The sequence below is a fragment of the Nansenia antarctica genome (genome assembly GCF_963989245.1).
Source record: "Nansenia antarctica genome assembly, chromosome: 12".
In the NCBI taxonomy this organism is placed as follows: Eukaryota; Metazoa; Chordata; class Actinopteri; order Argentiniformes; family Microstomatidae; genus Nansenia; species Nansenia antarctica.
This window is the reverse complement of record NC_137682.1, coordinates 5,628,440-5,700,528: the sequence shown is the minus strand read 5'-3', so window position 1 is coordinate 5,700,528 and position 72,089 is coordinate 5,628,440. Positions and strand designations below refer to the sequence as shown.

General features: G+C 40.8%; 6 protein-coding genes across 7 annotated transcripts in view; 4 read left to right on the top strand and 2 right to left on the bottom strand.

The window, feature by feature from the left end:
* Positions 1–666, top strand: part of LOC308168446 (volume-regulated anion channel subunit LRRC8D-like) — a 5,120-nt gene extending 4,454 nt beyond the window's left edge. For both annotated transcript variants that reach the window (XM_080543039.1, XM_080543038.1), the window contains exon 2: positions 1–666. This exon is cut by the window's left edge and continues 2,534 nt beyond it. In XM_080543039.1, the coding sequence (XP_080399165.1) occupies positions 1–18 (18 nt within the window). In that variant the 3' untranslated portion in view covers positions 19–666.
* Positions 667–5,010: 4,344 nt separating this feature from the next.
* On the top strand, positions 5,011–11,403 carry znf326 (zinc finger protein 326; the record flags this gene model as incomplete). The annotated part of the gene is made up of 11 exons (XM_080543198.1): positions 5,011–5,017; positions 5,200–5,281; positions 5,483–5,635; positions 5,780–5,993; positions 6,313–6,391; positions 6,494–6,566; positions 7,002–7,149; positions 7,949–8,009; positions 8,655–8,785; positions 10,151–10,240; positions 10,557–11,403. 11 exons carry the CDS (start codon positions 5,011–5,013, stop codon positions 10,575–10,577), a joined length of 1,059 nt encoding a protein of 352 aa, XP_080399324.1. The 3' UTR covers positions 10,578–11,403.
* Positions 11,404–14,424: 3,021 nt separating this feature from the next.
* Positions 14,425–22,664, bottom strand: znf644a (zinc finger protein 644a; the record flags this gene model as incomplete). Its single annotated transcript, XM_080543195.1, has 5 exons — positions 14,425–14,620; positions 15,074–15,179; positions 16,616–16,741; positions 18,387–18,965; positions 19,904–22,664. 5 exons carry the CDS (start codon positions 22,662–22,664, stop codon positions 14,425–14,427), a joined length of 3,768 nt encoding a protein of 1,255 aa, XP_080399321.1.
* Positions 22,665–32,685: 10,021 nt separating this feature from the next.
* hfm1 (helicase for meiosis 1) lies at positions 32,686–60,368 on the top strand (the record flags this gene model as incomplete). The annotated part of the gene is made up of 41 exons (XM_080543194.1): positions 32,686–32,759; positions 32,876–32,988; positions 33,508–33,577; positions 34,909–35,177; positions 35,613–35,657; positions 35,785–35,855; positions 36,222–36,354; positions 36,675–36,826; positions 38,950–39,027; positions 39,276–39,434; positions 39,834–40,034; positions 40,323–40,411; positions 40,583–40,626; positions 41,346–41,447; positions 41,804–41,949; positions 42,064–42,158; positions 42,783–42,916; positions 43,295–43,342; positions 43,675–43,755; positions 44,231–44,322; positions 44,468–44,574; positions 44,858–44,905; positions 45,039–45,136; positions 45,939–46,073; positions 46,464–46,549; positions 46,790–46,873; positions 47,508–47,665; positions 47,767–47,870; positions 48,922–49,140; positions 49,320–49,397; positions 49,720–49,844; positions 56,328–56,410; positions 56,724–56,824; positions 56,918–57,007; positions 58,090–58,362; positions 58,661–58,758; positions 58,898–59,028; positions 59,127–59,194; positions 59,548–59,645; positions 59,785–59,915; positions 60,299–60,368. The coding sequence occupies 41 exons, from the start codon at positions 32,686–32,688 to the stop codon at positions 60,366–60,368; spliced, it is 4,581 nt and encodes a 1,526-aa protein (XP_080399320.1).
* Positions 53,547–54,989, bottom strand: LOC308168486 (E3 ubiquitin-protein ligase TRIM35-like; the record flags this gene model as incomplete). The annotated part of the gene is made up of 1 exon (XM_080543086.1): positions 53,547–54,989. The coding sequence occupies one exon, from the start codon at positions 54,987–54,989 to the stop codon at positions 53,547–53,549; it is 1,443 nt and encodes a 480-aa protein (XP_080399212.1).
* Positions 60,369–61,088: 720 nt separating the features above from the next.
* cdc7 (cell division cycle 7 homolog) lies at positions 61,089–67,516 on the top strand (the record flags this gene model as incomplete). Its single annotated transcript, XM_080543193.1, has 11 exons — positions 61,089–61,169; positions 61,820–61,906; positions 62,894–63,029; positions 63,574–63,667; positions 63,778–63,920; positions 64,389–64,698; positions 64,908–65,012; positions 65,571–65,749; positions 66,309–66,391; positions 66,707–66,856; positions 67,131–67,516. Exons 1-11 carry the CDS (start codon positions 61,094–61,096, stop codon positions 67,514–67,516), a joined length of 1,749 nt encoding a protein of 582 aa, XP_080399319.1. The 5' UTR covers positions 61,089–61,093.
* Positions 67,517–72,089: the final 4,573 nt, after the last annotated feature.

The following is a 72,089-nucleotide window of genomic DNA, read 5'->3' as shown; positions in this document are numbered from 1 at the left end:
TTTGCGAGTGGCTTATAGCATAGAAACGCACACAGCACAGTTCAGATTAACTGACATTTCTACTATTATTCACTCAAGCAAATGAAACACCTTTTTATTGATTATTTTAATGCATTATCTCAATTGCACTATATGGTAGTTATGTGTACTTGATAAAGTGCGGGAGAAGGCATTTCCTCAGTGCAGGCTGGCAACTGTATGCCATGATAATTCAGAGATTTGCATTAAGGCCTATCTTTTCATCTACCAAATTTTGACATTTTCAAGAGAGAAAAAGCTTTTAGTTTGCTTCATAGTTTATTCAGTGCATAATATTGTTTGCTGGTAATTATTAATGACATAATATGTATTAGCTACTCAGGTATAATGTTAACCATGGGGGCTCTTTCTCAGTGAGAGCTTTCATAAAAATGTAATGTTTGTCGACACACTCGAGGTCCATTATCACATTACTATTCAAAGGGGGGGGGAACAACATGCTCTTTCTCTCTACAATAGTTAATTCACTTCAGTTCAAATCACATTTCATATTTTTTTCTAAACGATGTCCTATCGCAAAGACGCCCTTAAAGGAGTGATAGTAGTGTGTATCGATAAGAGGGTATTTTTACAGTGGGAACTGTCTTGAACTGCTTCTCCACAGTCTGGGCTACTCATATTTCTGTAGGGGTGGGCATCGACGATCGATAATTGATCGATAATTGATCGATAAGGATCTTGGTCGATCACAAAATAAAACATTTGGTCGATCACATTTTTTTGTGATCGACCAAATGTTTTATTTTGTGATCGACCAAGATCCTTATCGATCAATTATCGATCGTCGATGCCCACCCCTATTTCTTAGTTCACAAGTGGAGGAGGAGACAGGCCGAACCTTTGCCCCCATGTGGGAGTTGTACGCTGTCAGTTGGAATGTTTTTACAAAATGACAACCAAGTTTGTTTAAAGATAGTTGAATGTTTTCTATGGATAGCACCTCCATCACTGAACAAAGCCTAATGTATTTGGTAAATAATAATAATAATAATAATTGATAAGAGGGTTAAAATAGGGAGACAGCTGACTTTATTATCATGTTTTACAAAGTAAATAATATTTCATGAGGTGACAACAGCATCAATTAAGTGTACATTTCAGAATCATGTTATTAATGTTATTTAAGTGTACTGTAGATTAACTGTTCACAGTTACAGCAACAACCATTACTGACACACTCAAAGTCTGTGAATTTATGGCACAATAAATGTTGATTTTAGAGAAACTTTTCCCATTGTTGTTATTCCTCTGAGGTCCTGATTGGTCCTTATTTATGAACAAAGAATTGTAACCCACTTTAAAGTGAGGAAATTCCAGGTAGATAGAGCAGTAAGGCCTACATTTTTAGGGAGGATATCATGCATTAAAAATAAAGGGCAGTTGAAGAGCTTTCTAAATACAATCTGGAAGTCGACATCTGTACTCATATTATGATTATGATCAAACTTTTGTTTTATTGCTTTTTCAGTATTCAAAAATACTTCACAGATTTATCAATAATAAGTACAATTTTACAGATTGAAAAGGAAAAAGAGAAAGAAAAAACAACAACATACAAGTAAATAAATAAAGAGCACGCACATTCCTCTTGTCAGTGTGTAATATAAATTATCATCTAACAACATTATTCCTCATGCATATCCACTGGGTAAAGGCTATCATTATATGCTGTACAGAAAACGGATGGTTCCCGGGCCACACAAACATCAATTAGGCTAACATCATTTCCACCGATCATTTTCAGATCATTTTTAGATCTATGAATCTATGGACTATTGTTAACTCTGTGAATAAGCTGGTCAAAAGAGGCTATTTTAGCCATCTCATCCCTCCACTCCTTGAAGCCAACCTTCTCTTTCGACTTCCAGTGTCTCAATACTATCCTGCTGCGCGTTATGAGGGCTAGTTTCACCCAAGAACACCCTTGTGAGGATAGTTTAGATTCAATTGGTAAGATACCTAATATGCATAATGCTGGATTCCCAATAAACTCAGTTTTCAATATGTCATTAATACACTTGACAATAGTTGACCAGAAGTCATATACCATTTCACATTCATATAACACATGGATCAACGTGCCCCTCTCTTTGTTGCATCTCCAACAGCTATCATTCATCATAATCATATAAGCCCCACCCTTGCCTTTTTTATGGGGTCCAGTAACTCCTATTTATTATCTTCAATGAAATTAGACGTGTCTGCATGTCTCGGGCTATGGAGTACCATGATTGCACTGCTTTCCTCCATGTTTCCTTGTGAATAGATGTTCCCAGATATTTTTCCCATGCGAGCTTGACACCCTCATAGTTTGGGGATTGATGTTTCCTAAGCTCCCCCCTGTAAAACCTGGATGTCCCCCCTTTAAGCTCCCAATTTGATCGCCATAATTCCTGTAAGCAAGTACTGCCGCAACATATGGCCTCCTAATTAGTTATGGTTTTCAGCCGGTTCCTTGCCTTTCCTTGCTGTGGTGTACTGCTTTTTCTTAGTGTGTTCAATACTTTTTTCCTGTTTCATTCAACTTTTTTACACATAACTTTATTTACATATGGACTTTAATATTTTGATGTTTTTGTCTGGATTGTTTGAGTTAATACCAAAGTCTGGTGCAAATTTCACTTGAAGAGGCTGATTGGAAATACATTTACTGGACAAAATGTTGATGTGTTCAATACTTATTTCCCCCACTGTATACCATATATATCTGCCATATATGATACCTTCGTTTTATATGTATTTATCATCATATTTTTCAGTATAAAACAGAGGTATTTAAGGTCAAACGGAACGCCTGTCTCGTCCCAGTGCTGCATCCAGTTGAATGCATGATTGAAGTAGATCGCACAACCAGGCAATGCCGATGTGTGAAAGGGGTAATAAAAGGGTAATAAACACTGTAATTATCGGGCATTTTGTTCAAGTGTGAACAGGGAACTATGTGTGAAAGGGGCTTTTGACTCTACCCACCCCCCCACCACCACCACCTTGGGATACTATGGCTATGACAATGAAAAATGATGCCAATACTGATGACAATGACAATACTTTGATGGCTGCTCATACCTGGTTAATGTGATCACTCTATAAACTTTGCACTACTGATATTTACATTACTACCTTTGAACTTACTGTATATTGCACATGTCTCCTGATATAGGCTAGCTTCTTTTATACTTCTGCACCATTCTTGTCCCATTTATATCGTGCCCTTATATCACTATTTGTGCACTTTTGGTTGGATGCTATACTTTGGACTGCATTTCGTTGTATGGTACTTGTACTCTGTGATGACAATGAACTAATCTAATCTAATGTGTGACTTTCATTTTTTCTTGATGATGCTGCAAATTCAGCACAACCAACCATGACCTTGTTTGGCTGCTTCTTTGGTGAGACTTATATTGCATGAGACAACTTTTAGTCCTGAGAGGTCTTGCCCAATATTGCTAGAGAGTACTACTATCAATCATTGGGTCACTTTAACAATGCCATAGGTGTTGAGTTGAGTTGAGAATGTTTATTTTGGTCCCCTATACAATTCACAATACAGATATAAAACATTTACACAGTCACAATGCATAACACCAGGACCAAAAAGGTGTAGGCTGAAGCCATGTCTGATTGCGCCTACCCTTGTTACATGCATGTTGTTGTTGTTGTTTTTTTCCCCCATGCATGCATAATCAAAACATTGAAACTTTTACAAACAAAAAGTTACAAAATACCAAACAAAAACTATATTTAAACCTCTGTTTTATACTTGTTAATCATCTTATTTTTCTTCACTGTAGCAATGACAAATAAAGTCTATCTATTTTTCTTATCTTAGGTGTCAGACTGTATATGAAGGTTCATTGTGTTATTAGGAAATGCTGCCATCTGCTGGTCGGTATGTGTGTGTTGGTCTTCTCCAGTCCTTCATGAAAGAGCTAGCTAGTAGCTTGTAAGCTACATAGGAAGCTAGTTAGAAACGTAGTTAGCCACCGTGCAAAATAATAGACATTTTAATTCAGAATTCAGAATTCTAACGCAGACAGTATTGATCTTAACTTAACTATAGAATCCACTAGCTAGCGTTTATGCTAACAAAAAGAGAGTTATAGTCAGTGTAGTTAGCTAGCTGGCGTTTTGGGTTTTGTTAGCTGTTTAGCTGTTAGCTGTTAGCTTTTCGCACATTTTGAACAAAAAATACTTACTCAGAATAATTACCAGAATTCGAGAATGATTCGCCCTAATAATGACTCGTTTTTTGATCACAGACCATCGAAAGGGGTCAACTCCTCGTATGAAAACGTGCCTGAAAGGTAAGCTAAGCTAGCTAGCTAAGGTTAGCTCCATCATAACATGAGTGAATGTTGTTCTTTGTTGTTGTTAATATAACTTGGACATTAACACGCACAGCCTCAAGTCATGATCAATATAATGAAAGTTAATGCTATTGATCTCATGGCGTGTCATTGCTTGCTTGCTACAGATATGTAATACAAATGAAGAGTTATATTGCATGTGAACATTCATTTAGGATAGATAGTGTTTGAATGAATGAATGAATGAATGGTCTTTATTGTCATTAATATAGTACAGGTACCAAACAACGAAATTTGGGAGGGGGGGCTCCCCTGGTGCTAGGAAAAAAATACTAAAAACAAGAAGGGAAAAGAGTTGGTTTACATAAATAAAGGCTATGTACACTATCCACTATACTACTATACTATACAAATAAAACACTGTGCTGTACTCTATGCTATGCTATACCTATTCTAACATTTCCTATCTCTGAACCTTATGTACCCGAGGGTTGTCATATTGCACATCCATCCATGCATGCTTTGATAACGCCCTGATCATTCATGCTACAGTGATTTTTCTTTTTGAATGTCTTTCATAATGAGGTCAGGTGCACATCTGCATAATATTCTAATGGCTTTGCATATGTCTCCCCCCCCCCTTCTCGAGGACAGTCAACACATGTCAGGTAGGCTACCTAAGCCCAAAGTTGTATTTTCTCAGTGTAGTGATTTTGCAAGTGTAGCAAACAATTCAATGCAGTCAACTTTATTCATTAGACATTATATCTGGAAACCCGATGGTTACATTTGTAGTGTTTTTTTTTGTAGTGTTTTCATCCCAATGACTTAAGGTTTATTTAATCTGCAGAAACGTACAACGTCCTCAATACAAGACATCAAACCGTTAGTGCTGCGTCCTCCATCTCTCAGGAAAAGAGCAACTCTGAAAAGTAAGACTCAAGTTTTTACATTCATTGCATCCATACAAAACACTCAGTAAGTTGTAACTTAGGGTTTGTTTGAAACATTACGTGGCAATGTGCTCCCTTCCTTGACATGCTGGATATCTAAGGCCTTCATAAGATTAAAAAGTAGTACCGTATTGTTATTGTCGAGAAATGTCTATTGCATTCTCTTACCCTTTTCCTCAGGGCTGAGCTGTATGACCCGTATGATCCCGGTTCTTCAGAGTCAGAGTCAGAGTCTCCGAATGGCAGCAAGGATCCTCACGGACTCAGTCAGGGGAGCATCCGAGGAAATCGATTCGATATCCCTCCTTTACAAATGGATCCTCGCAGACTCAGGTAACACAGACACGGCTGTTCTAGTGTCAACTGTCACTTAGATCCAACTGTCACTTAGATCCAACTGTCACTTAGATCCAACTGTCACTTAGATCCAACTGTCACTTTCAAATTAACCTCAAGATTCCTGTATGTACCCTGCAGTCAGGAGAGCAGCCGAAGAGGTCGATACGATATCCCTCCTTTGCCAGCAGGACTGCGTGATGATTCCACCTATTCTCAGCCTCAGGATAGATCTCACCAGCCAGCCCTCGGACCCTCTGCCCGGTCAATGCCCACACCGGGACTCCCACTTTCCCCACTTAACGCATATGGAGGACGGGGGGCAAATGAGGGAGAAACTTCCACTCACAAAAAGGTTCCTGTTTTTACTCATATCAGCTTTTATTTAGGGGGCAATATTTGTGCATTCTTGGGCCCTGTCCAGAAACAACAACCCCTAGTTCTTATGTCAGAGAAACAAAGATCTGCAAGTGTTGGACAGATATGAGCAATACAACTAAGATTCCACCTTGCCTAACAGGAAGGACATGTTAAAATACAACGTCTTGATTATAAATCCAATCCTTTAACATCTACATAGGTGTCTCGGGCACTAGGGCTGCTATTCAGTTGTTTTTGAACAGAGCCTTGCTCCCTTCTGTACAGTGTTATAATAGTGGTGCTCCTGTCCACAGCAGGCGATCGGTTTATTAAGGATGACTCCGCCCAGGTTAAAGGTGGACTACCAGCACAAATCTGCTTTCGGTGAATCAGGTAAATGATAGCCATGCAATGGCATGGAATAATGGTTTGAGAGGATGTCACTTTTATGAATGGACCAAAATATGTGTGAGATTGTTTAATTTCCCTCTTCAGGAGTAGACCAGATCAAAGCTCCCCCAGAGATCACAAGGAAGAGGAGCAGAAGCCCATCTAAGGAAATAGACAGGTAGGAACATTTTGTTTTTAGCTACACCTTATACATATCATAACTGCTCATTTCCCTAGTATTAGATTAGAGTTTCCTAATCTCTCATGTTGACCATAATGCGTTGACTTTTACGGATACATTACTGCTGAGTTTTGCCAAGTAAGATTTGGCATGATATTGTTAAGTGATTTTTAGGTGATTTTTCCTATTGACTTTCCACAGACATCTTTCTTTCCCTGAAATGTGCAATAGATCTAACAAAGGCCACTCGTGACGTTAGAATTATAAGGTTCTATCTCCATTTTTGTCAAAATTGAGTTTTTTACATAATCTGATCCATTAGGTGTTTATTAATGCCTGTGTGGTGTTATTTTTAATCAATATCTCTGAACTACCCTAAACGGCGATAGAACCTTATAATTCGAAGCTCACACACTTCTGTTGTCTTTTCAGAGGGCCCTTTACCTGTGACCTGTGTGCAGTGCGGTTCTCTAACGCCAAGGCCCTTGAGGAGCATCTAGAGAGCACGGGTCACTGGGAGACCCTGGAGCACATCCAGCAACAGAACAAATACGACGACAATGCAATAGCCTTTCTACAAGTACGCCAAGAAAGTTGGTTATCTCATACGGAATGGGATTATTTGAACAGGGTTCCCACGGGTCCTTGAAATCCTTGATCAAGGCCTTGAAAGTTTTTGAAAATAGACATGGGTCATTGAAAGTGCTTGAATTCCCCTATCTATCTCTCGCTCTAAAAAAAAAAATATATATATATATATATACAAAATGTTATGTAATTATCCGCTTGTTAAGTCGTGACGTGTTTCCGGGTCCAACGTTGGCTGAGGCGCTGTCTTCGAAATGCCGAAATAATAATAATAATTAATTATATTTACATGTATATAGCGCTTTTCCGAGGCTCAAATACCCTGACAATATGGAGAAAACGGGAAAGTGCTGTGTCCCTTGTTGTATGAATAGATCCGAGTCTAAAAAACGATTAAACTGTCATTCTACCGCTGTAGTTCACAGGTACTCTGGTGGGGGGAATTTCTAGTTTGGACTCGGAAATGGCTAAACGTCACTTTTGACGTCAGACTTAACAAGTGGATAGAGACCATCTAGTCATGTTCAAGCCGCTACATTCAAAAGCCTCTCTTTTTAATTGTTGCCTGTGAGCGGATAGTTCCAATTATATAAATTCTCATCTAGATCTGTCTCCAACTATGCCGTGTTGGGTCCTTGAATTTGAGGGAATTGAGTCTTGAAAGTCCTTGAAAAGTGCTTGAATGTGATGTTTTAGAAGGTGTGGGAACCCTGTTTGAAACTGTGTGGTGATCAATCTTATTAAAGACTTTGTTATTCATTAGGTGATTTTTAATTATGTTCATGTTTCAGGAAGCAATGTTGCACAAAGTCCGACAAGATAATTGGGTGATGGATGATAAAGCTTTGGAAGGTAGGTAAACTCTCATTCAGAGTTAACATCGTTTTTTTAATAATGTCCTATAGCACTTAAACCGTACCCAGTTTTCCTTGAAATGAATGAAATTAAGTAGTGATTATAACTGCACAAGGAGACCCCAAATAACACATTTCTGGATACTCAGAATAGTTATACAACGTTGCCTATATGCATGTCTATGGCTTTTCTAATGTATATTTAAAGAAATAATAAAGAAGGAAATGTTTTTAATTATATATAAATGTTTTTCCTTCTTTATTATTTCTTTAAATATAAATATAAATTACAGGCAGTTAACACTCATATACTGTCATGTCCTTCCTCTTTCCAATACTTTACATTTTTAGCATTTAGCAGAAACTTTTATTCCAGGCGACTTATTTGTCTAAAGTACCGTACATGAATCATCTATCCATCAGTCATCATAAGAAGGAAAATAAAACGTATAGAGGGCACTGTATTTCCTGGCTATTTAGAAAACAAAGACACAATGTTGTGCAATGTTCCTTTACACTTCCTATCCTGAAATCTGAATATACTCATCTTGACATTGTCCTGTTTTCTTGTCTCATTAAGAAAGTTTATTTCAAAAGTTATACTTGCTAATTTGATATCTGTATCTCACACGTGTCTTCTCAGCACTGCAGGAGAAGGATTACATGACCAAGCAAGAGATGCTCCACTGTGCTGCGTGCAAAGTCTATGTCTCCATGTCCGGGTCCTCAGTGCAACATCACCTCCTCTCTAAGGACCACCTCAGGAACAAAGAGGTTGGACAGACATCTTGGCTATTCACACCTCGGCATATCGTGACGTTAGAATTATAAGGTTCTATCTCCATTTTCGGTCAAAATTGAGTTTTTTTACATAAGCTGATCCATTAGGTGTTTATTAATGCCTGTGTGGTGTTATTTTTTTAAATGTTGACATTTTTGAGTTAGTAATTAATAAAATACAAAGGTTCCATCTCACAAAACATAATGGAATGTAAAAACGTTGACGCTCAATATCTCTGAACTGCCCTAAACGGAGATAGAACCTTATCATTCTAAGCTCACGATATATCAGTGAACAATGAATGGGACACATCATTATGGAATCTGTTTTCAGTCAAAATTAAACTAATTATCAAATATACAAATCAAACATTTAAAACATTATGCATGTATAATTGTGCCATATTAGAAATATTGAATGATGAAAGCTCAGTGCGTAATTGATTCTTGCCAGGGTAGGGCTGGCAAGGTAATCATATAACCATTACATAGTTGTGGATAACAGAGTCTGATGTGAGACAATGGCTTGCACCCCAGCTAAAAATATTTATATTTGATACTTAAGAAATATTATTGATAAGAAACTATACCATACATACAATTCCATACTATACATAACTTAAAGAGAAGCTACGGGATCTTCACGACATGATGGTCGGTCAATGTATAGGTCGTACAAATATAATCTATGAACTGAATTACAGTCTTACCTCATTCAGGCAGTCCCTAGTTTATAAGTGCCAATATATTTAACCGGCAGTACTTACATGTTTTGCTTTCACGTTCACTTTCTAAAGCTCAGTAGAATTTCACACGCATGTGTCGGAACGTCTTTTCTCTTATAAGCGCTACTTTCAGAACTGTCGGGTGAAATGATACTTTTACTATTATAATTATACCATAGCATCTCTTTAAAGCATTGCAGTTCACATTCAGAAATTGTTATAATAATAATAGTTTTATTGCCATGCAATCAACTGGTCAGTCAATTGTTGGAATTTGGTATTTTATGTTCTAGGCAAGGGGTCGGCCATAGACGGCGACCCTGGAACAATTAGGGGTTCAGTACCTTGCTCAAGGACACCTCGACACGTGGCCAGCCGACGTTCGAACCACCGAACTGCTGACCTTGCGATCATTAGACGCCAGCTCTACCTACCTCCTGAGCCACTGCCGCCGCCTAAATTGTTCACGATGTTATTTTAGCTGAGATTTATTCTGATTTATCCCATTTACCCATATTGCCCACTGAGTTATAAAGAAAACAAGCTTGAAATGTTCTAATCTTCTTCTAAACCGTTCTTCCAAATGGTTGTATTCCATTTCATCCTCATGTGTTTGTGTTTTTTTCCACTGTAGGACTTTAGAAGGAGACAGAGACGCGAGTGTGTCACTACGGCAGGAAACATGATGGAACAACTGATACCTCAGTATGCACATTTCCTTGAGGTATAGTCTCTGAACAGGCACATCATATATAATACTGTGGGGAGCATGGCGCGTTCTGGCCTGCAGAGGGAGCCAGACTGCCGTTGGGGGGGAATAATGGGCTGATTACGGACAGGTGTCAGTGATCAGACTCGTTATTCCCCCCCCAACGGCAGTCTGGCTCCCTCTGCAGGCCAGAACACGCCATGCTCCCCACAAATACAATACACATAATATCAATGATTAGATGTGAGTCATTTCACCCAAATCTTCAGATTCCAATTCAAGTTGTCTATAGGCAAAACTAATTTATTGCATGGAAATAATTGTCTTACAGGGTAAGGATCCTTTTCAATAGCTGCCATCATCATCATCATGCAGGCCAAGAGGAAGAAACACATTCCCAACAAAGGTGAAAACTGCTAGCAACCAGCCTATGGATAACTATGAAACCCTGTACTAAAAAAAGACAATGGACCAACTCTATATGAAAGTTGATATGTAGCATCTGTCTGTGGAGTGAAGACTGGTGAAAGTTGTTGCTACAGACTGACTAATACTGTATTATGAATTGAAATAGTGTGACGTATTCAGCTACAATAAAGTTGTCTATGGCCCAATCCCATTTCACCCCTACAGCTCTGTTTTGAATGAATGAATGAATGAATGAATGAATGGTCTTTATTGTCATTGCTATAGTACAGGTACCAAACAACGAAATTTAGGAGGGGTGGCTCCCCTGGTGCTAGGAAAGAAAACGTTCAGCCCTACCGCTCCGTTTTCTGCGTTCACGTGTAGAGTAGGGGTACCCCAATTCTTGTTTTCATGTAGGGGTGGAATCCATTCTTCCTTCCACCCGCACAATATTGCCTGTGCCCCCAGCTGCTACACAACCCCAAAGCATAATGGATCCACCTCCATGCTTAACAATTGTTTGGTTTCCTTTATGAGAAATTCCTTTTTGTCATGCATATTTGGGGAAAAAGCCAAGCTCCCCTCCACATTGGACTGCACTGGACTGAGACAGCTGAGGTTTTGACTAGGAACTAAGGCCGGTAAGCTGGGTAGCAGCCCGGTTGTAATAGTTTGAGGAACTGTTTTCAGTTATAACTCGTATAATATGAATTAAAGTTAGCCCAAATTGTGTTCTGTGTGAGCTAGGCTTTTCATTTGCAGTTCAGCTGTGTGGGTTAACCCTTTGTTTCTAATAAATACACAAACAAGCCTGGTTTTACCCTGTGTCTGAGTGTTGAGCCTCCTAATTACCTCATCACTACCCTACTTAATTTTACTTTCTCTAGGGAACATAGGCCATCGATGAAACCCCTCCATCCTCTCCTGTCTTGTGTTCTCCGATCCAGTTGTTGCCATGACAGCCCTTCCGCCTTCATCTCCTGTTCTGTGGTTTTTCTCCAGGTGGTTCTAGATCTTCCTTTCTTCCTCCTGCCTTGGGGGTTCCACGTTAGAGCCTGCTTTGCAATTGATTGAATTTGTTTTGTCTTATGAGTGTGTGGCCTATCCAGTTCCATTTTCTCCTAATTAATTAATTAATTTTGCCATTTAGCAGACGCTTTTAATCCAAAGCGATTTACAATTACGAATTACAGGGACATTCCCCCTGGAATAACTGAGGGCTAAGTGCCTTACTCAAGGGCACACTAGTAGTGGTGTGGTTTCAGGCGGGATTTGAACTCACAACCTTCCGATCACAAGTCCAACTCACTATCCACTAGAATTAGTTATTCTCCTGATTTGGATTTCTATTGTTTCTTGTTTGGTGAGTTCCCACAGGTTGCTGTTTGAGATGGTGTCGGGCCAGTAGATTCCCAGGAGGCGTCGGAGGCAGCAGTTAATTAATGTCTGTAGTTTGTTGAGTATGTTGGTGGTTGTCGTCTTTTAGGTTTCAGGATTTGACATTTGAGTTGAAGATTTTTTGTTTGGTCTTGAGTGATAGGTTTTTTTGTTTTCCAGATTTTGTTTAAAATGTTAAATGTTGTCCTTGCTTTTCCAATTCTGGTTTTGACATCCTCTTCCGATCCTCCGTCCACAGTAATTATACTCCTGAGGTATGTGAAACTAACTACATCCTCTGGCTGGTTTTGGTCCATGATTATTGGTGTGTTGTTCTTGTTGATTCGCATTACTTTGGTTTTTGATGAGTTGAAGCTGCTGTTATCTCTAGTTTGAGTGCTTTTTCCTGCATCTGTTGGTGGGTGTGTGCTAGTAGTGCCAAATCATCATAATTTTGTCCCCACTCAAGAATCGGTAAACAAATATACTTTTAATTGGCAATCACCATTATATCCAGTACCTTGGGGGTTTACTTACAGAGAGATATGTCTTCCCTGTATGCCATAAACTATAACAAGATTAACAAAAACATATACAAAGATATGGACAGGTGGGCCTTGATATAGGCAGCAGAGTAAGATCAATCAAGATGAATATTCTCCCAAAAGTATTATCTATTCACTGCCCTGCCAGTAGAGGTCCCCCCTAAACAGTTTAGAGAATGGGACGAACACATTTCCAGGTTCATTTGGAACAAAAAGAGACCTTGAGTAAAATACTCAACCCTGCCGCTGCTGAGGGAGAGGGGAGGTTTGGCGTTACCTTGCCTGAAGGACTATTATTTATCTGCCCAGTTAAGACCACTAGTACTTTGGTGTAACCCAACATATGAAGGTACCAAATGGAAAGGGGATTGTTATTTTAAGAAAACTGACACTGATTAGGGTTTATATATATGTTAGTTATTCATTTTATTTTTGTTTAAATACATTTTATTTCTCTCTCACATCTCATGTAACAAACTGTACCTGTCTAATCGTCATCAATGATCATGGTTCCTGAACATCATGACATGTTCAGGAAGTGGTAGTGGTGGTCTAGTGGATAGTGAGTTGGACTTGGGATCGGAAGGTTGTGAGTTCAAATCCCGCCTGAAGCCACACCACTACTAGTGTGCCCTTGGGTAAGGCACTTAGCCCTCAGTTACTCCAGGGGGAATGTCCCTGTAATTCGTAATTGTATGTCGCTTTGGATAAAAGCGTCTGCTAAATGGCAAAATTATTAAATTAAAAATTATGACCTCATGATATCTGCCCCACAAGTTTGTGTTTTTTGTTTGTGCGTGGTGTTTTTCTGTTTGTGTGGTGTGTTCTGCCTGAAATGTTGCAGGAAAAAGAAAAGTATATATAAAATGGATATCCAGGTTTCTGGTCCATAGATATATTAATGTTAATAGAAGACCACCACTAAAGAAAAACACAAACAGGTTAATCCAGATGATTTGACCTTAAGCCTTTTTTTTTTAATTATTAGAACATCACAAAAATGGTTTCAACATCATTTCGGTATGATATACATTTAAACATAAATTATTTAAAAACACATACAGCATACTTTTTTGAAACAGTTAAAAACCATTAAATATAGGTGACAGTTATTCCTGATTGGCAGCAACAATCAGCGCTATGACTGCATAATTATTCAAGGATGAGAAAAAACACATTGTGGCTGACAAACCGTATAGATTCAAGCATTTGTGTTCATATGCAGATTTGAAACCCTTTTTTCACTGTGAGTTGGCATACATATTTTGATCCTTTCATCCATGTCATCCTGCTCACACTGGCCAATATTGTAGTTAACGTTCAGGTAGATTTGCTGTCAATTCGTTTAATAACAGAAACCCTACCCTACCAATAAAACAGCAAAATGGTGGCTATATGGTAATGATTTGAATACATTTCAAAGTACAGAAGAAGATCGTATCCGTTCCATTTTTAAGTTTTGTTTAGTATAAATGTGAATACGATATAGAGAGAGAAAAAAAAAGTGCTCCCAAACTGGGCCAAATGGACAAAGAGTTTGAAGAATCTGAGGTAAAAGTTGTTGTCTTTTGAAAATGGGTTCCATTACTGCATAAACAAGAAAAACATTCAGCCCACTTGGAATCATATTCCTATTGGGCCAAAATGTTGATTAAATGTAACAATATCTCAAAAATGAAAATGTGTTTTTTAAAAGAACTTGATGAATGTCAGAAAAGTCAAACTTCTCTGATGATGTTGTTGTGTTGAAACTGGCACACATTTAATTGCCAGTTATGACTATAAAAAGGTGAAGGAACATCAAATGTACATACACATACATACACACGATTGAACCAAAATAGTGATCTCTAAAAAGGTCCCCTTGGCTTAGGAGGCCGTTTTGGTTGCCAGTTGAGGATTCTGTTGGTCAGTGGTGGTGTGGGGGAGATCCTTGGGAAATGAGGTGACCTCCACCATGCCTGCTCCGGTGTGTGGAACACTGGCGTTCATAATGTGCCTCTGTAGATGCTTTATCCAGTCCTCCTGAACTGACAAGGGACCCTGGAAGACTAGGTCACAGAATCTGAAAAGAAGATCCATACACAGTAAGGTCATGTTCTCACATGAAAGTCCGAATCGAGACCCGGAGCAAGTGGATGAGTTTGCAACATTGTTGCATAAATTATTTCTCTGATTTGCGTTCTCACAGCCCTTCATGTAAACGAAGTAACATACGCAATCAAAGCGAACACCCCCTAAGACATTCTTCAGACATGGTCCTCAAAGACAGCAAATGCTACAACCTATTATTCCAGTAAGTCCACCATGTATGCTGATTTGTCAAGATCATAAGTAACATTATTAACTGAAATACATCCTGTGAAAATAGCATTAGAAATCATGCATTACAGCTTCCAACAAGTCCCCAACATAGAACCTAGGTAGTGTCTTCACCTGCAATTAAAATGAGGGTATGATTTAACAATGACTGCCACAGTTGCTTTTTGGCATGAAGCAAAGATCTGTTTTGCAGTACCTGCAAGTGAGTCTGTACATCTCTTCTGGTGTGTGTGGTAATGTAGGGGACATCTTCTTCTTAGATCCTGGCCTTGACCTCTGCCTCCTCTGTTTACAGTCATATGCTAAAACACATAATCCACAACAAGAGCAATAGGCTTAGGTTTTGTCTGTCATATAGGTGAGAGTGGGTTTGCATTCAGGCCCTGAACACAGCAAAGACCTAGGTTCTAGGCCCTGGACAATCTAGACAAATTGATGGCAGCTACTAGATTGAAATCAAGTGTAATACTGAAACACAACTGTGTACATTTCAAACCTGCAAACTGCGACACTTTAAATGAATGTGCAATAACACTATGTGCAATATGACAACCCTAGGGTACATAAGGTTCAGAGAATAGGAAATGTTAGAATAGGTATAGCATAGCATAGAGTACAGCACAGTGTTTTATTTGTATAGTATAGTATAGTGGATAGTGTACATAGCCTTTATTTTATGTAAACCAGCTCTTTTCCCTTCTTGTTTTTAGTTTTTTTTTCCTAGCACCAGGGGAGCCCCCCCTCCCAAATTTCGTTGTTTGGTACCTGTACTATATCAATGACAAAATAAAGACCAACCATCCATTCAAACTAATGGCTCACCCCTAAGAAAGAGAGGGTGTTTCCGTTTTGTTTTGTTTCACTTTTATGTTTCCATGTTGTGTGTTTTAATGTGTGTTTTTCATGCTGTGTTCTTATACTGTTTTATGATGTGATGTTTTGTTTTTATTCATTTTATGTTTTATACTGTGTGATGTTTTGTTTTATTCATTTTATGTTTCCATCGAGGACCACTTTGGAAATACGTGTTTTAAATAATGCTTTCAAGTGCCATCCTCTGGACATTACTTAGTGTCATAATGTGTAAATGATGCTATTTGTAAATTCAATCAAAATCAAATCAAAATCAAATTCATGCAGAGTGGAATCCTAACTCGAGGACCTTGCATACTGAAGTCGAATCATCATGCAAATTTCCTCTTGACATCAATGCAAGATTTACAAACGAACAGATCTCTAGTTAGGATTCCACCACCGCACTGCACATCTGTGGTCAAGTATGTGCTCATTGTACATGGAGCTAAAGAAAGGACAATTCAAACATGGACCTCTGCAATACAAAAGATAAAAAGAGTTGATGGAGTGACTGTGTTTGTAGGCTGTGTTGTATGTGAATGTAACCTGTAATTGTTGTACTATTATGACATCATGATTTTATGATATACCAAATATAGTGTAATGAAGAACTATGGGGGTGGGTGGAAGGGATGTTATCACCATGGGGGGGGGGGGGGGGGGTTACTTGTGTGTTTACAGTGGGGGGGGTAAGATAAGGGGAAAAAAATCAGGACAGACACTTATTTTTGTTTGGTGTTTGTTTGAGTTTTTCATGTGTACTGTTTTGAAATAAATAATTGATTACAAAAAAAAAAAAGTATGTGCTCATTGTGCACGAAACTCATGTGTGGACCATGAAGTGATGAGCATGTGCTACTGCTGCTGCTGCTGATGCACTTACTTGTTCCTTCCAGCAGGGCGACCCTCTTTCGTTTCGTATACGCCCGCAAGTGATTGGACAAGCTGACGCCGCTGTGGAAGGATGCGTTGCAATGGACACACACCTTTCGGTTGAATTCACCTTTTTCTGTGAGACACAAATATAACAAAGACCAACAAATCAGATTTTTTTTTAACAAATATATTCATCATGTTTTTACTTTTTGTGGAATTAACAGAATGTAAAAAATTATTTGTTTTTGATAACTGTATAATTCAGTAAAAGACAGATTTGCTATGGTATCCATCCGGCTTTCTAATAAATAATTGTATCGGATGTTGGCAGTGCACTATTGGCTTAATGGTTAAAGGGATAGTTTAGCCAAAGTACAAGTTACTCAGAGATGACTTTGGCAAAACATTTGGCATGAGATAAAATAATTCTATTGGTTTGTGGTAAGGAAATGCTCAAGTTCGCAGTTGATGGTAGTAGGCAGGCAGGCTGAAGGCTGATCACTACACTTTTCCTGACATGGTAAACCAACTCTAGGCAGCAAAGCAAGAACCTGGTCACCTGTACTGAAACAACGTGTCTCAACCCTACGGTAAAAAACCCGCTTCATCTCGCTTTGCAAGGACACCAGATGCTTCTTTTCAGCATATCATTGATGTCAGAAATCACTAACATAATCTAGCACATTGTTTAGGGGGTTGCGATGCCTTCCAGTCATCTTGAAGCACAGCTAATGGACCCAAACTAATGATGCCCAAACACTGTTTGTTTTAGTATAGTTTTTGATGTTTCAAGGTCAGTTTTGTTCTTCCAGATGCCGCTGTCTAATAAAGAGAGGTAGGGACTGTTCAGGACCAGGAAGAACAAAGATCCACAAGCCTGGGCTGAGTTTCTTGAGCAAAAGAGAGCAAGGTATTGTGATTTAGTAGTGAAGTGATGAGGCAGATCAGTAAAAAGGAACAATTAAAAGATTAATCAAAATAGGTTTACACTCATTTGCAAAAGGCCTAGAGGTTTTAGTTGAGCAATGTGTCAGATTATGCTGGGGGCCATTTCTTATGGAGTAATTTGGATCAAGGTGCTTATAAAATATTACAGCCTGTATCTAACTCATTATTTCAGTGTCTAGCTACTACAAAGATATGTCCAAATCAAAGCCCAAAACCCCTGTACAGCTGGTGACTTCTTCAGTTTAAATTACTTTATTTGATTTGTTTAAAGTAAAACATCTAAGAAGAATGTTTAAATTAATCTTGATTAGTCTTAAACTAGGTTTAAAGTTTGATGCAACAGGATTCATGGATGAACCTTGATTTAATCCGGTTTAAAAATGTATCCTTGTTGGTGCAACCCAGCCTTTACTAGGGCTGGGTTAAAAAAAAAAAAATCCCGATTCAAAATCGATCTTAATTTGAATGAGCGATTATCGATTCATAAATCCAGAAATTGATCTTTTATGCTTTTTCCTGCTTGCAGCTTCAACCCGCAACGAGATCTCGTGGCGGTAAATTTAAAAAACATGATGACAGAAGAGCAGAAATATAGCCCGGGTGAGCCCCTCAACCAGGTCTCGGGGTGGTAAAAGGGTAGCCCCTCGGCCCCGAGCCTGGTGGAGTGGAGAGGAAACAACAACCCATACGCCGAAGAAGAAGCAACAATGAGGTGCCTTATGAATATAGTAGGAGCAGATACAGCATGTTTTTGGCTTAATTTACCAACAAAACTACTGGGACTATCATCCCACTGATTTGCCAACAAAAAAATATATCCTCAGTCTTACCTGATGTAGTGTGGGTTGAGTTTGGCAGTGTTGTGGTGACTTGTGATCCTGTACTGTGCTCGTTAGCAGGATGAATTGCCATGGTGTTTCTTGTTGTTTGAGAGGAAGTCTTAAACTTTGAATCCTCTTGACACTTCCTCTTCTTCAGAATTCCTATCAAGGCACTCGAGAGTGAACCTTTAACCTCCAACTTAGTCTCTGCCTGTTGTTTCTTATCCGAAGCCTCTCCTGATAGGGAAAACCTGGGCACCAGCGGTTTGGCATCATTGTTGAGGTTCTGAATGGGATTTCGTTTCGGAATGGAATCAGGAATCAGACAATCAGCGCCGGTCTGTTTTGAAGAGATCCTGGGTTGAGAGGGGAACCGCTTCCTGCCCAGAATCTGCAGAGCCCTCTGGAACTCTTTCTTGTCTCGCATCAGTTCGCGGAGCAGGCATAAGGGGGACTTGTTCTTAGTGGAGATGGTTTTGCCAAGCCGTTTCAGGTGGCCCCGTACATGGTTGGAGAGCCCAGTCTTATTATCGAAACAGTCCCCACATAACGGACAGGAGTGGGTGCTTTGGGACTCAAACCTTTGAGCTGCAAACAGAGTGGAGGGTTTTATCAGTACAGTACAATAAATCACACCAAAATCTTGAACTTACAAAGTCTTGAAATCTTTAACTGATAAAGCTTAATTTTGTTTAATTCAAGGGCATTCATTTTCAAATCCAGTGGGAACCCGGCCGGCAATACAAGTTTAAGCAAGAATTTACAAGGATTTAATGACGGACCACATTTTGGTTGATTTTCTATGTAAAACCTTTGGGTAAAATTTGGTCAAACACAGTTGGACTTGATCTGGGTCTCAAGAGGTCTAGTCTTGGGCCGTGTCCGAATGCTCATACAGTGACCTATTTAGTAGTCGTTTTCAGTATACAACATTAGAACATTTTGCAGTATGCAAAATATATGCCATAATGTCATAATAGATTTGCCTTTCCATGTTAGTATGAATTCACTGAACATTAACTAAATAATAATGTGCCATCTCTTCAGATTTACAGAGAATGCTTTAAATGTTGAGTCAAAACATTTGGCCAATATGTTATATTGAAGATGAATGTCAGCAAATGTTTGACCTCCATGGCTCAACTGGTTCATCGTAACGGTGATCAGCACAATGTGTTGGTTGAACATCAATCGCTGTTTAGGAGGCACACAAACAAGTGTGCAGCACTATAACACTAACATGATCATGCTGATATTTGACTGCCAAACTAAATCAGTTCCCCCCCCCCAAAAAAACGTGTTTGTCATGCTTAACAATCTCCTACAGTATGGAGCTTCCAATACAAGTATGCTATGTTTGTCTACAGACAGCTTTTTGATATCTGCATCATGATATTTTTTGTGGTGCAACAACTTTACCAGCATATAACAAAAGGATCGTAACATACATCTTTAATAGCCGGTTCAGATCAAACAGTTGACTAGATGAGATTAGAACGAAAATTCATGCTAAAGAGAGTCAGTACCTTTTTTCAATCGCCTTATTGCTGCCATCTTCCGACGTATTCTAGGCCTCCTGTCTTGAGAAGCCACCTGCTCTGGTGATACGACATGGCGTGCATTGTAACTTAGTCCAACCCTGTGCAGATGTCCTCTCACATGATTGGATAATCCTACACCTGACTCAAACAGTGCAGGACAGTAAGGACAGGTCTTCCGCTCCATGTCTAAGGCTGCCGAATCAGCATTGGTAAAGGATTCACTTAACGGCACCGAGTTGGACTCATCGGTCACCCCAAAAACCTCTGTCTCTATGCACTCTTCCTTCACGCCAGGTGTCTGCTGAGCATGCCGACCAGTATCCAAGTCTTCACCTTTCTTAAGCAGGATTTCATATGTTCTAAGGGTTCCCCTCGTAGACAGTCTTCTGCTAAAGGCATCACCGATGGATGGGTCCTCTTGCTTGATTTCACTCTTGTCAAGAAGTTTACTGTAATCACTATACTGGAAGGTATCATTATCATCACTGTCATCGGTCTCCTCCACTATATTTTGCCTAATTGGACTTTGCAAATGTTTTGGTAAAATGAAGCAAGAATCTTGGTCAACAGTGTTGCGATATGGGGTGGACATTTTTCTTTTGGAAGGTGACTTTTTCACAACTGGCTGCTCTAAGCGATGCCTAGAGACAGCCTTACTGTTGAGGTCTGCACTAATATCTTCACTTAAACTGGCATCACAGCCAGTATTGAAGATGATCTTCTTCAACTTGGGTGCCACTAATTGTTTGTGGCCGTTTGAGAAAGAATTGGGATTTCCACCAAAACCATTATTTGTGTCGACATTTGCATTCTCAACAAAAGAAAAACCTGTGGTGACATCAATTTTTTCATTCTTCTGAGGAGACTCATCAATGTTCTTGTCCCGTCTTTGTCGAGACAAGAGATTATTTATTGACTTGTCAAGTTTTGACTCTGTTGATTGAGACTTGAAGCCCCTTCGTGCTCTGTTGACAATTTTATCCTTTTTGAAGAGATCAGATATATCATTCGAATCACAGGGCAAATCTATTCGTTCTCTAATCAGAGCCTGTTTTTCTATGGAGAATTTTGATGTCAACTCTGAGGAAAAGGAATCGACTGTGGGAGCTTTGCTAATGGGTAGGTGCTGCTCAGAAGATGGTTGTGCATTCTCATTTCTTTCTCTATCCTGTAAAGCTTCATATTCCTCATACGTCAGATGATGACGAAGCTCAACATGATTTTTAAACACGTTTTTGCTTGAGGTGCTATAAGAACAAATGTTACAGGAGAAAAAGGTAGGCGTGTCATCGTGTTCATCTGGCGTACTAAGTTTATCTGGCTCTCCCTGGTCTTCGCAGACACTGTGCTCTGTGTTCATGTGTCTCTCAAGCTCAAAAACTGATACAGCCCTGAAGTTACATTTCTCACAGTCATAGTACCGCTTGTCCTTCTCATGAGTCTTGGCATGTTTAACAAAAGTATTTGCACAATTTGTTGCAAAGTCGCACTGGGGGCACTGTAGACTACTCAATTCATTTGTGCCCTGGTAGTACCGCTTGTCCTTCTCATGGGTCTTGGCATGTTTAACAAAAGTATTTGCACAATTTGTTGCAAAGTCGCACTGGGGGCACTGTAGACCACTCAATTCATTTGTGCCCTGGATCTCTTCCATGAGTTTTTCTCTTCTCTCCTGGTGAATGGTCATATGTCGAAGGAGGGAGTTGCTATGGCGGAATGACTGTCCACACTCCCTGCATATAAAAGGCTTTGGCATGTTCATCTGACTGGGCGGATCTGTGTGAGACCTCATGTGCTGGTGCAAATGATTTTTCTTCTTGAAAGTAATGCTGCATTTTGTGCAAGTGAAAAACATCGGCTCCTCCTCCTCTGAACAACAGTCTGTCGAAGGACTTCCCTTCAGCGCTGTAAGCATGCGACCCATGCTTTTCTCACGTGAATTTCTAGCTGGCCCGTTGAATTTTATAAGTTGCTTGATAGCCTGAACAGTTCCATTGGGATGCTGTGTTGTTTTCTTTTCTGTTGTAGATTGAGGTTTGGAACGTTTTCTTAACGATCGAACCTTGTTGATAGGAACAGGGTCTGTTTGTTCATCTTCATCGAACACATCCTTTGTTGACTTAAGGCTCAAATCAGAGAAGAGTTCCTCTGAGGGATCTACCATAACCACCATGTCCATTTTGCGTTTCCTTCGTCTTTGGCTGATGGGGGGAGGGACTGCCTTTGGCTGGTCCTCCACAGGGGAATCGTCATGGCTTTCCCACAGGAACTGCATGAATTCTCTCTGGGGGTCCCAGTTGAGGTCATTGGCGCTGTCGAAATTATCCAATGAGCCCTCTGAAGATTCCACATCGAAACCCCATATACCTGTAGTGTCAATGTCCTGCACAGTCTTCAATTGAGTGATACTCTTTTCCTCATCCTTTTCCGTTGCCAAGCTGTGGAATTCATCAGACTCAAAGGCTTGGTGTGAGGAAGGTCCATTCACCACCAATGGACCGGCGGATAACAAAGCTGTGTTTGAGAGAACCTCAAGGACACTACTATTTTGTTTCAGTGGAAAAGCCTGAGGTCTGTCAAAAGAGTTCATGTAATGTATTGGACCGTGCTCCATTGACAATCCACCACAGGCATTGCTTTTAAATAACGATGTCTGACTTCTCATTGGCTCTTGAAGGAGATTGAAGGTGTCTATAACAGGATCTGCATCTTTCTCCTCTTCATCAATACCCGTCTGATCAGACATCTTTGAAGCTGAACTCTAGAACAGAAAAAAAAATCAGATCAGAAAGATGTAAGAGAATCCAAGGAGAATGTTGGACCAAGGGACAACATTGAAGAAAACACTGTCCTGTTTTCATTAGTCAGCCATTACTTCAAATCATTATTTTGTCAAAATGAGTGCTTCCTGGTATTTTACTTAGCCTACTTAAAATAATTCATCACAATGGTGAACGACGGTATGATGTCATTCATCACTTATCAACGCTGCTAGTATTCCTCCACACGTGCTAAATAAATGTTTTATCAGCGCATCATTTTCTTTTAATATAGGAAAAATTCCAATGTGCAGAAGCAATAAATGGTAACACATTTGCTGTAGCCTATTTACACTTAACTGAGAGCAACCTATGCTGTACAAACGCTACTGCCATCAGCCAATGGATTAAAAAAAATCAAATTGAGTGTGGTTATGTTAAACGGAGCTGGTGTTGATGTAATGACGTCAAGCGTCAAACCGTTCACACATGCGCATTGAAGCAAAACGGTTGTCAACAGCAACTTAACATTGTTGCATCCACTGCACTTCACCGGCACGCAAAGGCGTCTGCTGCGCCCAATATTACTAATGTTAGATCCTGATGGGTCAGTGACTCACTCGTCCATCCAGAAACGTATATTTTATTCTAAACTGTATTTGTATTGTAACGTGACATTAAGCACCAACTCAACTTCATCGTCGGTCCACACAAAATAATCAGTTTTTGCTCTCTTCTTGGTCGCCATAACTTGCTTTTCTGTCTGTTTTGGACTTCTCTTTTCTGTCTGTTTCAAAGAGTTTGGTCTGTTTAAGTTTTGATTAAAACTTAACCGTCTGATTAAAACTGACTGCGCATGCCCACAACGTTCTTTATGGTAACGGTATTTGACATTTTGCTTATCGCCACCTACTGGCTGACATGGGATTGCAGGCTTTAGGGGCGATCGTGTTCAGTTTTGGCTTTTCGTATGGACAGATTTTTTATTTATTTTTTTAAACGAGGACGAAAATATCAGCTTAAAAAAATATCCATATACGTGCAGTCCAGGGCCCCGTTCCACTAAGCGAGATTATCTTCTAAGCCTCGATAAAGTTCTAAGCCTCGATAATGTTAGCTTGCGTTCGGTTCCATCAATGTGGCTCAAATAATTCGCTGCTCGGTTGAGCTCCTTCTGAGTCGGATATAATTAGCCTGGTCGCGAGCAGGCTAAAACACTGGCTAAAGTAATAAGTGCGTCAAAATTGTCTCACAGTGCCCCGCGGTGGTGTAGCGGTCTAAGCACTGGCCACTAGTGCAAGCTGCCCACCGGGGACTGGGATCGAATCCCAGCTCGCCAGATCCGAATATGGCCGGGGCACACACGGGGAGCGGCATATTGGGCGGCCGCTCCCGAGGGCGGTATAGGAGTATTTCCGGACAAGGATCCGTCGCGCAACACCGCCCCCTGGGTGCCGGAATAACGGTGCTGGGCTCGAGGAGCCAGTCAGCTAGTCTGCCTGGCGGCCTCCTCTGGGCTGCCGGCCACGGGGTCATGCGGCGGATCCTACGCAATAGGCAGGGGATAATTGGATGCTAGGTTGGGTTCAATTAGCTACCAAATTGGGTGAAAAAGGGATAAAATCTGAAAAAAATATAAAAAAAATGTAAAAAAATTTGTCTCACAGGCGGAAACTACATCCCGAACGACAGTTCCTCTTTTAGGAAATATTAGTTCCCACTTCACACGAGATAGATAGATAGATTGGTTGACTGTGTGATAGATAGATAATTTGATATTTTGAAAGTGTGATTGATCGATAGATAGTTTGATTGTGTGATAGATAACTTGATATTTTGAAAGTGTGATAGATAGATCGATAGATCAATAGATCAATAAATAAAAGAGTGTAAAAAAAAAAAGAAAGGTAATTGTCTCAACTTGCATTGCTGTCATCACAGCGGTCTGGCTGGCGCAGTGGTTAAGGCAGCCAGCTAGAGTTCTGAAGGTTGCGTGTTCGAGACTTGACTAAGTGATATCTTATATATATATATATTTTTTTTTTTAGTTTAACCGAAGATTTCATGCAAAGGCTTCAAACACCATTGTAATCGTGTCAGTTCTTGTAAATTAGCCTGCACCATAATTTTATAGCCTACATACTTTTTTAGATGAGATTTTAGATTAGATTCAGACAACGAAATGCAGTAAAAAGTGTGTCCGAAGAGGGATTCGAACCACCGTCTAAAAATGACGGATAAATCCTATGGCAGCGGTCGATACCATTAGGCCATCGTTTCTCAACGGGGGCGGTACCGCCCCCCAGGGGGCGTTCAGACAACATCGGGGGGCGCTGGAGCAGATATTTTAAAAAGGGGGGCGTTGAGGTGTTCTTGGGGGGCGTTCGCGCATTAAGTATTTTTCTCATGAAAAACAGCTGTGTTATTACGGGCACATTCGTAAATTCAGAAATTGCAATACTATGCTACGATAGAAAGAACCCCGGTTCATCCCATCTGTAACATCATGTTGACCAATGCCCAACTTCTATGAGTGTTTTCCTTGTAGGCTATGCTTGAGTGACATATGTTTCAGTTTGTGGGCTCATTGTAATTGTTGCGTTCGCTTCGTTCGCTTCCTTTCAATACAGCTTATTTAATTTAGTTAAAATGAGTGCTAATACCATACCACCATACCAGAACATCACAGCAGGAACAACCTATCTCAAAAAAGCGATCGTAATAAACCAGTCCTGAAAGTTCTCTGTCGCTTACCAATAATCGAACCTAGAGAAATCAGCTACGAATGTCCCCTCCCCTCGCAGGTTCATTACAGTATATTACATAAATGTATTACTGTTAAGTGTTGTTGTGGATGTTATCCCTAGTGCCATTCTGAGGTTAGCATTGCGATGTGTTTGCAAACTAAAATACGATCGCTTTTTTGTGATATGTTGCGCCTCTTGTGATGTCCTGGAAACGAACGCATCAGCTGCAGCGTCTTTTGTATTGATCAGCTGTCAGCAGTGTTATAAATGCACAAACGGTCAGTTCGCTCGGACAAAACCGTGTTTTCAGTCAGAGCGCCCATCTCTGAGCGCTCCCAGGGCACAGAGCTCTGAACTTTGGAACTTTGTTATGTTTTGATATGAGAAATTCGAAGTGGTCAGTTTATGAAAATAATACCATAGAATACTAAATAAAATATTAAAATAATAGCCCCCTAGCGTTTGCCGCCATATTGTGACACCCCCCCCCCCCCCCCAAAGTCCAATCAAAAATGAATAAATATTAGCATCATAAAACAGCAATTTGGAGAAACGCAACACCAGCACACTTAAAAAAAACTAACAATGTTAGTTGTAATGTACAGTTCTGCAGCCTACTGTTTGTTCTGCATCGGACATGTGTGAAATTGCTGCTGTTCCGTAGCAGTCTGTTTGTATTCTCTGATGTTGTCTGAGTTTGTTTAACACTCAGAAACAGCATTTTTATTCACATTCACATGGATTTTCTGCTCTCTGGTAAACTAATGATAATGATATTCCAACTGCCCAGTTAAATCCAATCTATTATTTGGCATTCAGTGACATGCTTTTTAAATTATATAACACAGAATATTAGTCAACATGAATATTTAGGGAAGAAAATAAGCCTACTTATTTTGATGCGGGGGCGGTAAGAGGCCTGGATAATGGACAGGGGGGCGCTGGCCCAAAAAAGGTTGAGAACCACTGCATTAGGCCATTGTGGCGATATGGCTGTTAGTAGCCTTGCTGCTGATATCACCACAGTAGTAAATATTCATTTATTAAAATATGAACATATAACAATAACTAGGGCTAGTATGACCTACGCATTTAATCGGTCAGCAATTTCTTGCCAAACCATTTCCCTCGCCTTGTTAATTGCGGCAGTATTGCACTATTTTACATCTTATTTTTCCGTCTTCATAAAGATCAATAATTCGGAATGCTGCGCAAATGTAGAACCCCTGCAGAGTGGAGTATCTTCATTTCGACAGATCGACTCTTCGGGGCTCTTTATGTCTGCGTGCACGCGCCCATATCGAAGATTTGTAAGCCTGTCTTCTGTGAACACTCATCACACAAGGCTGATCCTCGTTCGAGGAATCACCTGAGGCTTGAATTCCAATCCCGAGTTGCCTGATCGCCTGATTTCTTTCAATCGCCGATATACTAAGCCACCTTTAGTGGAACGGCCCCCAGGCCTAAGATCAATAGAGAATACTGTTAAACATGTGTTTATTAGGGACTGGCGCTTGGCTTGTTTGCTTCAATATCATTAGTGGCTAGGCTATTACTGGAGACAGGAGTTCGTGGGAGACTGGGCGCTTATTGACATTTTTACAGTAGTTGTAACTCCAGCGGAACTACACGGGTATAGCGGTCAGGGCATCTTAATGCTACATGTTAATGTTAATGTTAATTTTATTTATAATGCGCCCCCCATCCAACTTTTACATCGGCCCGGGGCGCATGTTACTGAAACAAGAAGTAGCCTAGTAGGTCATCACAATAAGTCTAAGCATCAGGAGCTAAAAAGCGGACCATCAAATAAAGGGTAGGCCTTACCCAAATGTGACAAAGAAGGTGATAGAAGAAGGTTTTTCCTTCTATCAATGGCCCCGGGCCTGAGCTGGATTACTCTTCCTGCTACGACTGGTGGATTGATGATTCACTTGCTTAGTATTCAAATGTATTGATTCATTGTAAGTCGCTTTGGAATAAGGCGTCTGCTAAATGCCAAAAATTTAAATGTAACCCAAAATGTGACAACTTGAGCTGTATGATATGATGATATACCCCACAGAAGAGGGTGCATCTTGGCCAGGTATATGACATCATGGGTCTCTAAATCGGACTAATCTCAAACAACTGTTTTAGCTTAGGCTGTATCCCTCCAGCACAAATCATGTCACTTCAGAGATATGTCCTTAGAGCAGAATAGCTTTGTGGGATATTATGGACAAATCTTTTTTTGTCCAACAAAAAATAAACATTATTGATAATTTATTCAACACCACCCTTCTGATATCTACAATAAGCATTTATAAGATATATATAAGATTTGAGGGATATCAGCATAATGGTACAGGTTGTATTTTCTCATTAATACTAGGGATGTCCCGATCCGATATTGATATCGCCGCGATATTGGTCCTGAATGCTGGATCGCAGATCGCACCAGAAAAAAAATAGGCAGCGATCTGGGGCTCGCGATCCGGCGTGTCACTCACTTGATGACAACAGTAGTAGTCAGTGGTCACGAGCATGAGAGTTGGCTAGTAGCTACCTGTGTGTAATGAGTCTCACAATGTCATGATGCTAGCTGGTGAAATCATAAACCATTTGTTTACGTAATTTTTCGGTTGTTTACAGTCTGAAACTACAGATGGTAAGCTTTCAAATGATGCGTCATACATTGAAATCGGGGAAAAATTCAAGACGACACGAGTATTTGAATGTTTGTTTGTATCAATGTTGAATGGTGACTGCTAAAAACCAGTGAATCCAACCCACAGATTATAAGTATTTAGTGATCGTTAAACTGTTGTATATTATATCGAGTGGTACTTAAAACAAGTTGCCTATTATGAAAAAAACGAAAAGCAGATATTGTTGACACCCCTTTGATTCTGCGACTGGTTTCTGGTCTCACCAGCAGCGTCACTAGGCTACACTTTTAAAAAGGGTGTTATAATTGATTTGCCATTTGTAAGAGAAGATAAATAGAATAAAAACATGAAGGCACTAAAACTAGAAATCAGACAGTAACTCTTTTTTTTCTTCTACAATGCTGAATGCTGCAGTTTAAATTGTTTTAACTTTAAACCAGTTGGTCACTGAGTACTGCAGAGTACTGTTTTTGTTGCTTGAATAAAGGCTGGCAGTCTTTAATAGCCAACTGTTGTTGTGGACTATACTGGGGAAGTATTTGTTATTATTCAGGAGTAAAACAATAAATACAAATATCGGATCGGTATCGGTATCGCAGATACCTGAAGCCCAGGTATCGGTATCGGTATCGGTAGTGAAAAAATGGGATCAGGACATCCCTAATTAATACATTATGTTAAATGATTATACTATTTGTATGCATTTGAATTATGTTAAACTATAACCTGATGCTGATAGTCCTTTCAATCTTAGGCAAATCAAAGTTTGAGTTGAGTCATTTGTGTACGAAACCCTTATGAATGTATGAAACAACACAATAAATCAGTTTATGGCACGAGTTAGGCCTATAAGTGGCTGAAAATGTAGTTCTTTAATGATCGACTGTATCCTAAAACTAATCAATCATTTGGTATTTATTTGAATAGTCTTGTATATCCTTCCGTTTACAACTCCATTTACAATATACACTCATATGAACAAGTAGGCCTAGGATGCTTTGACCTCTCATATGATTTAATGTCAATGCAAGATGAAGGAGAGGAGATGAGAAGAGCCTCTTTAAGTCTTTGGAATTTAAAAGCCAATAGTGAACAATGGATGTTGGATATGTCCATAAGCATTTCGAGAAATGTTGTGCAAGCAATGTCACAGTAGCTTATTATTTTTATATAACAACATGATCAATGCTAAACAAATACCAATGTTGCAAGGGTGACAGCTTGACTGTTGAGCAGTAGGTTTTCTGCACTATGGTTCAAACTTTCTCTGTGTTGCACTTCCCACTTCCATGCAAAACTAAACACAGTCCACGTATGCTCAATAATCATGATTATTCAAGAGCCTTGTAAAGCAAATTATGCTGTAGCCTACTTCTCTCTCGTTTAATGCTGTTGTTGGATGCATCCATTGCCATAGCCTCCAGTCCATTTGGTTCCACACCAAAACCCAAATCTCAACTAAAACCCACAGGAAAAAAGCTGCTAATGTCTGAGCAATGCATGGACATTACTAGACAGTTGGAGAATATTCAAATATTTACCTTTGACCGATGCAAGTGAAAAGAATATGCACTTTATCGTTGCACAGAATTATTTCTCACTTTCGTCTTCCATCCATTCCACGGTCGCCATTTTCCTTGATGGGTCTGTAGGCTACAGGTCAAACCATAATTATTATGAGAGTGAACACAAGAAAAGCAAAACGCAAACAATACAAATAAAACGTTTGAATTGCGAAACATTGTTGGAGTGACTTGACTTTGGAAACCGATATCTCCATCACGAAGTTCATCATTCTGAAATTCTAATTCCGTGAGCTTCATTGACTTTGTGTCATTGTATTGGGCTCCCCCCCGCAAGAAAATATGGTTTATTCCAGACAGGCGTCATGAAAGATCCTGAGTTGATCATCTATCCATCGGTAGCGACTAGACTAGTATTAGGAGGTTTAATTTAGAGCAAGCAATCAAGATATATTAAATATAATAAACGGAAAACTAAAGTGATCGCTTCTCATTGTTACAGACATCTCAACCCACCCATCTCCCCCAACCTCCCACTCTCTGTGTCTCTCTCTCACCTTGGGATAACTAACATTAATGCATTTAAAACATCAGACGGTGAAATTGGTCCTCTAAAATGTCAGATATTTCACAAAACTAGGTTTATTTTCACAATGTTTGGTGCAAAGCAAAGCTACACAACTATGACACAGGCCTACTACTACATTTGCAATAGCGCTTCAATTATTTCCCTATCTTTTGCATTAATCAAAGGTATTGAAATCTGTGTGTGCATTGCATTTAACAGGCATGGCAAATCTGCCAACAATCTTTACCTGTGAGATTATCATAGACCTACCTGTAGTCTGCGTAACCACCTAATAAAGAAGCATAGAGTACAGCACAGTGTTTTATTTGTATAGTATAGTATAGTGGATAGTGGATATAGCCTTTATTTATGTAAACCAGCTCTTTTCCCTTCTTGTTTTTAGTAAAAAAAAATAATCCTAGCACCAGGGGAGCCCCCCCTCCCAAATGTCGTTGTATATGGTACCTGTACTGTATTAATGACAATAAAGACCATTCATTCATTCATTCATTCATTCATTCATTCAGAGAGATCCTTTGCTGCTCTGACGTCACCCAATTGGAGTTGAGATCGCAAACTGTTACGGTAAGGATCGGTGCTTCTAGCTAGTTTAGGTTTTGCCTTGGGTTGGGTTCAGGTCAGCCTAAATAGAATTTGGCAAGTTTTAGGTAAGATTATGGTTAGGCAGACAAGGGTCGTCGTCTCCATCCCCACCAAAGCCTCTCATATAGAAAATGTCTTGTCCCAATTAAGCATATACCCAATCTAGCATCCAATTAAGCATCTACCACTCATGACCTTAGAATGATAAGGTTCTATCTCCGTTTAGAATGAGGAGGTTCTATCTCCGTTTAGAATGATAAGGTTCTATCTCCGTTTAGAATGATACGGTTCTATCTCCGTTTAGAATGATAAGGTTCTTTCTCCGTTTAGAATGAAAAGGTTCTATCTCCGTTTAGAATGATAAGGTTCTATCTCCGTTTAGGGCAGTTCAGAGATATTGAGCGTCAAAGTTTTTACATTCCATTATGTTCTGTGAGATGGAACCTTTGTATTTTATGAATTACTTACTAACTCAAAAATGTCAACATTTTAAAAAATAACACCACACAGGCGTTAATAAACACCTAATGGATCAGATTATGTAAAATAAAATAAAAAAACTCAATTTTGACCAAAATGGAGATAGAACCTTATAATTCTAACGTCACGTGACTGCCGCATCAATCATTCGGAGTCTCGAGACAAGACGTTGATGCCACACTGTCAACACTTCTGTGTTACTGAGGTCAGATTAATTAATTATCAGATTAATTTGACATTTTCAAGTAAGTTGCTATGTAGCTAACTAGCTAGATACGTTAATTTTTTCTTCTTCCAACAACACGAAGCGTCATTCATTCGGGTAAATCAATCAATCAAGTTCACTTAGTTAGTACCAGCTACACAGTTAGCTTGTTTAGCTAGCTAGCTAACTGGGTTGCCTGTGAAATTATACATGCCGAATCAACTGGCTTATAACTAGCTAATTCTTATTGACAAGATTAACTTGTCGCTATGTTGTGGCGATTAACCTATTATTAGGATAGCCTAATTAATATATTGTTAGGGCTGTAACTATAGTTAGAACACAACTATGTGCCCACACCTGCAATAACTGTGTGTAGCTACCATGATTCTCAAATCGTGACGTTAGAATTATAAGGTTCTATCTCCATTTTTGTCAAAATTGAGTTTTAATTATTAATGCCTGTGTGGTTTTATTTTTAAAATGTTGACATTTTTGAGTTAGTAATTCATAAAATACAAAGGTTCCATCTCACAAAACATAATGGAATGTAAAAACTTTGACGCTCAATATCTCTGAACTGCCCTAAACGGAGATAGAACCTTATCATTCTAAACGGAGATAGAACCTTCTCATTCTAAACGGAGATAGAACCTTATCATTCTAAACGGAGATAGAACCTTATCATTCTAAACGGAGATAGAACCTTCTCATTCTAAACGGAGATAGAACCTTATCATTCTAAACGGAGATAGAACCTTATCATTCTAAACGGAGATAGAACCTTATCATTCTAAACGGAGATAGAACCTTATCATTCTAAACGGAGATAGAACCTTCTCATTCTAAACGGAGATAGAACCTTATCATTCTAAACGGAGATAGAACCTTCTCATTCTAAACGGAGATAGAACCTTATCATTCTAAACTCACGAAATGTTTTCCTGTTGATCTTGTACACAAGCTGCACACGTTCTGATATTATTCTTTTTTGTCCAATTTTATATTACACAAAGCCCACTTACTGTATATATGTAACACTGGTGGGACTTTCTATAACACTTGTTCAGCCTCCAATGTTCAAACTTAAAATGATTGCAGCATCATGTGCCCTGCAATGGCTGGTTCCTTAGCTGCTCACACAACAAGGATTTGTTTTTCCTCTATATTTCTGCAGGTGAGTTCAGCTTGTGACATTGCATAGGCCTACAACAGTATACGATCTGAGGAGATGTTGGATTCAATTGACTGCACCTTGTCTCTGGACAATCTGTTTTATGAGAGGCCAGCGGTGGTCCACAAAGTGTGAGTACCGTAGTAGAACCAGAAACAACCTGCATCCACATTCAAACCGTCCTCATGTTATGGTTCATGTTCTTGCTTAAACATATCACATTACCTTGGGTCCTGTCTGTCTCCAGCAAGCCTCTTTGTCAAGAGCAGAATGCTTGGCAGCTGGAGCCCCCTCCATCTCTCTCCCAGATCCCAGTCTCGCAGGACATCCAGAAAGAGGCAGAGAGCCTTTCCTCATACAGTGAGTGTGATGTGATTTAATTTGTGTTGTTAGTGGCCCAAAGTCCCATTCAATTCAGTGAATTTAGGAAATTAATAAAATAATAATAATGGAACATTGATTCAATCTCCACATTCAAAACCCACTTGTTTACGCAGGCGTATGTCCGTTGACTTACTGTTCCCGTGTTGCTCTGCTGCTAGCTATGTATATACTGTATATTTCTCCTCTGATTTTTAATTGTATTTGAATTTTGTAACTGTTTTTTAAATTTGTTGTACGGCGACCTTGAGTGCCTTGAAAGGCGCCTTATAAAATAAATGTATTATTATTATTATTATTATTATTATTATAATTCTGACCGTCCTCAATGCAGGTTTCTCTCAGATGTCTAGAAAGAAATTCCTTCCCCCTCCTTTGAAAGGAGCCACTAGCAGCGAAAAAGGTTTTCAGAGTTTCTTTAATGTAGGAAAGGAACCTGAGGGACAGGATGGGTGTGAAGCCCTCTGGCCTTTTGAAGCCCCCGTGAATGATCCCCAGGATTCCGCAATGGGCAACAGAAGCCAAAACGAAACCCCACAGTATACTGGTCATGCACCGGAGAGGAGATGTGACCCTCTGGACTTCAGCCAAAGCTCACCTTTACCTTTACGAAGAAGGTAAGCCATTAATGTGGAAAAAAGACAAAGGTGTATTGTGTATTCTGCATATACAGTAGGTAGTTACATGTATGTACATTATTATACTAGACCAGCTCAGTGGCCTTGCGGTTAGAGTGTCCGCCCTGAGATTGGAAGGTTGTGAGTTCGATCCCCCGGCCGAATCATACCAAAGACTATAAAAATGGTACCCGATGCCTCCCTGCTTGGCACTCAGCATTAAATGTTGGATGGTGGGTAAGACCCTGCGACATACCAGCGTCACGTCAAGGGCTTAAACTTGTACATCAAGCCACCTCATGCTATGGAAACAAGAGATGGCCTATGGGCCATTAGGCTCGAGAAGAACCATCGGTTCTCAAGGCTTACTTACTTTTTTATTTTTTTAAAAAAAAAAAATCCCCTTTTTCACCCAATTTGGTAGCCAATTGAACCCAACCTAGCATCCAATTATCCCCTGCCTATTGCGTAGGATCCGCCGCACGACCCCGTGGCCGGCAGTCCCAGAGGAGGGCGCCAGGCAGACTAGCTGACTGGCTCCTCGAGCCCAGTACCGTTACTCCAGCACCAGACGGGGGCGGTGTTGCGCGACGGATCCTTGTCCGGAACTACTCCTATACCGCCCTCGGGAGCGGCCGCCCAATATGTCGCTCCCCGTGTGTGCCCCAGCCATATCCGGATCTGGCGAGCTGGGATACGATCCCAGTCCCCGGTGGGCAACTTGCACTAGTGGCCAGTGCTTAGACCGCTACACCACCGCGGGGCACACTTACTTTGTTTTATTATAATCTCAGAGTAGCTTCATTATGATATGACTTCCACCCACAAACAACTTCCTCTCAAACCCCTTCATTACACTTTGTTTTATTATTAATCTCAGAGTAGCTTCATTATGATATGACTTCCAACCCACACACTTCCTCTCAAATCCTTTCATTAACACTTTGTTTTATTATTAATCTCAGAGTAGCTTCATTATGATATGACGTCCAACCCACAAACTTCCTCTCAAATAATTCATTACACTTTGTTTTATTATAATCTCAGAGTAGCTTCATTATGATATGACTTCCAACCCACAAACTTCCTCTCAAACCCCTTCATTACAGTTTGTTTTATTATAATCTCAGAGTAGCTTCATTATGATATTGATACTTCCACCCAACAAACGTCCTCTCAAACCCTTCATTACAGTTTGTTTTATTATAATCTCAGTGTAGCTTCATTATGATATTGATACTTCCACCCAACAAACGTCCTCTCTTCCTTCCCTTCATTACAGTTTGTTCAGGCCTCCCAGTGGGCAGGTGTTGAACCACAGAGCAGATTCTGCTAACAGCGACCACCACAGCCAGTCAAGGCCCAGAGCTCGAACTTTCCTCAACCAGGTTTCCATGGCGACCAAGCCTCCACCACCAGCAGCAAGCCAGTCAGCTGCTGTTAGCCCCAGTTTTTTTGATCCGCCTGCAGCAGCACAGCCAATGCAGGACAAGCTTGGCACAAAGAGGGCTCACATTCTCCCTCTGACACCCCAGCCCCTTCACATACAAGGTACCACTACCGCACAAACGAAAACAGATATCTGCAACTATAAACATATGTCATATTTACATGTATTACTTTTATGATGCGTTAAGCCCAATGCACACTGCGTGCGATGCGATATTGTCGCACGACAACATTCGATTCTCCATTCACACCCACACACTTCGGTGGTGTGAATTGAGAACCGAATGTTGTCGTGCGACAAAATCGCACGCCGTGTGCATTGGCCTTTATAGTTAAATAATGTGCCTGTGTGGTCATGGCTGCAGTTGTCACTGTAGGTTCTGGCTTAATGAGGTTAAATGTGGTGAGCAGCACACCTATGCTCACTTGACAGTAATGAGCAGTAGGTGGTAACAATGTCAGCCATTTTGACTGAAATTGGTTTGTGTTGGCATAAAGTAGATAATATTTTTGTGGATGATTAATCTTTCATTTGAGGTACTTCTGGTACGCCTGGAATACTCCGTCCAGTCACTGAAATCCGTATCCTTTTACCTCCTGTCATATTTTAAGTACCGTAGTAACTTAAGAAATTAAATAATAGATACTTGAAGACTAGTAGTTGGGGTATGTTTTGTTTCTTGTTTGTTCTTTAATAAAACTCAAACAGCAACGAAATTTAGATCTGTCTTCAAAGAGTTCCCTTTCTTCAACTACGTCCAGTCTAAAGCACTGGATGACGTAAGTGTGCACAAATCTACACTTCATTTGGTCCATAATCATTTAACAATATCTGTAGAAGTGTTGGATGTGAATGTAACCTGTAATTGTTGTACTATTATGATTTTATGATATACCAAATATAGTGTAATGAAGAACTATGGGGGGGTGGGTGGAAGGGATGTTATCACCATGGGGGGGGGTTACTTGTGTGTTTATAGTGGGGGGGGTAAGATAATAAAATAAAATAAAAAATCAGGACAGACACTTATTTTGTTTGGTGTTTGTTTGAGTTTTTCATGTGTACTGTTTTGAAATAAATAATTGATTTACAAAAAACAAAAAAATAATCTGTAGAAAACGTTTCTGAACTAAATATCTTTGCAGGTTCTCTACACTGGTAAGAACTTTGTGGCCTGCGCGCCCACTGGCTCTGGTAAAACAGTGCTCTTTGAGTTGGCCATCGTCCGCTTACTGATGCAGACCACCGAGCCCTGGCGGGACGTCAAAGCTGTGTACAGTAAGTACTCTTATCCAATCAGATTCACTCCAGCTACACAGTAGACCGAACCGTGTCTTACAAATGGGTGGGTCATCATGGCTGTCAGTTTGTGGCAAGAACCTAAAATAGTGGTAAGAACCACGGTTTCATCATTTGGTTGTGGGTCTCAAGAAGATCTCAATGACTTGAGAAAGCCACACACCAAAAGCCAATCTATGCTATGAAATGTGGCTGTTACACAGTTACACAAATACCACAGTTACCAAAGGCTGTTAGTATACGAAAATGTCATAACATTTAGTGAAGTTAGTTCACTAAACACTCCATGTTTTCCTCAGTGGCTCCCATTAAAGCTCTATGCAGTCAGCGCTATGAGGACTGGAAGGCAAAGTTTGGGCCTTTGGGGCTGAGCTGCAAGGAGCTGACTGGAGACACGGAGATCGACGACTTCTTTGAGATTCAGGATGCCCATATTATTATGACCACGCCTGTGAGTGATCCTGTATATCCTAGTGTCAGTGATACTGTATATCCTAGTATGAGTGTGAGTGATACTGTATATCCTAGTGTGAGTGTGAGTGATACTGTATATCCTAGTGTGAGTGTGAGTGATACTGTATATCCTAGTGTGAGTGTGAGTGATCCTGTATATCCTAGTGTGAGTGTGAGTGATCCTGTATATCCTAGTGTGAGTGTGAGTGATCCTGTATATCCTAGTGTGAGTGTGAGTGATACTGTATATCCTAGTGTGAGTGTGAGTGATCCTGTATATCCTAGTGTGAGTGTGAGTGATCCTGTATATCCTAGTGTGAGTGTGAGTGATCCTGTATATCCTAGTGTGAGTGTGAGTGATACTGTATATCCTAGTGTGAGTGTGAGTGATACTGTATATCCTAGTGTGAGAGTGTGAGTGATCCTGTATATCCTAGTGTGAGTATGAGTGATACTGTATATCCTAGTATGAGTATGAGTGATACTGTATATCCTAGTATGAGTGTGAGTGATACTGTATATCCTAGTGTGAGTGTGAGTGATACTGTATATCCTAGTGTGAGTGTGAGTGATCCTGTATATCCTAGTATGAGTGTGAGTGATACTGTATATCCTAGTGTGAGTGTGAGTGATACTGTATATCCTAGTATGAGTGTGAGTGATCCTGTATATCCTAGTGTGAGTGATACTGTATATCCTAGTATGAGTGTGAGTGATACTGTATATCCTAGTGAGTGATACTGTATATCCTAGTGTGAGTGTGAGTGATACTGTATATCCTAGTGTCAGTGTGAGTGATACTGTATATCCTAGTATGAGTGTGAGTGATACTGTATGTCCTAGTGTGAGTGTGAGTGATACTGTATATCCTAGTGTGAGTGTGAGTGATACTGTATATCCTAGTATGAGTGATACTGTATATCCTAGTGTCAGTGTGAGTGATACTGTATATCCTAGTATGAGTGTGAGTGATACTGTATGTCCTAGTGTGAGTGATACTGTATATCCTAGTATGAGTATGAGTGATACTGTATATCCTAGTGTGAGTGATACTGTATATCCTAGTGTGAGTGATACTGTACACCAGGAATGCAGAAAGATACATTAGGATCTTAGTCAGCGAATTTGTTTGTGAAATACAGTGGCTTCATAAACTATTCAGAACCCTTCAGTTTTTCCACATTTTGTTGCCTCAATTTAAAATATATGAGATAGATTTTTTGCCATCAATCCACAAATAATACCCCATAGTGACAAAGCGAAAAAAAACATATTTAGAGATTAAAAGAGTATTACAATTTAGTATTAAAATTGAAATACAGAAACACCTAATTTACATAAGTATTCAGACCCTTTGCTAAAGAATGTAAATTTGCCTAAACGCAAAAAAAGTCTACAACAAGTTGAATTGAGTCCATCTGAGTGCAAGCATAGTTCATGCAATAGTTCATGTGATTTCATGGAATTAATATCTTTTGTATTTATAATCTCTCTTTCAGTACACCGAAATAATCTTATTTGCATAGGAATCAATTACACACTGTTGTAGATTAGGATGTCACTACCAACTCAGAAACACCCCGGTCCCTGGTGGTGAGAAAGATACCCATAACATGATGCAGCTACCACTATTCTTCACACAAGGGATGGTGCAGAAACTGCATTGCATGATGTGCTGGACTTGCACTAAACTCAATGCTTTGTAGTGAAACCAAATAAACACAGTTCCAGCCACTTTCTCTGCAGTTTGTATTAATGACAACCTGATCTACACAGTGTGTAATTGATTCCTCTGCAAATCAGTGACCCTATAAAAACAAAGATATTGATTCCAAAATCACATTAACTATTAACCTTGCATTAACATGGGCTCAATTCAACTTATTGAGTGATATTGATGATATTTTTTCCATTTGAGCTAATTTCAAGAATGTCATAGCAAAGGGTCTGAATACTTATGTAAATTAGGTACCGTATATCTGTATCAATCTTTTTAATTTTGATACATTTGCAGATGTGTTTTCGCTTTGTTATTATGGAGTATTGTGTGTGGTTTGATGGCAAAACATTATTATTTAATCCATTTTAAATTGAGTCTATAACACAACTTGTACTTCAAAGGAAAAGTGGGACAGCATGACAAGAAGGTGGAGGGATAACTGTCTGCTGCAGTTGGTGCGGCTTTTCCTTATTGATGAGGTCGGTGAATACATAAATGTCGTTCCCTCAACTATTCAACTATTCACTTGATCATAATACACTGATGCAGCATGGACCGGAAAGTGTGTTATTTCTGTGTACGATATATTATTTATTAATCTTTCAGAGTATTCAGTCGTGCACATAAATAATGTGTCCTTCTATATTGTAGTATCTGTATGGGTGTCTGAGTGCTGTGTTGTGTGTTATGTTGACAATTTAATGTATTCAACCTATGCTGTGCTCAGGTGCATGTGGTGAAGGACACAACGCGTGGAGCCACACTAGAGGTTGTGGTGAGCAGGATGAAGACGGTTCATGCCTACCGCACAGCTGAGAACTCCCAGGCAGCAGACCTCAGCATGAGATTTGTTGCTGTCTCCGCCACTATTCCCAATATCTCTGATGTGAGTGGCCGAAGACCCTTCAGAGGGATTCCTGTCAGACGTTACAAATTATCTAGACTGGCTTCCTTCCCTGAAATCATTCTGTCTCATTGTTCTAATATCGTGAGCTTAGAATGATAAGGTTCTATCTCCGTTTCGGGTAGTTCAGAGATAATGAGCGTCAAAGTTTTTACATTCCATTATGTTTTATGAGATGGAACCTTTGTATTTTATGAATTACTAACTCAAAAATGTCAACATTTAAAAAATAAAATGACCAAAAATGGAGATAGAACCTTATAATTCTAACATCACGATATGCCTTTCCATACCTTCATCTTGGAATTCAATTCAGAATGAGCCAATGATTAGCCTTAAACTTTAACATGAATCCAAAATCACAGTGGTTTGTCTCCACAGCTAGCTGATTGGCTGGGTGACAACGGAGGGCCGGCCACCTGTCTGGAGATGGACGACAGTCACCGGCCCGTAAAGCTGAGGAAAGTGGTGCTTGGCTTCCCCTGCAGCAGCAACCAATCAGAGTTCAAGTTTGATCTTTCACTCAACTACAAAATGGCCAACATCATTAAGACCTACTCGGACCAGAAGCCTACACTCGTGGTAGGCAACCTTCTGAGTGTCTGAATCCCACTCTTTTGTTTCCCTTGTCTTGTTTCCACAATACTGTATGTCTGTACTTGAACTTTGAAAAAGAAAAGCTCCTATTGTCTGAATAAGTTGCACTTTGTCACACCTGAAATTAGCAGACAATCATATATGTTTACCTTGGACCAAGATATGGAATAATTACAGTATTAGCCAAATGTCACCCTAATCTTGCTTAGTAGATATGACCAAGACTGTTAGATTCCAGTTATTAATTATTATAATTTTGTACGTTTTTGACAGTTTTGCTCCACAAGAAAAGGGGTACAGCAGTCAGCGACTGTCCTTGCCAAAGATGCCAGATTCCTCATGAGTATTGAGCACAAACAAAGGTTTGAGCTGATCCCTAATCCCTATTTATTCTCCATAAATAGAGATATTATTTCATTATACAGAGATTGAGATATCCCGTCTTATGGGTACAGTATGTGCTGTAGTAGCTATGGTGTTTTACCTTGTTGTCAGTCCGGCCTGATGGAATTCATTGAATCTTTTATTTGCAGGTTGATGAAGTATGCAAACTCTCTCCTAGACTCCAAACTCAGAGGTTCATGGTTTATTTATTATAATTGTTTTACTAATATCTCAGAAAATGTGTCATCCATAGATATCAATGCTCTCTGAATTGCAGCCCACTAGAATCACAAGATTTACAGTAAAGCACATATTTTGTGCTCAATCAACAGTTTTATCAGCCAATTCTGTCCTAATCCTCTTTATCTGGTTGTGACTAATATTTCATATGTGATACGGTCTGGTCCATTGGTCCGCAAGTCGGCATCCGATTTAATGTTCTGACTTTTTCTTTCGAAAAATATAAATACATTTCATCGTTGTTGAAAACCAATGACACACTCGCTAATCAACTAACACAGCTTGTTTTGTGAGCCTGCTAACAATGTAAAGTACTGTTATATTAGGTAGCAATGGGGATTACTCACCGAATCCATTGCGTTGCAGTATTTTGGCTTGACTAGTGAGTTTGTGTTGTGATTTTCAACAACGTTGGATTTTGTGTATTTCTGTGTTTCAAAATAAAAGTCACATTTTGATTGGTTGCCGACTTGCAGCCCAAACGATCAGACCATGTCACATGTATCTCATGTCAATTAATCTCTGGAATGCACACATGAAAAGAATTCTAGAAAAAGCAAGACCTTTTCAGAGAAACAATGTATTGATTTTTATTAAACAAGCATAAGAAGGTATATATTGTCCCCTAGCAGTAGAACATGACAGAACAAGTCCGGTATTTGTGTGTTTCAGATCTGGTCACGTTTGGGGTTGGTTACCACCATGCTGGGGTGGACTTGTCAGATCGAAAATTGATCGAGGAGGCTTTCACTATGGGTGACCTGCCTGTGCTATGTAAGCATTAACCTTTGGTTATGAAGAGTAGTATGCCATGTACTTGTCAAAATGTCAAGCAAATAACATCAATGTATAGAAGCGCTTCAATGGCAGCATTTAGAATATTAATAAAATGGCTTAAATATCAAATGTATTAGTGCATGAACAATACTGCCATAATCCTCCAAAGATATCACACATTATTATTTTCATGAAACATATAATGCAATGGGACTATCACAGTGGTGGTTTGTGATATGGGAGATCTTGTGTCTTAGTAGGTAACATAGACACGGCTGTTCTAGTGTCAACTGTCACTTAGATCCAACTGTCACTTTCAAATTAACCTCAAGATTCCTGTATGTACCCTGTAGTTACCACCAGCACCCTGGCGATGGGTGTGAACCTGCCAGCCCACCTGGTGGTGGTCAAGTCCACCATGCACTACATCGGGGGCTCCTGTGAGGAGTATAGCGATTCCGATATGCTGCAGATGATTGGTCGAGCAGGCAGGCCCCAGGTACAGACCAATCACACCCCACGCTTTTACTGTATGCTTTACAGTATGCTTGAAAGTATACGGTCCATCACTTTGGTTCTAGCTAGGTTAAATTATGTTTTTTTCTCTCTCTAGTTTGATACGTCAGCGACTGCAGTGATCATGACCAAGTCTCAAACAAAAGACAATTACACGCAGTTTATGAACGGGGCGGAAATCATAGAGAGCAGGTACAGTAATATTAAGACTGGCAAAGTAAACCCAACTCAAGCATAATGATACTCTGATTGTGATACACCGTAACAACCGAAGAGGTTCTTAAAACAGAATTTGAGTGTAGCGAGAGTGTGGCTGAAATGGAAAATCCATTTAGGTTTTTAGTAGGAGAATATGTAAGAGCAGGAACCTATCTTCTTCCTAGAATCCGTTCTCAGTAGGACATGAGTAGAAGATGGAGGAGAAAGATCAATCTCTATGATCAGTTTGAGATGACCTTTGCTTTATGACATGGTGCATTATCATGCTGGAAGTAGCCATTAGAAGATGGGTAAATTGTGGCCATGAAGGGATGCACATGGTCAGCAACAATACTCAAATAGGCTGTGGCATTCAAGCAACGATTGATTGGTATTAACGGGCCCAAAGTGTGCCAAGAAAACATTCCCCACACCATTACACCACCTCCACCAGCTTGGACAGTACAGGTGTTCCTAATAAAGTGTTTGTGAGTGTATATCACATGTATGTGGTATACTAGATTAATATAGTAATAATATAGATTTTTACCTACCCCCTGTCTTAAACTCTGCATGGGTTGCATGCTGTCAGCAATGTTGACGTCTTGTCTTTGCCAGCTTGCATACCCACCTTGTGGAGCACCTGAACGCTGAGATCGTCCTCCACACCATCTCTGATGTCAACATGGCCCTGGACTGGATCCGCTCCACCTTCCTCTACATCAGGTCCCTGAAGAACCCTAAACACTACGGTCAGAATCAGCCAGTTAGCATGGATGTTACAGTTGGCAGTTACAGTACACTATTAGCTAGCTACACTGTTAGCGTCATAGCATACTACCGCTGCGTAGATGACACTCAACTCTTCCTCTCGGAATAGCATACTAGCGTACTATTCATACTAGGTATGACGTAGATTTTGAGTATGTAGTGCGTTCACACTGCATAGTATGTGAAATTTGAGTATGCGAGAAATGTAGTATGTATACTAGATCCGCCCACATTTCTGAGTAAATATAATATAATTTAAAAAGACTGGCAATGAGACAAGCTCAATGAACTATGGAAGCATCTCACACCGTTAAACATGAAGACATACAGAAATCAGCTGCCGGTGATTTTTATTTCAGGCTTTTCCACTGAATTGGACAGATGTGGAATCGAAGCGAAATTGCAAGGTGGGGAATTACTGTTTCCTTTGCTGTTGACTTCATATTATAGAGAGCTACTAACTGTATATTTGCCCTGTAAAATACCTTCCTGAATATATATATATTAGGGATGCCCTGATCGATCGGCCAGCAATCAGAATCGGACGAAATTCTGTAAAAATGTGTGTGTGTGATGCAGTTGGTTAGAATGCAGTTGGTTAGGATGCTCTCAATGGTGCAGCGGTAGAAGTTGGCCAGAATCTTAGGAGACAGCTGGGCTTTCTTCAATCTCCTCAGGAAGTATAGGTGCTGTGTGTGTGTGTGTGTGTGTGTGTGTGTGTGTGTGTGTGTCTCCTTAGGGCTCTGTCTGACGAACCTGAACTCCCTGGCCTCCGTAGGTCTAGTCACTATGGATGAGGACGTCAACATCAAAACTACAGGTGAGGATGGCTCCGCCCATTTCCATTTGCTGTAGGTGGTCAATACCAACTTCATTGATTCATTGACTGCACTTATATAGCGCCTTTATCCAAAGCGCTTTACAACGGCCTCTCATTCACCCATTCACACACACACATTCACACACCAATGGCGGCAAGCTACCATGCAAGGCGCCGGCCCGCTCACTGGGAGCAATTTGGGGTTCAGTGTCTTGCCCAAGGACACTTCGACATGTGGCCAGCCGGGGATCGAACCGCCGATCTGCCAACCTTGCGATCATTAGACGGTGGCTCTACCTCCTGCGCCACAGCCGCATTTATTTCTGTGCAACGTCTAGACTATGCAAATTATTTAATCTTGAAGGACAAGAAAGTATTATATTATATTCTTTGTTCAATCCATGTGCTTTTCAAAACCCCCCAACTCCTGAATTGAAACTCAAAGACAATTTAATTGTGTTGTGATCTCCTATAGAGGCAGGCAGGCTGATGGCGAGGTACTGTGTGGCTTTTGACACTATAAAACAGTTCAGCAACGTGGCAGGCACAGAGACCTTATCTGAGCTGGTATGTGGATCTCTGACTGCATTTTCACTATTCTGTATTATGTTGTTTGTGGAGTAAAGTGACTAGATGTAGATAGTAGACTCTACTGTATGTAGTTTATGACATTGAGAAGTATGCTGTAGATTAAATCTGGTTCTTCACACAGATTGAACTGATGGCAAAGGGCAAGGAGTTCAACGACGTGCAGCTGCGAGTGAACGAGAAGCGAACTCTGAACACGTTGAACAAGGATAAGAACAGGATAACCATCAGGTTAGAGGAGACTTAGATGAAAGCCTATGTACGGTCAGAACAGGTCAAATCAAATGGCCCACATAGAATATCAAGATTCAAGATTCAAGATAGCTTTATTGTCTGTCACACAGTGACAGAAATTCTCCTTTGACAGGCAGAAGTGCAGCTCAAGAATACAGTTTCCACATTAAAAACACACCTAGGTCACATACATTAAATACATAAAATAAAAACAGACAGACATAGCAGTGTGTTTATAAAAATGTAGTAATCAACACTTCACCTCATGACTTTTACCCAGGTATCCCATGGAAGGGAAGATAAGAAATAACCAGATGAAAGTGAACTGGTATGTTCAGACACAGAACTATGCAAAAGTTAAAGTAAGCAAATTGGGTGGGTTCTGGGGGGACGGGGACGGGGATGTGCTTCCTTCCGAACATGTAATGTGTTCACATTGTTTCTCCACTCTTTTTCCCCAGTTTAATTCAAGCTCAGTTGGGCTCCATTCCGATCCAAGAGTTTGGACTCACGCAGGATACAGGGAGAATCTTCAGAAATGGAGTCAGAATCAGCCAATGTACAAAAATTAGGAAATCCAATCAAAACTAGCAAATCTGTAAAAGTATATACAATATTGATTGATGATAAGTGGTCCTAAGGAATACATGTTTTGATTTGATTGGCTGTACTAACATAAGATAATGACTTTATTGTCCCAGTAGGGACATTTTGTTTGTAGCATTGTGTTATTAAAAGACATCACAGAATCGTAGGGCATGAAGAGAGGCCTATGGACAGTGCCTGAGTGAAAACAAACAAACAAACAAACATACTATTAGTATTGTATTGTATTCAGTTTTTATTTGATGTTGCTATCATCATAGGTCCAATTCTTTCCCCTCATATCTCATAAAAAAGATCTCCTTTTATAAATCTCCTTTTATAATATATGTTATAATATATTTATATATATTTATATTTGTTTATTTTGTATACGGTATATGTTACGGTACATGTAGGAATACGGTACATGTGGGAAAACTAGGGTTGGGGTTAGGTGCTAGTGTGCTAGGGTTAGGGTTAGGGGGTTAGGGTTAGGGGGTTAGGGTTAGGGTTAGAGGGTTAGGGTTAGAGGGTTAGGGTTAGGGTTAGGGTTAGGGTTAGGGTTAGGGTTAGGTGCTAGTGTGCTAGGGTTAGGGGTAGGGGTAGGGTTAGGGTTAGGGTTAGGGTTAGGGTTAGGATTAGGGTTAAGGTTAGACATGCCAGCATGTACCAAGTCGACGTAGCACCTAACCCTAACCCTAGTTTTCCCACATGTACCGTAGTCCCACATGTACCGTAACATATAGATTTTCTTCCTTTTTTTTAAACCACACCAGGTTTGGCAGAGTTTCTAAACCAGCGCTCCAAGACAGGCTGCTCTGCGCTGCTCAACTCCCTGATCCTGGCCAAGTGCTTCAGAGCCAAGTTGTGGGAGAACTCCCCCTACGTCTCCAAGCAGCTGGAGAAAATAGGTAGAGTGACAGGAGAGTACACTCGTGACGTTAGAATTATAAGGTTCTATCTCCATTGTTGTCAAAATTGAGTTTTTTTTACATAATCTGATCCATTAGGTGTTTATTAATGCCTGTGTGGTGTTATTTTTTAAATGTTGACATTTTTTAGTTAGTAATTCATAAAATACAAAGGTTCCATCTCATAAAACATAATGGAATGTAAAAACTTTGACGCTCAATATCTCTGAACTGCCCTAAACGGAGATAGAACCTTATAATTCTAAGCTCACGATTTGTTATTTAGATTGTTTTGGTAGGTTATGAAACTATTGTAGATAGATCCAATTGAGAAATAAATGTAATTCCTGACATGAATCCATGCCATGAATGTTAATCCATCTGTTCCAGGGTTGACTCTCTCCACAGCTATGGTGAACGCTGGGCTCACAACCTTCAACAAAATTGAACAAACCAACGCTAGGGAACTGGAGTTGGTAAGCAAGTGTAGTTGTGCCTAACAATCACCTGTAATTAGAAAGTGCTGGAAAACCACTGTTGTTGATGACGACCCTCTAGTGGTTAAACTGTATTGATACATTCATGAAAACATGATGTTGACGTGTACAATCAATACTGATATTGTGTACCAAATGTTATTGCGTGTGATGTCAGAGATGATAGATTTATACAGGATGTTTACATGACATTTACATAGTAGTCTTTATGTTTTCTAGATTGTTAACCGACATCCTCCATTTGGTACCCATTTGAGAGAGGCCATCATCAATCTCCCCAAGCATGAAGTTAGTTTAGAGCAGGTGAGTGTTCCATCTAGGGTCCTATTTATATCACTTTCTCAGTTTTTTATTTCAAATGAATGAAAACAATGAATATTGAATGAAACATGATTTGTAACTTCATAATCCATAATTAGTTTATTACTTCATGAATTTCACTTGCTGATCAGTAGCACCTTCTTGTATGTATGTATATATATGTAATATGTATATTGTATTATTATACATTTATTATTTATTATTATTTATTATTATTATTATAATATATATATATGTATTATATTATATGTATATGTATATTGTATATGTATTGTATGTACACATACGTATATATGTGTATATATATATATATATATATATATAAACCCCTCAAAAAAAGTTCGGAAACTTTATTTTTGTTGATTAATCCTCCCCTTTTTGGGCCGCTACCCACACGTTTAGCTGTGTTACTCATTCCACGAATGCATGCTCCTTACAAGTTGTACCTCGTTGTAAAGGTGACTAATCAGGCTTTCCAACGATAGAAAATACAATACCAATTGGTATTATTAAAGGGGAGGAAGAATCGACTGAAATAACGTTTCCAAACTTTTTTTGAGGAGTTTATATACTGTATATATATATAGACTATATATTTCCTTTTCCCCTTCCTTAGCTTCCCAGGTACAACGTGACCACCGCAGAAATTATTGTAACAGTGAATCTGAAGAACCACGGTCAGCTGTTGTCAAAGAAAACAGCTCCTGACCACCATTATGTCACCTTGATCATTGGGGACAGTGACAATAATGTGGTCTTCCTGCAGAAACTTAAGTAAGAATATGATACACCATACATTAATACAAGAAAGGGTGAAAGAGAGACAGTGAAAGTAGAAAAGGCAGCTTTAAAATAATCTTTTTTTGTTCTATCAGAGACTTGATGCTGTTGAAGTCTGGTAGCTGGTCAAAGAAGATTGAAGTTGCGAAAGCTTCAAAAGGAGAGGAGATCGGTGTCAGTCTGATCAGCTCAGAATACGGTTAGGCAGCAAACTATACATCTTGTATTTACATCATTTAGGATTAGCATTAGAATACATTGCACAGACAACTTAAATCAAATCAGACTTTATTTGTGTCGCACATTTCATACACAAATGCAATACAATGCTCTTTACAGGAAAGATAACTACAGTTCCCTCTTTCCAAGTATTGGAAAGAGGAACAATTACTATGGGGTCAAGTTAGAGATCGTCAGTTTTAATGAAATGGTTTTCTTTTTCAGATTGGGTTCACCAATTTAGAAAGTACAAAATGTTTTAAACATACTCCGCCTATTTCAGGGCTCTAAAAGTATTGGAAATAAATATATCATGTCCGAATAAAGTACTTGTGTTTAGTGTTTGGTCAACAATGCTTTGCATGCAATAACTGCCTGAAGTCTGCGCCCCATTGACCCCACCAGACATACTGGTGGGTATATTCTTGGCTAATGCTCTGCCAGGCCTGTACTGCCAGGCCATCTTCAGTTGTTGTTGTTTGTTTACCTACAAGCATTCTTTCTTTTTTTAACTGTTGATTTTGGTAAGTAAGGTTTTTGGTTATGTTTCTGATAGATTTTTCTGATATTTCAGCCTCATAATGGCTTCCATTGACATCACTTTGGTCCTCATGTTGACAGACACCTATATATCAGACTCCAACGGAAAATGATGATAAGATTTAGGCATACAACGACTGAAGATGGTTGCAGTACAGACCTGGCAGAGCATCACCAGATAATATACCCAGCGTCTAGTGGGGTCAATAGGTTGTAGACTTCAGGCAGTTATTGCGTGCAACAAGATTGTTGACCAAATCCTTAACATGAGTACTTTATTTGGACATTATATGTTTATACTTTTGGAGCCCTGAAATAAATGGTGAAACCAATTTTTTTTAAATAACTTTGAACTGGGCACTGTGGAGGTCACTGTATCTACTGAAAAAGAGAATTTGTAATTTAAGCTTGATCAAATTTGAAAAAAGGTGATATATACGGCAGTCTACATTCTGTTTCTACTGAGCTGTGTTATGCCATTTTTTTTGCAGTGGGACTTGACATTCAGCAGAAGTTCAGTGTGTTCTACTCTGGGGCAAAGAGGTATGGAGCTGAATCACACACCATGGAGCTGCCTTATAATAACACAGTGCAAAGGACAGAGGCCCATAGAGCACAGGGTGCAACGCGGAGAGCACGGCCTTTGTCTCAGCAAGCAGAGTCTACACCACAGAGACCAAATGCCACATCCACATGTTCTACAGACAATGGTAGGATATTTTGTCCTACATGTCATACTGCTATTGCTTTTTTTAAGTACCGTAAATGGATTCATATTTACATGGATTAATCTTGATCCCTGAGTGCATTGTTTTGCACCCTGCTGATATTTATACAAACCGAGTCACAGAGGACTGTTGTTTTTGTTGTGTCTCTTGCTTAAATCCAGGCCTCTCACAACCAGACCCAGGCAAAAGACAGTGCAACCACTTCTGCAAAAACAAGGAGCAGTGTGGTCATGACTGCTGTAAGTTGAATCACTCATCGAAGACCACGATCACCACATTCATTGAAATTTCCCTTATACTTTTGACCATTATCTGCTAGCAGGGTATCCGCGGTGATAAATCAATTTTGGGAAAATCAAGACCCTTAATAAGTATTAAAAAGTCTTATCATGACTTAATGAATTTTGTTGGTATTTTTCTGAATTAGACTCTGTCCAAAGAGTTTGAGTCCTAAAAACGTAAAAGTTCATGAATTTATTAGTTTATTAGTCTTTAAAAAGTCTTAGAAAGGTATTGAAATTAACCTCAAGATTCCTGTATATACACTGCATTATCTGCCAGGCAAAGTTGGAGTTCTGATGGTTTTGAAGAGGCCTCTAAACCAGGAGTCAAATTTCTCCTCCTACCTGAGCGACCTGAGGACTAGGAGTGACACACTGACAGAGACCCCAGTCAAACGTCTCAAGGTGAGGGAAGAACTGACAAGAACTATTTCAGTCGGTTGAAACTACTAACCCCCATGACCCATATAGTATGTTATAACTTGAGAAACAGGTCACATAACTTAACCTGAAGTAATTAATTTCAGGACAGGAGATTTATGTGAATGTTTATATATACATATATATACAGTACCAGTCAAAAGTTTTCAGTTTTTGTACAGTCATGGACAAACATATTGGCAACCCGTTGGCACCCTGCACAACCTTCTGTCAGATAATGCACCACTTCTCCCAGACAATTGTTGCAATTACAAATGCTTTGGTATTCACATGTTTATTTATTTAGTTTGCATTGGAACAACACAAAACTGAGAAAAAATCTGATATCATTCCACACAGAACTCAAAAAATGGACTGGAAAAAATGATTAATATTTGGTAGCACACCCTTTGGAAAAAGTTACTGAAATCAATCTCTTCCTGTAACCATGAATGAGTTTCTTACGCCTCTTTACTGGAATTTTGGACCACTCTTCTATTGCCAACTGCTCCAGGTCTCTCATATTTGAAAGATGCCTTCTCCCAACTGCTGTATCTGGCACTAGGGATGGACGGTTTCCAATTATTGAAACCGAAAAACCGTCAAAGACTAAAACCGGGGTTTTCCGGTTAACCGAAGAAAAAGAAGGGAAAAAAAAGAGCGACAATTTCAAATAATTGAGCCCTACTGCTACAATACACTCATGTCGAACACCATTAAAACACCGTAAGCACAGTCGCAACACATTTAGGCTACTCAGTTTCACAAATATAAGTGGAAAGGCAGACTTTTGTAAGCTACACCATACATGAAAACACATGAACACTTAACACACCAGCTCCGCTGATCCAGGGTGCACCCCTGCACGGAAGATCATCTCTTGGAACAGCGTCTTCATTGAATGAACTGCTTTCTCAATATCTTGGTTCTTAGACAAAGTTTCAGCTGCTGCTCAATGTATTTAAATATTTGAATACTGCTCAATAATCACTGAAATATTAGACTTAGAATTATGCAGTGAACATACTTAAAGCTTTTCATAAAAACCACATGCCGCGAGACTGACTCGTCCTGAACTGTCGTAAGTCAATCAACAAAGAATGCCCCATCAAAATAAAAGTGCCCATGGTAGAGCTGTCAAAATAGAGCTTTCAAAATAAATGTACTAATACAGATAGAGATAAATACAGAACTACCTTTGCGTCACTAAGTGACCGCGTATCTTCTGAGACATGCGTTCTGTCATCACTTTCAGTAGCGCCTTCACACACAGTGGCGCTGTGCACAAACACTCTTGATCCGTATAGCTCTTGTTTTATTATATTGTGGTTTAGTAAATACTGCACTTGGAGTTACATTCAATGCATGATTTGTGCTATAGAACATAAATAAAGTTTGATTGATTGATTGATATCAAATCAAATCACATTTTATTTCTATAGCGCATTTCTCACAAAAGTGACCCAATGCGCTTTACAGAGAGCAGCGAAAATGATCTTATTAAATGTAAGCGAGTAATTGTAAAAAACCTTTCCTATCTACCAATAACTGAAGGCAACTATCTTTCCCATAGAGTGATTCGTTACCCTTAAATATAATCCCAATTAGATATTAATCCTCAGTTATTCTTCACAACTGACCAAACCTCTCACTCATTGCGCGGCAGATTCAGACTGTATCATTGTTATTTTCACACACGACAAACATGTGACATGTTCCAGTTTTATTCTTTGAACAACATAGAATATATTATTTTTTTTAAAGAAAAACGTTTCTATTTTTATAAACCCCGGTTTTCGGTATAACCGAAAAACCGTCCATCCCTATCTGGCAACTCAGCTTTGACACTGGGCCCTACATTGTGCCCCAAAATTCTTTGGTACTCTTCAGATTTCATGACACCATGCACACAGTCAAGGCATCCGGTGCCAGAAGCAGCAAAGCAACCCCAAAATATCTGTGAACCTCCACCATGTTTGACTGTAGGGACTGTGTTCTGTTCTTTGAGGACCTCATTTCGTTTTCTGTAAACAGTAGAATCATGTGCTCTACCAAAAAGCTCTATTTTGGTCTCATCCCCCATTCCAACCCCCACGACGCCCAAGTCATCCTCTTCCATCTTTCAGTCCAATCACTGATTCCGTCCTATCCTCCACAGTCACCAGCAAGTCCTCAACCTGCGCCTTGGACCCCATTCCCTCCTCCCTAGTCAAGGCCTGTCTCCCCACACTCACCCCACTCATCACAAACATAATTAACTCCTCCCTGTCCACCGGCATTGTCCCCCCTGCCCTCAAGCTCGCTGCTATTACCCCCATACTTAAAAAAACCCGGTCTCGACCCTGACACCCCCAAGACTACCGGCCCATTTCGAATCTCACCTTCCTGTCCAAAATCCTCGAGAAAGTTGTTGCTGACCAACTCAAATCCCACCTTGACTCCAATAACCTGTATGAACCATTCCAATCTGGCTTCCGTTCCAAACACAGCACTGAAACAGCACTTCTAAAAATCACCAATGACATACTCCTCTCTGCTGACTCTGGTCACCTCACCATCCTCATCCTCATCCTCGACCTCAGCGCCGCCTTTGACACCATCAACCATTCCATCCTCCTCACCCGTCTCCAACACATTGGCATAACCGGCACCGCCCTCTCCTGGTTCAAGTCCTATCTCTCAGACAGACATCAATACATCTCAATAAACAACTGTAAATCCTCCACTGCTCCAGTCACCCACGGTGTCCCCCAGGGCTCAGTGCTAGGCCCCCTCCTCTTCATCCTGTACATCCTTGCCCTTGGACAGGTCCTCCGCCGCCACGGCCTCCGCTTCCATCGCTATGCCGACGACACCCAACTCTACCTCTCCTCCAAAACCATCTCCCCTAACACCCACTCCACTGTCACTACCTGCCTCAACGACATAAAATCATGGATGCAACTAAAACCTAACCCTAACCCTGCAATAAATCGGAAATCCTCATCATCGGCCCAAAGTCCCTCACCCGTTCCACCCAGACATTCTCACTCAACATCGATGGCTTCACCGTAACCCCCTCCAACCACGTCCGCTACCTCGGCATCATCTTTGACCCCACCCTCTCGTTCCTTCGGATAAACACATTTACATAGAACATACTGTAGAAGCAAGCACTAAAGTAAATATTTTATGTTCATATATATATAAAACATTTCATACAATCAATCAATCAGGGTTCAAAACAAATTCATGAAAGAAAGATGCTACATTAGCAATGACTGATTATCAACACAACATCATGGAGGATATGAAGAGGTGTTCTGTAGCTAGAGAGCTGCTCATCCTCTCCCCTCCACCAGGTGGGGTCTCATTAGAGACTCACACTTAAAGACACATTCAGTAATGTCTGCGTACCATCAAAGAGTGGGCCACCAACAAATGTAAACCGTAGATCAGATACATTAGCAGTTGATGTGTATGACGTATCTGTGATGCTCTAGAAATGACACAGAACTTCCAACGGTCCTTGTTGTTATGGTTAAGATATGGTAAGACAGTTGTACATCATAATCAAAGGGTTTATTCATCTTTAGACATTTCTGGAAATATTGAGGACATTTAAGGACATTAGTAAGTGTTATTGATCTTTGATTGTCTCATAGTACAGAGGTCTAAGTACGTACTGTAAGTTAGTCCATCATTGATTCAGACAGAGGGAGTAACCATGGATACAGACATCTTCACTGGTAACACCCTCATAGGATGACGTTTACATTTATTACAGATGAATGGAAAGACTTTCTCAGTGAAATTGTGTGTGATTGTGCGTAGGTTTGTGTTAGTGTCAGGGTCAGAGAATGACAGCTGTCCTCTGTCCCAGTCCAGCTGCACTCTGACCCTCTGGGGGTTCTGACTCACGTTGAGGAGAGCGGTTAGACCTGGATAACCCAGGATACTGGATGCTGGAACCCATGCATACAACTTCATATCAGAACAACTAATCCACAAGGATCCACCCAGAAAGCCTGTGGCGTCCTTCTTCACTGCAGACTCTATCATCACACCCAGGACATAGTGTGTATTCCCCCCCACCTCAACGTCCCAGCTGTGTGTCCCTGAGTCAAAGCCTTCAGAGCCCAGGACCACGACACAGGAGTCAAACCTCTCTGGGTTGTCAGGAAGCTGCTGTGCCTCTTCTCTGTGTGTCACACTGGTCAGATCCTCAGACAGGATGAGACGTGGGTGGGCAGTGTTGGGGTCCAGAATCACAGGAGTGTATTCCACTATTCCCTGCATCTTCTCCCAGACTCTGAACTGCAGGTTGCCCAGGTGCTTTGCCACATCTATCAGCGCTCCTGAAACCTTCTCTGGATCCTGCAGTGTGTTCCGGGCTCTGTCCATGGAGGCCTTGAAGTTCAGCAGGAATGTGAAGTCATCAGCTTTTAGCTCCTCCTCCATGGCTCTGATTGTGTTTGAAAGTGATGATATCTCTCCGCTCAGCCCCTCAATCTTCCTCTTGATCACCTGACTCTTCTGCTCCTCTTCCTTCCTCAGTGCAGCGATCCTGACTCTCTCTTCATCCCGTAGAAACTGGTGAAGCTTCTCAAACTCCTCCTTCATCTGCCTCTCTGTGTGCTGGGCCTGGCTCTCAATATGTTTAGCTGTTTTATCACAAGTCAGTTTAACCTCTTGAAAGGTCTTCAGCTTTTCCTCTAACGGTTTAAGTGCACCCTTGAGTTCTCTCTTATTATCCAGTACAGCTTCATCTACTGGGCAACAGTCATGTTTTTTATGCTGTTTTGAAGTTTGACACACCAAACAGATGGGCTGTTTATCCTCCAGACAGAAGAGCTTGAGTTTCTCACCGTGCAGACTGCAGAGCACCTCAGACCCTGCTGCAGCTCTCTGACTTCTCTCCTGTAAGAAGGCCTCACACAGGTTCTTTAACACCAGGTTACAAGGAGGATGAAGCGTGGATGATTTTTTCCTGCACATTGGACATTCCTGAGTGTTTTTCTGTTTCCAGAATTCCTGCAGACAGGTTTTACAGAAGCTGTGGCTACAATGGAGGACAACAGGATCCTTGAAGATGTCACAGCACACAGAACAGGAGAAATCCTCCTCAGAGAGAGAGGGTTTAGACGCCATTCTCTAACCACCTTCGTCTCCCCTGTAAAGGCTTCTGAGGTGAAAGTTCACTTCTGAAAACTCACCCCGTCGAAGTCAGTAGGAAGTCAAATCCGGATTTTGACGGTGTTGCTTCTTCCTTTGTGGTTGTTTTGAATGTTGATGGTAAATGAGTGTAAAGTCCTTTAGAGAGTCATACATATGTATTGTTGTGGATCATGCTAGTGAACGGCAGCACCAGAGAGTTGAATGTTAGCCTTCTGTGTGGTTCAGTTCTGCTCTCGACTGTTTCCTGCTCAGCAGGTAAGAGGGTGGAGCTTCAGATAAGGTATGACTCACTGTGTTCAAGGGTCACATGCAGAATTATGTCAGGTGTGCGTGTGTGTCTGTGTGTGGCTGTGTTGTGTCTATGTCTGTGTCTATGCATGCGGTTGTGTGTGTGTGTGTGTGTGTGGCTCATGTCATCTTAACACAAACCCATTTCCTGTTGTTGATGTTGTCTTGCGTTGTAATGCTGACTGGCCTAGTGAACACACACACACACAGACACTTACACACACACACAGGATAGTCTGAATTAGATTATTGAAGTTGAGCATTTATTGGTTCGCTGACTTTTAACATAAAGTATGTCTGCCATGCCAACCAGGTTACTAAATGTGCATTTTTACACCTCAGGAACATTGACCCTCCCTGTCCTTTTCCGCTGCTGAAACACTCATCCACGCCCTCATAACTTCCCGACTCGACTACTGCAACAGCGTCCTCTATGGTTTGCCTAATTACATCCTAAACAAATTCCAATATGTCCAGAACTCTGCTGCCCGTCTGCTCACCTCCACTCACCGCCGTGATCACATCACCCCTGTCCTCCAAAAACCTACACTGGCTCCCGGTCAAATACAGGATCCAATTTAAAATACTACTCACCACTTACAAAGCCATCAACAATCTGGCCCCCTCCTACCTTGCCGACCTCGTCCAGCTTCCACACCCCCTCCCGTTGCCTCAGGTTTGACGACCAAACCACCCTCAAGACCACCAGGACCAAGCTCCGGACCTGGGGTGATAGGGGGCCTTTTCAGCCGCAGCCCCGTCCCTCTGGAACGCCCTCCCCAACCACATCAGACAGGTCAACTCTCTGCCAACATTTAAACAGGCCCTCAAAACCCAGTTTCAGTTCAGTGTGGAATGATATCAGATGTGGCCTTTTTTCTCTGCTTTTTTCTCTGCTGTTCCAATGCAAAAAAAACAATACCAAAGCATTTGTAATTGCTAACGACAAGAAGTGCAGGGGTGCCAATATGTTTTGTCCATGACTGTATATATGCTCTACTGTTTCTGGGATTCTTCCTTCAGATGAGAATGAGTGGTGGAGTCGGGGCTGGGAACATGCAGCAGTTCTCTTATAAACCGAAGGAGGTCATCCCTGCTGTCTCAAGGTATGCACACACAGTTCTGCCTTACCAACGATATGGAAGATTATGTTGTTAAATGATATAGGGCCAGTTTCACAGACAAGGCTTAAGCCTAGTCCTGGACTAAATCACACTTTCAATGTAAAATCTCCATTGAAGATGCTTTTTAGTCCAGGATTAGGCTTAAGCCTTATCTGTGAAACCGGCCCATTGTGTTTCTATTCAGTTCTATTCTATCATCTCAAACAAGCTGAAGAACCAAATGCAATTGTGGGATTCTTGCTTCTGTTGGAAGGTAATACGGTGTTTCCTACTGTAATTTGAATTTGAAATGCAGGTATGAAGGGAATCGGTATGGAACAAGACCACAGAGGTTGGAGTCAGCAGAAGGCTTTGCAGCACCTCAAGAGATGGCATACCTTGAGACTTACGGCAACGGTTTGTATGTTTACAGTTCAATGCTTCAAGAGGACAAAGCAATGTAATGGACACTGCGAGGAGTAACTAAGCTTTAAGTTCCCTCTCCTGCAGAGTATAAGGAGGTGTACCTGGAGGAGGTGTATCAGACTATGGAAGAAGAGGAGGGAGTGCCACCCGCACAAACTGCTGTTCAGTCACAAAGTATTACTCATGTCCACTCCCAAATCAACCCTGCTCTCACCCACTATGCACTCGTTTAAAGGATAGATGTTTAAAGGATAGATGTATAGATGTTTAAAGGATAGGTGTATAGATGTTTAAAGGATAGATGTATAGATGTTTAAAAGATAGATGTATAGATGTTTAAGGGATAGATGTATAGATGTTTAAAGGATAGATGTATGCAATACGGTGAAAATTCCTGCAAGCCGATAGAGGCCGAAATGGAGCTGTTACCACATCGCTAGTCTCTTTCGACAGGGTGCCTGCCAGCTCGGCTTTGGGTGTGAGGAAGCAGCTTCGTCATTGTCAACATAATTTAATCCACACAGTGTTTTTTAATTCGAACTAATAACACTGGATAATTTTTGGGAGTCTCACTCCCAGAGTACTCCCATAGTATAGTATGGAAACACTAGAAAAGAACAAAATGACAGAGGAATGAGCATGAGAGAGGCAGGATTTTCCAAAGGTTCACTTGGCGTAGTGCATCTCAGGTAGAAATAGTTCCTATATTAGTGATGCCACTCGCAGACTCAAAGATAACGTGGATGGCAGAATTGATTAGAAAAATGAACTTAGGGGTGCTTAGGTGGCGTAGCGGGTTAAGCGTCGACCATGTAACCGCGGGGTCACCGGTTCGATTCCGGCCGGGGACATATCCTGCATGTCATCCCTCCTCTCTCTCTCTCACCCATCCTTCCTGTCTAAATCTTCACTGTATCTGTCAAATAAAATGAAAAATATGAGTGGGACTGCCCCACTCAGAAAAAATTACTTAAAAAGAAAAATGCACTTAAATTATTTTGACAATGCTCGCGACAGCTATGCGGGTACTGTGGGGCTGGTGTGACAGGCATTGTGTCTGAGATACAGCTGCTATGAGAAAAGGCTACCATGTTGCTTACACCTATCAAATACTCCCAGATATAAATGCATTGGGTGTATCTATCGATTTAAAGCATCAGTCTTTTCTGACTATTACTGCAGACCTGTTTTAAAGCTAAACCTCGTAAGAGAAAAGGACAGACCCCAGACGTGATCATCATTTTGTCTGTTGTTAGGCACCTCAATGTGGGGGAGACCCAATGCCTACAAGAGGCCGAACCCCAGCACGCCCCAAAACCAGAGCAGGGGTCACTGGGAGAGCCCCAGCACACACTGCACTGAAGACAGCGGCCGCATATTGTCATCACACACACCAAGTGTGACCTTTGACCTTGGAGATGAATGGGACGACTGGGATGATTTTGACGACGAGAATTTGGTGCATGCCAGTGAGACGTCTAGTACTGCTAAAGCTAAAACTCAAGCAGTGAATTGTAACAGGCTAAAAGGTATTCTGCTCTCTGCCGATGAGTGTTGAAAGTGTTTGATAGCAAGGATAGAAAAGTATTTAGTTTTTTTCCAGTATTTCAATTAATTTAAATATATTTAGTAACACCTGAATGTATGTTTCAGATTACTCAACGCCACTAGAACTACCATCCAGTTGTACCCAGCCTAAACCCCGCTTTACTATACCCAGCACCCCACTTAGGTGAGCTTCAAGTGTCAAATGGTTAAACCTCTTACCTAATCATATGGCTATTCACTGAATGTATTGATCTATGGGTCTCAGGTCCGCCTCCCCAGCTGTGATTCCTCAGACAACAGTGGGAAGCCCTCCTCTTACAATCAGACAGCACAACCAGCCCTCTGCTCTCTGGAATCACTTTGACAACACAGCCACAGTGAGTTACTACTCCATCACAGACTCAGCTCAGCTGTATTACAACTCAACTCAACTTAGTCTCAACTCAGCATTTTGTTGCCAAAATTAGACTGAATGATCTGAAACTCAAACAACGTTGTGCCTTTGTGCCCCATCAGCAGAGAGCATTCAGTGAAACCTCAGTGACAGCACGGTCATTCCCAAAACAGAGTGACACAAGCTTGGGAGGAAGGTTTGATTTCTTCTCAAAGGAGACTACTCAGAACAAAGTCAATGTGTCTGACAACAGGTATAGAAATAAAGATATTGCATTGTGATTCTGTGATTTATGTTTAGATGTTTATACAATCTCAACCCACATTATAAATTGCACTCTTTTTGTTGCAGGTTCGAAGGAGAGGACAACAGCAAGGATTTTGACGACGAGAATTTGGTGCATGCCAGTGAGACGTCTAGTACTGCTAAAGCTAAAACTCAAGCAGTGAATTGTAACAGGCTAAAAGGTATTCTGCTCTCTGCCAATGACTGTTGAAAGGGTTTGATAGCAAGGAGAGAAAAGTATTTCGTTTTTTCCAGTATTTCAATTAATTTAAATATATTTAGTATAATACCTGAATGTATGTTTCAGATTACTCAACGCCACTAGAACTACCATCCAGTTGTACCCAGCCTAAACCCCGCTTTACTATAGGCCTACCCAGTACCCCACTTAGGTGAGCTTCAAGTGTCAAATGGTTAAACCTCTTACCTAATCATATGGCTATTCACTGAATGTATTGATCTATGGGTCTCAGGTCCGCCTCCCCAGCTGTGATTCCTCAGACAACAGTGGGAAGCCCTCCTCTTACAATCAGACAGCACAACCAGCCCTCTGCTCTCTGGAATCACTTTGACAACACAGCCACAGTGAGTTACTACTCCATCACAGACTCAGCTCAGCTGTATTACAACTCAACTCAACTTAGTCTCAACTCAGCATTTTGTTGCCAAAATTAGACTGAATGATCTGAAACTCAAACAACGTTGTGCCTTTGTGCCCCATCAGCAGAGAGCATTCAGTGAAACCTCAGTGAAAGCACCGTCATTCCCAAAACAGAGTGACACAAGCTTGGGAGGAAGGTTTGATTTCTTCTCAAAGGAGACTACTCAGAACAAAGTCAATGTGTCTGACAACAGGTATTTTTCGATTTGATTTGATTTTTATTAGGAATTTACAGTAGAATCATTTACGCATTATGACACTAAGTAATGTCAAGAGGATGGCACTTGAAAGCATTATTTAAAACACTTATTTCCTAAGTGGTCCTCGATGGAAACATAAAATGAATAAAATAAAACATCACATCACACAGTATAAAACAAAACATCACAGCATAAAAAACAGTATAAGAACACAGCATGAAAAAACACATATTAAAACATATTAAACACATATTAAAACATATTAAACACATATTAAAAGGTATAGAGATAAAGATATTGCATTGCCTTCTGTGATTTATGTTTAGATGTTTATACAATCTCAACCCACATTATAAATTGCACTCTTTTTGTTTCAGGTTCCAAGGAGAGGACAACAGCAAGGAAGTAGAGACATTTCTTGGAATATTTGATGGAATATTTTATTAGTGTTACATACACATTGCATGGATAGATGCCATGGCAAATGTATTCGTGACAATGTGTTCAATGTTTTGTGGGAATTTGGAAAATGTTACCTTGCATGTTATTTATACTGTTTGTTTGATGGTTTTATCAACCACATTGGGAATTCTGTTATAATTGTAGGGACATTCACTAGGTGCAATACAATGTATGTATTTAATTGCATTTATTTAATAAACGTTTTTTGTATGAGCCTATGAATCTTGTCAGAAATACCCCTGGAACACAAAAATTGACCAGGCTAGAAATCAAAAACTAAAAACTTTAGTTTTCGCACTATTCGCGGCTTCAAAATAAAAGCGCGAGTTAAAACATGAATGGAAAATGATGGTATCACAATGTTTTATTTAAAAATTGCTGAACTCAAACGCTGTTTATTAAAGTTGAACTTGGTGCTCTTATTTTGAAGATACTTTTACATACATTTACATGACCGGAAGTAAATGGGCGGAGCTCAGAACGATAAGGACATGACGTCAGTTTTTGTTTTAGCGCGGAGTTTGTTGTCCTGTTGTGTCGGCGGATAGCGGTGTGAAGAATAGCCACTACTACTACGAGCTACTTAACCGGTTTGGGATTGTTTTTTCCCTACAACTTTCTCCTGACTACATACTGATGAAGGCAGCTTTTCAATGAAGTGAAACTTGACCAACTTGTCTAATACATCAGAGCAACAGTCCTCAGATGAAATGGAGGAAGTGTCTCCAGTTTGCAACAACAGCACAGATGGACACATACAAGCCGACGAAAGAAACACAATCTCAAGTGAGTGTTTATCTAGAATGACTTAGACCCCTGTTAACAGGTAGTCAGCACTCTAGCAACACCAGTACATTTGTGAGTAACGAAAGTATATTGAAGCCAGTCACTAAAGAATACACTGGGTCCATATTTGGCCTATGCAGGGTATCCGCGGTGTCTTGAAAAGTATTAAAAGTTGATAAATACATTTTGGGAAAATCAAGACCCGTAATAAGTATTAAAAAGTCTTATCACGATTTTATGAGGTCTTGAATTTTGTAGATATTTTTCTGAATTAGAAAGATGAACCGGAGATTGTGTTGTATGTATGATAGTGGTCTAGTCTGTTGCAAACTAACTGTTAAGTTAAAAGTGTCACTGATGTAAACGGTTACAGCTCCCCCTAGTGGCGGTGAGGTCTGGAGAAATATTGACAAGGTCTTTAAAAAGTCTTAGAAAGGTATTGAAATTAACCTCAAGATTCCTGTATATACCCTGCTATGGTCAGATCTATCTGGTCGTTCCCCAAATACTCAGCATGCTTCATACTCTTCAGGTAAATTTTAGGTTGTGATTTGATTGGACGGTGAGTATTATCTCACCCAATCTGGTATGCCCATTGAGGAATTGTAATGAGAAATTACTAATTAATTATTTCACTCATTTTGTTCCAGGGGATGTCGAAATGGACATTGAGTGCTTGTATGAAGCTGTTCCTGAGCTCTCCAAAGTATTCCGCATTATAGACAAGATTGGTGAAGGTATGAAACTGTATGAAACTTTATCAAAGTCAAAGTGTATATAACATGTATACACACTGCATTTTGCTTGTTCTTCGAGTGACAATTTTAGAGTAACCCCCATGCCGAGAATGTAGCCTAAACTAACCCTGAGTAATGCTCTACATTACTCTACGTAAATGTCTACACATTTTAAAGTTAGGATGAATTTCGAAATGTCTCATAGGATCCCAATGGTCCCTTCTTAAGTGTCCAACTGTGGTACTTCTCCTCGTTTCATCAAAATATAGAGTTCAGTGTCATCTGCATAACAGTGAAAATAATACACACTTACAATAATATTGCCTAGAGTAGCATATACAGAGGGAACAGTAAATGGCCTAGTACTTAGAACGAGTCTTGTATTAGCTCGTCTTGAAGCTTTAACTGGCCATGTCGAATATCAGATCCACTTTTTCTGTTCTATTTTTCTGTTCTACAACTGATTGTTTGTTAATAATAACTTAAAATATGTTTTGTGTCTATTTTACTGTCTGTTATTCATTGCTGGCAACCTTTTCAATAAATATGAAAATTAAATGTATTCTATTCTGTCTTCAAAGACCCGTCAAAAATATGTTCCAGTGCGAACACCTGACTCAGATCAGCTTGGTACAGTAGACTCTGGGATATTATCTTGCAAAAGTAAAATTTGGCAATAGATATACCTAGTGTCTAGGCTAGTTGTCACACTACTATCGCACATTTTTTAAAGAATTATTAAGAAAGCGTGTGAGTGTTTTGAGTGTTTAGTTATGGCAATTTCTAAAGTAATATCATTCATTGCCGACTAGCAAGTCACCCAAAGGTTAGTCATTTAATCCTTCCCATCCCTAGTTCCAGTAACTATGGAGCTTACAGAATGTTGGCCTAGATCAACATTCCACCGTGTTAACAGATAAAAGAGAAATAGATTAAGAAAAGGACCCTGAAGCAAGCCCACTAACCTAATAAGACCTATTTCTTCAGGTACTTTCAGTTCAGTGTACCTGGGTGAGGCTCAGATGGCCAATGGGGGTCGGGAGAAGTTTGCCCTGAAACACCTCATCCCCACCAGCCACCCTGTTCGGATTGCGGCCGAGCTCCAGTGTCTCACAGTGGCTGGGTGAGTGCAAGCCCTTTTAGGGTGTAGTATCAACACTAGTGCTTATGGGATGTCGTGAGCTTAGAATTATAAGGTTCTATCTCCGTTTAGGGTAGTTCAGAGATATTGAGCGTCAAAGTTTTTACATTCCATTATGTTTTGTGAGATGGAACCTTTGTATTTTATGAATTACTAACTCAAAAATGTCAACATTTTAAAAATAACACCACACAGGCATTAATAAACACCTAATGGATCAGATTATGTAAATTTTGACAAAAATTGAGATAGAACCTTATAATTCTAACGTCACGATGTGTTCTGTGATAGATACAGGTCACAGTTTAGGCCAGTACGCTGTCTAACCTGTCTATTCCTAACACTATACTGTTCAGTAAGATTTGTGGTTCCATAGTGGTTTTCATATTCCGAAATGACTGATTCTCGTTGACTGGTCCAGCCCTTCACTTATAGAGCATTACAAAGTCATCTACCACAAGTATTTATGAATAGGATTAAATAGGCAATACACTTTTATATGAGCGATGTTGTTTTGTCTTCCAAGTGGGCGAGAAAACGTCATGGGTGTAACCTACTGCTACAGAAAAGATGACCATGTGGTGATTGTTATGCCTTACATGGAGCACCAACCCTTTGTGGTGAGTTGCCATGGATTCACATTACATAGATATGTAACCTTATTTAGTGTGTTATTCTCTCCATGAGGCGTGACACTTAAATGATATGATGGAAATCTCTCTTACCGTAGGAAATGATCAGCTCCCTGAGTTTTGAGGAGGTACGGAAGTACATTTACCATCTGCTGAAAGCCCTCAGACACGTCCACCAGTTTGGCATCATCCACCGCGACATCAAGCCTAACAACTTCCTGTACAATCGGCATAAGCAGACGTAAGGCCTGCGAGAACTTTTTTTTTAATACATTCTTTCGGGGTTGAAAAAAAATGACTCAACCAGATGGAAAATGCTTCGGAATGATTGTGGAACCATTTATTTTCTCCTGTGTTTTATTTTGTATTCTAGATTTTCAAGATTGATATGATGATATCACATTGGACACATTTTACATTTGACCTTCAATTCCTTATTTTACTTCAGAACTTGAAGAATTATTTTTGAAATGAAATCATTATGATTTGAGGTAGAAGGAAGCTTTTAATCTAAAGTATGATAAAAGTACAGTCAATTTGTAGTAAATGATGGATTCAAAATGATGTGACCTTTCGACCGCATGCCCGGGCTGTTCCCTAAGTCATGCACCAAGAACCCTCTTCTTTTTCAATAGCTGCTTATCCCAGCTAAAACTGTTATTGACACCATCTTGCCAGTTCCCAAGTATGTTTCTATGGTGGTTTGCAGGTTTACCCTGGTGGACTTTGGCCTGGCGCAAGGCGCGGCCGACACCCAGATTGCGCTGCTGAAGGTGGTGAGGCAGAAGACCACCCTGAAGGTTCCGGGCTCCACAGGAAAACCAGAGGCGTCACTGGGGAAGCGGGCACCATCAACCACCCCCCTACAGCCACCACCTCCACCCACCATGCACCCTAAGGCCCCAGCACCTCACCCCTCCTCTTCCTCCACCTCCACCTCCTCCTCGTCTACCTCCATAAAACCACCGGCTAAGAGGGTCCTCTCACTCCCCACCACCAACCACACTAAACACACCAAGGTGTCTGTACTAGCTCTTTATCCTCCTGCACTGAATCATCTGGCTACAGTGGTGTCATACTGTCATAGGCTTGTTTTTCATTGACTTCTAGACCTTTACAGTGATGCTGTAATGTGCTCTTACTAAATGTATTTGGCAACCTTTTTTTTTTTTGTTGTTGTGTGTTTTGACCTTGTGTTTTGACCTTTGACCTTGCACTGTTTGACCAGGAGCTGTCAGGCCTGGGTAAAGCACCACGGGCAGTGTTTGGAGAGAGGAACCTGAATAGCTGCACCTCTGCCCCCACCAAAACCATCCAAGCTTCCAAGATCAAGGTGAGAACATCCGATCTCAGCCTGGCCTGTCTTCCCAAATTAAACAGAACTAACAACACAACATGTCGTCATATCCGATCCAAGAATCCGATCATCTCTTGATTGAGACTCTGGGGGGCGCAGGATGGAGCAAGTTGTCACCAAGACAACCACATCTCAAAACGTTTTAGGTACAGCTACACTCACGATGACCCTACCCCCCTCTAGTTTACATCCCGTTTTGTACGCATCACACGAAATGAAGACATTACGTTACATGAAGTTTTCTGTGGCATAATTCCGCTTTTTTTGCTTTTTATTTTGGTAATAATGCTGCTTGAAATTCACTGGCTGGATTCTGCCTCCCATCCGCAGAAAACATTGGGTGCGCCGTCAGTCTCTCCTTTTGAATAGAGTCTGACTTAGTGGAACTACACAACATGTATCTATTGAGAGTTATGCATCTCATTATTGATTATATATCAGATAAATCAGATATGTTTGCAAGATTTCCATGGCAAAACTGCACATATAAGGACTCTTCCCAGATCATAATCCTCTGTGTCTATGTTGGGTTAGCTGGTTAAGCCCACTAACACAGAAGACCCTACCACACGCAAGTTTGCCCCTGCCAACCGGCGCCCCCTACCTGCAAGGACGGCTGCCAGCAACCAGAGACAGAGGACCCTCGCTGTCAACCTGGGCCTCACCTGCAACTGCTTCATGACTGACCGTGTCTGCAACATCTGCATGTCCAGGTCAGCACATAGACAGACACACATGTCCCTAAATGTGATCTATCCAAACCCAACTGTGTCTGGTCATGTCTCCATGGTTTCATAGTTTGAACTGAGTATATGCAGACAGGTGTTACTTTCTTGTTCTCGAGGGTGAAGAAGTAACAAATTACAGTTGGTATGAGTAAATTAAAGATATGTATTTGGCCATAACAGTTTTGAAGTCTTATAGTAATGACAAAACAGAATTAGAACTAACAAACAAATGCCTCACAAACAAAAGAAACAATGAACACATCCCTAGGATGGTTTTGAAACAACAAACAAAAAAGTCACTATGGAAAATCTTTAAAGTATAATGTGACTATTAGAGTACAAAACTCAAAGTTTTGGCCTCTGAGGATTGGCTGACAACCAGGCTACTGATAGCCGTCACAACAGGTTACTCTGAAGGGCTAGGAAAGTAGAGTAAAAATGTATAGCTCATATGGTAAAAATGAGCTCTTGACTAATCCTGTTTGAGTTAATCTACATTTCAAAGTGACAATGGCTAACATTGTTTCTACTTCCACTTCTATAGGAAACAGCAGGTGGCTCCCAGGGCTGGCACTCCAGGGTTCAGAGCACCAGAGGTCCTGACCAAGTGCCCCAACCAGGGAACAGGTAAGTGAAGGAAACCCAGACACAGAGTGTATACCGACAGAAGAATATAGGGGATTTTGGCAAATATTTTTGGGCCGCTACCCACACGTTTAGCTGTGTTGCTCATTCCACGAATGCATGATCCTTACAAGTTGTACCTCGTTGTAAAGGTGACTAATCAGGCTTTCCAACGATATAACATATAATACCAATTGGTATTATTAAAGGGGAGGATTAATCAACCAAAAATAACGTTTCTGAACTTTTTTTGAGGGGTTTATATGCCTCATGATTGTACTGATGACATGTCAACATGTTCTCTGTTGTCGCCTGCAGCCATAGACATCTGGTCTGCTGGTGTGATCCTGCTCTCGATGCTGAGTGGCCGATACCCATTCTTCAAAGCCAACGATGACCTCATCGCCCTCACCCAGATCATGACGATCCGTGGCTCCAGGGAGACCGTCCAGGCTGCGAAGGCATTCGGTGTGTAGCCCATCATGTGTCTTTTCTACTAGACCACATCCTGACAAGTGTGAATGTGAACACTTATGTTCATAGCAAATTTGTTAAGATGACACGTCAAATGTTTGCTGTTGGGGCCCACTCATTGTTTTTTAGAAGTATGTTCAAAGTCAAATTAGATTACCTAGATAGCTGTTGTTGTGGATTGTAGCCATAAGTTGTTAAACCAGTCTAACCCAATTGATAAATAAAACAGTGGCTATGACCATACACACTGACCATGGTTCAACCACAGGTAAAGCAGTGGTGTGCAGCCGCCAGCTCCCCCGTCAGGACCTGAGAACTCTGTGCGAGACCCTGAGAGGCGTAAGACCGTCACCAGACAACACGGCTACACCACTCTCCCAGTCCAACAGAGACGCTACCACTGCCCATCATCACAAAGCCCCAAAAGACACCGTTCTATATCCCTTTGAGGAGTCAAACTCCAAGCAGCTCCACCTACAGGAGGACCAGAGCCAAGCAGAGCCCCGGGGTGGTGAAGGGGGCTGGGACACGGTGCCTGATGAAGCCTACGACCTCCTTGACAGACTGATGGATCTGAACCCGGCCACACGGATCACAGCACAACAGGCCCTGCTGCACCCACTCTTTAAAGACCATAGACCTTTTATAGACTAAAGACCATTCATTCATTTATAGACCTCTGAGTCTGTTCCAGGGTCAGGTCTGTTCCAGGGTCAGGTCTTGTGGACTCAATTTGATGAATGATGAATCGAACTATTTGTTTGTTCAATATCTTAATTTCTCTTTCTTGTTTTATTGCTGGCATGTTGTCACCGCTGATTGTCCCCATTCCAATCTCAAAAATGTAACACAACTTGAATAGGTATGAATTTCTCATTTAACGTTTGTGCATGTATGTGTTGTTTTAATTGATTTACCCATTCATTTGTGCAACGAACGGAGACCTCCTTGTGCCTGTAAAATGTCCTTTTTATCTAACTGGTAATTTATGAATAAATGTTGCAATGAATCAACCACGAGGACTGATGTTTGTAATGTAGACATTTACAACATGGTTAGAAAGGCTGGAGTTTATTTACTGTATATTTGAACATCTATTACATTTACATTTTTGGCATCCAAAGTGACTTACAACAAATACATTTGTCTCAGTAAGTGAATCATCTACCCATCAGTCATCATAAGAAGAACAAGTAATCTGCTATGACCATGGGCCATTGGCAGTTACAATGAGGACTCTGTGAGAGTATTTGTATTTATTTATTTTTATAGTAGAAAAACTGTACAGGCGGGTAGTGGGATGAGGAGGTCTTTAGGAGGGACAGTTACGATCTATTACATGTCAGTGCCTTATGAGTTAGGTCTGTGCGGAGTAAAGAAAAAGAAAAAAGCCGACAAGTCAAGAAAAATGGTGATGGCAAAGCCCTTGGAAATGTAACCATGAAAGAAAAGATTAACTGCATTTAATCTAGCATTCATGTAACAGTAAAATATAATACACCCTAGATTTACACATTATGTAACCTCATCATAAACATCAGTTACAGTATACCAGTAGCCTGGTGTACTGGAGTGGAATTCTGACTCAACTTGTCATTATAAACATCAAAACTTTTGGAGTTGGGGAAACCATACAGAGTGCTTGCTGACCTCCTCGATCATATTTCTATCCTACCCTGCAACATTAAATGTCCAGTGTGCCTGCAGGAACACTCCCAAAAGGTCCTGTAATATAGGAACTGTTCTGAAGCTGCTGCTCAGGGTCTGTCCTTCACCTCGACGATCTCCTCGATTCGTGCCAAGACGCTCTCCATCATGTCAAACGTGTGCATAGCTACGTGCAGAACCTATAAAAGACAGATACAGAACAGTTATGCCAAATCCTTCACCACCACCACCCTGGGATCAAACCCTCACAATATCATTAGAACAGACAAGGTACATCTGGACATTTTTCTCATAATTACAAAAATATGATTCACTCCCAATGAGTCTAGATGGAATAGTATAAGGTGTTTTATTGATATACTGTATCAACACATTTTTACCTGGAGCTGGTCCTCCGGTGTCATGTCTGGCATCTCCTCGCCCCCCACGGTCAAGGAGCACACTGACTCCTCTGACTGGGGTTCTGCAAACAACCACAATGCTGTTACATTCAGATCACATGATCAAATGCAAATACAACTGGAGTCGTAAACAAATATGTATAGGCTGCAGAAAGTGTATAGATGCATATCATTGACTCAAAATAATGGGTGCGATATATTCATTGGTTCGAGAACAGCCTGTGTGGAGCAGAGGACCAAACCGCAGACCATGTTATCCCTGGATAGCCCGGTGTACCACCCACCCAACGGGATGCATGGTCTGTCGGAAATAAAGCCCGGGTGAGCCCCTCAACCAGGTCCCGGGGTGGTAAAAGGGTAGCCCCTCGGCCCCGAGCCTGGTGGAGTGGAGAGGAAACAACAACCCATACGCCGAAGAAGAAGAAGCCTGTGAGAGTGTCCTCTAACCTCTGGTGTTGGTCTTCTTGTCTCTGGTGCTCCTGAGCTCGGCCTCGTAGTGGGCCTTGGACATGTTCAGCCCCACGCGCAGAGGCTTCACGTAGTTGTCTTCTATCTTCTCCAGCTCTGTCCAGATCCCTGTCTGAAGACCAAAGAGTTTAGGGTCAATGAGGGTCAATTCAATAGGCTAGGTGCACGATCTCACTACTTCCTGAAAGGCAACTGGTATGAACATATCCTGTCTCACTCTATTGGTTTAATTGATTAATCAGCTGTGCGGTAAACCGTTGGAACACACAGTGCACAGCTGATTAATCAATTAAACCAATAGAGTGAGACAGGATATGTTCATGCCAGGTGCCTTTCAGGAAGTAGTGAGATCGTGCACCTAGCCTATTGACCGGATGAAGATCAGGCAACAGTCTTACGAATACATTGTCAAACATGCTCATTTTGTCAAAATAACACTTTCTGGAGGCAGAGACTTCTTTTGTAGGCATTTTACAATGTAAAATGTGTATTTGATCAGAATAATAATCAATAGCTTCATGGTGGTTACCTACCTGGTTCTCCCACTCTTTGTCTCTAATAAGCAGATAGCGCAGGAGGTTCAGAGACTCCATGACTCTGTGAAGCACAGACGTGAGCATTAGTTTCAACATATCCACTGGGGGTTGACTCCACCCAATTCATCAGAGCAATTGCGCGTCATCTCCCTGTCATCAGAATGTCCACGCCCCTTTTGGGGTGATAGAAGGGGAGAAGTTTGACTGGCGGTCAATGGGAATTTCTGGTCTTCACTACTTTAATCCGATAAAATAAGAAAGCCGTAGTGCTTTTTAGATATTAGGAGCCCAAATCCGATGGCCAGTTAGGCAAACTATTATATAGTGTCGTTGTTGATCAATGATCGACGTCGTTATATGGAGAAAATTAATGAAATAGGGGTTGATTCACCAGATCAGTCATACGTCATCTCCCTGTCATCTGGGATTTGTAGTTCTTCATTTGATCTAGCCTACTAAGGTACTACTTAGTACCTACTAACCCTTCACCCATAACGGCTATCGACTAGTGCTACTTAGGGAATATTGCACTACGGTCATATATTTAGGTGCACGCACCGGAAACGGAATTGGATAGACTACTGTTCTAATGTTTACACCTGCATTCGCCCTGCTCAGGACTTGTTTGATTATTGTCATTTTGCAGAGTCACTTCATTAAAAGCAAATGAACAAATGGAACATTGTTCTTATTTATAATCAAACAACGTGATGCAGTCAAGCAGACAAATCCAGCAAAGAGGAAGACGCATGTATCCGCGAACGACTCACATGGACATCGGCAAATAACGCCACCCCGGAATCTGTATACGGACATCGGCAAATAACGCCACCCGGGAATCTGAATAGCCTACGGACATGTCGTCAAAGAACAGAACTGGTAATTAACAGATTTATTTTTTTTGAATAGCTGTACTAATGGCACCTGTAGTAGTGGATTGCCCGATCGAAGGCTGTGACTATATAGCAAGACATGAAGAGGCAGCAGTGGTAGTGGCCATGCTGAACATACATGCAACAGTACACGCTGCAGTCCCCAGAGCGCCGAGCATTAACAATAAAATGGAGAAACTCAGGCGCCCCTCTATAGCACTGGCCGGGACGGCAGAGACTTGGTCATACTTCGTAACCCGCTGAAGTGAATACAAGAGGGGCACTAAGCTGGTCGGACCCGACATCGTCACACAGCTCCTAGAGTGCTGCGAGGAGGATCTGAGGAAAGACCTCACTCGCGCTGCAGGCAGAAGCCTGGTAGACAGCGATGAGAGAGAGGTCCTCGCGGCCATGAAGGCGCTCGCCGTTCGTGCGGAAAACACCATGGTGGCTTGGGTGGCCCTATCTAACATGCGACAGGGACATGAGGAGCCCATCCGATCATTCCACGCCCGCTTGAAGGGGCAGGCAGACACATGCAAATATGAGATGGACTGCACTAAGGCGGGGTGTGATCAAATCAATAACTTCACAGAGGAAATACTACGTGACGTGATCGCCCGCGGCATCGCGGACCAAGAAATACAGCTCGACCTGCTTGGCGAAAAGAACCAGGACATGCCATTAAAGGACATGATAGAGTATCGAAGCCAAGGAGTCCGGGAAACGCTCAGCATCGCGCCTACTCGACCCTCAGAGCACAGATATGATCAGTAGTTCATATAGGCGAGGGAAACAGCAGGACCTTCGCACCAAAGGGGCCACCAGGTTGGAGACACCGAAGGCCAAGCCTGACGGAGCATGCGTTTACTGCGGCGGGATGGGCCACGGAAAAACATCCATATGGCGCACCAGACGTGACGAGTGCCCCGGCTATGGCAAGACATGCCGGAAATGTAGCCGCCAAAATCACCTCGAGAAGGTCTGCCTGGGTAGCCGGCCGGCCAAACCTCCACCTGAGAAGACAGATGTGGTGGGCGACGAGCAGGCGGCAGCCTTCGTCGAGCTGTGCACGCTCACTGTGGCCAGCGCGGATGACAAGCTACACACACTTCCCCTCGCTCACCACCTATACGACGATATGTGTGACAAGTGGATGAAGCGTACATCCAACCCGCAGCCTTACATCAACCTCTCCCTCACCGTCGAACGTGAGGATTACAGAGCACTGGGATTTGACCTCCTGAAACGCACCCGCGCAGTGACCCTGCCTGCCATGGCC